The 64,257-nt window shown below is 39.1% G+C and overlaps 7 protein-coding genes, 1 non-coding gene and 1 pseudogene across 17 annotated transcripts; 4 read left to right on the top strand and 5 right to left on the bottom strand.

The window, feature by feature from the left end:
- The first annotated feature begins 5,128 nt into the window (after positions 1-5,128).
- LOC126625796 (F-box protein At1g67340-like) lies at positions 5,129-6,776 on the top strand. Its single transcript, XM_050294877.1, has 3 exons — positions 5,129-5,421; positions 5,527-5,689; positions 5,773-6,776. Exons 1-3 carry the CDS (start codon positions 5,252-5,254, stop codon positions 6,502-6,504), a joined length of 1,065 nt encoding a protein of 354 aa, XP_050150834.1. The 5' UTR covers positions 5,129-5,251; the 3' UTR covers positions 6,505-6,776.
- Positions 6,777-8,532: 1,756 nt separating this feature from the next.
- On the bottom strand, positions 8,533-10,376 carry LOC126627511 (uncharacterized; annotated as a pseudogene).
- A 2,271-nt stretch (positions 10,377-12,647) lies between these two features.
- TRNAL-AAG (transfer RNA leucine (anticodon AAG)) lies at positions 12,648-12,728 on the top strand. The gene has a single exon. It is a non-coding gene; the product is annotated as a tRNA-Leu (tRNA).
- Positions 12,729-15,337: 2,609 nt separating this feature from the next.
- On the top strand, positions 15,338-16,208 carry LOC126625205 (zinc finger protein SHOOT GRAVITROPISM 5-like). The gene has a single exon (XM_050294295.1). The coding sequence runs from the start codon at positions 15,399-15,401 to the stop codon at positions 15,909-15,911; it is 513 nt and encodes a 170-aa protein (XP_050150252.1). The 5' UTR covers positions 15,338-15,398; the 3' UTR covers positions 15,912-16,208.
- A 5,079-nt stretch (positions 16,209-21,287) lies between these two features.
- LOC126626496 (TITAN-like protein) lies at positions 21,288-26,585 on the top strand. 10 transcript variants are annotated; one of them, XM_050295829.1, is made up of 11 exons: positions 21,288-21,728; positions 21,924-22,050; positions 22,179-22,497; positions 22,636-22,712; positions 22,817-22,871; positions 22,933-23,007; positions 23,100-23,527; positions 24,113-24,302; positions 24,918-25,176; positions 25,302-26,108; positions 26,205-26,585. In XM_050295829.1, the coding sequence occupies exons 1-8, from the start codon at positions 21,439-21,441 to the stop codon at positions 24,158-24,160; spliced, it is 1,419 nt and encodes a 472-aa protein (XP_050151786.1). In that variant the 5' UTR covers positions 21,288-21,438; the 3' UTR covers positions 24,161-24,302; positions 24,918-25,176; positions 25,302-26,108; positions 26,205-26,585. The 10 variants fall into 10 exon arrangements, with proteins under 10 accessions (XP_050151786.1, XP_050151792.1, XP_050151790.1 ...); XM_050295835.1 differs by having other exon boundaries at positions 24,918-25,301; positions 25,420-26,108; XM_050295833.1 differs by having other exon boundaries at positions 24,918-25,301; positions 25,384-26,108.
- On the bottom strand, positions 24,892-25,824 carry LOC126625574 (glucuronoxylan 4-O-methyltransferase 1-like). Its single transcript, XM_050294631.1, has one exon. It carries the CDS (start codon positions 25,822-25,824, stop codon positions 24,892-24,894), a length of 933 nt encoding a protein of 310 aa, XP_050150588.1.
- Positions 26,586-26,858: 273 nt separating the features above from the next.
- On the bottom strand, positions 26,859-29,762 carry LOC126626497 (nuclear transcription factor Y subunit C-1-like). The gene is made up of 2 exons (XM_050295839.1): positions 28,855-29,762; positions 26,859-27,131 (listed from the first exon to the last, which is right to left on the bottom strand). Exons 1-2 carry the CDS (start codon positions 29,568-29,570, stop codon positions 27,128-27,130), a joined length of 720 nt encoding a protein of 239 aa, XP_050151796.1. The 5' UTR covers positions 29,571-29,762; the 3' UTR covers positions 26,859-27,127.
- A 2,720-nt stretch (positions 29,763-32,482) lies between these two features.
- On the bottom strand, positions 32,483-36,060 carry LOC126626911 (uncharacterized). The gene is made up of 3 exons (XM_050296311.1): positions 35,561-36,060; positions 35,178-35,476; positions 32,483-34,763 (listed from the first exon to the last, which is right to left on the bottom strand). Exons 1-3 carry the CDS (start codon positions 36,058-36,060, stop codon positions 32,842-32,844), a joined length of 2,721 nt encoding a protein of 906 aa, XP_050152268.1. The 3' UTR covers positions 32,483-32,841.
- A 3,868-nt stretch (positions 36,061-39,928) lies between these two features.
- LOC126627058 (protein NUCLEAR FUSION DEFECTIVE 4-like) lies at positions 39,929-43,237 on the bottom strand. The gene is made up of 3 exons (XM_050296479.1): positions 42,630-43,237; positions 40,910-41,853; positions 39,929-40,809 (listed from the first exon to the last, which is right to left on the bottom strand). The coding sequence occupies exons 1-3, from the start codon at positions 42,963-42,965 to the stop codon at positions 40,314-40,316; spliced, it is 1,776 nt and encodes a 591-aa protein (XP_050152436.1). The 5' UTR covers positions 42,966-43,237; the 3' UTR covers positions 39,929-40,313.
- Positions 43,238-64,257: the final 21,020 nt, after the last annotated feature.

Here is a 64,257-nt window from a genome sequence, read left to right as displayed (position 1 = left end):
ACTGGAGAGGAGGGCTTTGAATTCGACCTCCCATGAAGCCTGCACATACAAACCAGGTTAAGTTTAAAAGAAGTCACGACAAGAATAGCAAGAAGGTTTCGTTTTAACCTGCCGAGAGGAGACCTCGGCCATGTCTCCAGGATCGTTGCTCGAACCTAAAGAACTCAATGGCCGAGCCCAGTGTCTCAAATTGCTTTTCAGTTCACGCGGCCGATGGAGATTGTCTACGTTTGATGGCCACGGAGGCGGCCAAGAAATATAGATAATGCCCTTCGGCGCGTAGAATTGTCGGTGAAAAGAAGGTACAGGCACCTGACATTTAGTATTTTCCTCGTTTAGAATTCTAAAGCAGAAAAGCAATCAGGGAGAGAATAGAAGGGACTTACGAATGCTGAGGTAACCTCCTGTGGAGGAATATGGAAGCCCTGGTCTTGAGGATGAACGGGCGATTCCGCCGTCGCTTCGGGTTCCTCGAGCGAGCGTTTACCACGGTCGGCTGCAGATGGGTCGACCGGAACAGCCGTTTCGGATGAGGCAGGGACATCCTGATCCTGGGAAGGAGCGAGGGGTTCGGCCACCGCCGTTGGCTCCTCGACTGGGCGCTTGCCACGATCAGCCGTGGAGGGGCCGGCTTGAACCACCATCTCTGACCTTGAGGGAGGTTGTCGACGGGAGTGAGGGCGATTTGCCAGCAGGACCTCGTCGCTCCCCTCACTCTCTTCCAGGATGAAGACCGAGGGTTTTGGATTCTCAAGGGCTGCTTCCTTGGTCGCAGAGACCACCTTTTTTGGAATGGGTGCCTCATCAACGGAGGGAGGCACAACTGGTGTATCAGCCCCAGAGACAGGTCGCGGTCGAACTGTTTCTGCGGCCGGGGCGGGCTGTTTCTTGACCGAGGGTTGAACAACGGCAGGAGAAGGGGAAACACTGGGAGTTGTCGCCCCTGTAGTTTGACTGGAGATGACATGGATCTCCCGTGCGCCCTTCTTTGCCAGTTGTTTTACCCGCTTGGCAGGTGGCGGAGGTTCGACGGCCGGCTCGGCCTCTTGGCGAGGTCGTTTGGTTGGCACGGCCCGAACAACAGCTTCCGTTTTTCTCGAAGGCCGATTACCTAAGAAGATAAAAATAATTCAGTAAGGCAAATCGATATGCAAGGTTGGAAGGAACCGGTGATAAATGAAAAATTACCTTGAGTTTGGGGAGCCGAGGCCTTCTTCGGACGGTCACCGAAGAGTTTGTTTAGCACCTCTTCGACCGGAGCACCAAAGAACTCCCGGATGTAATTTTTCCACCATTCACCGAAGGTGTCAGTGCAATGGGTTTCGGGGGTGGCCGGTCGAAGGCGGAATTTTTGACAACGCTCTTGGAACTCCCTCACGGCAGTATTACATTCCGTCTCCGAGGAACGAGGCTCACGTCCACGGCTTAGGACTGTTCGGGAGGAGAGAAGAGGGACGGGGCAGCCCTGAAGATAACCGAGTTATCGGGCAAGGAAGTTCGGATGATATACTTCCCAACCCGACCGTTTCCCATCACAGCCGAGAGGGAGGTCACGAACAAGCACAAACGACCCCCAGGTCTGACGAAGATCGGTTTCCTCCTCTGCGCCCCATGTAGAGGTAGGCAGCCTGATGGAGGAAGGATAGTCTCGATGACGACATATCAGGAACTCGTCGTTGGAGAAGTCGTCGAGAGCGAAGAGGTACCGAAATACCTCTTCGGCTTGATGGGGAGGTATCGGTCGAGAGGCCAACTGAGGTCCAAGCGCCTCCGTTGGTGAGAAGTCAGCTATGGCCGACCGAAGGGAGACGAAGTACACTTGTAACCAGAGCTGGAAGACCCAGAGGGGACCATTCTGGTGTGGGTCGACCTTGTGGAGGGTTGCTTCGGCCAGGCAACAGAAGAGTTGGGCGAGAATGTTGGAACTCAGTGCCAGGACGTGACCACTAGCCAGGGCTTCGGCTACCGGCATGTTCTCAACCAAACACTTGTTTGACTTGGTACAACAAATATATTTATTGTACCAATAGAAGAGGAAGGCTTCATGCTCTCCTTCTCGCAGGTCCTCTTCTCCTCGGCCGGCGAAGTGAAGATAAAGGGTGTTCTAATTACAGAAGTTCTTGTGGAGCTTCTGAATGTCTTCCTTCGATGGGATGTGACCATCACGGCTCAGGGTCTCGAAGGCTCGACGGTCGAAAAGCGTCTTCAGGTCGATATTCGACTGGTGCCTAGAGAGAGTCGCGTCGACAGGGATCCCGGTTGCCGAAGTCCCTAGGATGGCGGTGATATCTAGGATGGTGGGACCAATGGGACCAAGAGGAAGAACCATTGTGTTGGTGGCCGAGCACCAGAAGCACAGAGCGGCTAGGAGAAGCTCCTTGTCGAGGACGACATCCATGGACGAGAGGAGGATGGCGTCGTGGATGCCGAGTGCCTTCCATTGATCGCCGAAGAGCCGTTCCATTCGAACGACCCAGGCTGCCCAGGTTGTGGTCGTCGAGGGCCAGGAGCCCTGGGGTTTCGCCGCGTCCCATCGCGACCATTCAAACCCTTGAAACAAGGGTGTTAGGCAGTGCTCTTGGAGGAGGCCGGTGATGGTCGGCGGTATTGCAGCCTTGAAGAGAGGACCCAGGATCTGGTGCTGAGTGCTCATGTCATTTTCAAACCGTATAGTCTTGATCGAGCTCCGATCAAGAATCTTCTGATGCTGGTCACATTCCTTGGAAAGCTTGGAGATGAAGGACGCCATTATAAGAAAGAATCACGGCGTAAAAGGATTTTCTGGGTTGGGGGTTTGAAGACGAAGACTTGGAATAGAGGAATGCACTAGAGAGCAATAGCAAGGGATTTCAGAAAATTTTGGTAGCGTAAAGTACAAATGAGAGAATTTCGGTATTTATAGGGTTGTGGAGGGAAGAGCAATCGTTCGAAATTCAAAACAAAGGGCAAAATCGACCGGAGGAATCATTGATCATGATGAACATTTGGGAAATGCGGTTGAGAAGACCGACGGTTTTAGGTTTTGGGGGGCGCACGATCGCGTGTGACGGCGAAATTAATGACGAAAGACGTTTCGACACCTGCATGATGACAGGTGGACTCGCGGATTGAGGTAGTGGCTCGCGGATTGAGGTAGTGGTTAAGTTCAGCCATAAGGTCATGATGGCACGACTGTTCAGGCTGCCGCACGCCTTAGACGTCATTATTGGGGATTGGCCATGTTAGGAGACGCCACGTGGCGAGTGGTTTAGCAGGATCAAGATCGTGCGATCGTGTTCAATAAATGCGCCTTGGAACTCGGGTATTAGGATTCTGAGTGGTAGATTCGCTTCTTCAAGGCCGAAACTCGGCCGAAGGTTTCAGGCCGAGGACCTCAGAAGCGAGGGGGCAATGTTTGGGCCCAAAATAATAGTTTGGGCCGAGGGTAGAATCACTCTCGGCCCAAGAAGCCGTGCGACGAAAGGGTCATGGAGCGTTCGGCTCATGGGCTTCCAAGCCTAAGTCGGTTGAATCAGAACGCAAGTCGAGTCTTAGTACAATAGGGACTCTCGACGAGATCAATAATCTAGAAAGCGAATCCGGCTCAGTTAAGGACTAGATTCGTAGTCCTAGCGGAGATAGGACTGATCGAGGGGATGTTAATCCGGAGAAGGAAACCTAGTCCGAATAGGATTGGAACTCGGGCTCGATGTTCTGCTACTATAAATACAAGACATTCAGCAACAGAGAAAGCCCCCACAAAATCAATACAAAATTGCCCTGCGCAAACTCTCACAACTTGTGATTTTTTTTTCCTTTTTCGCTGACACATCTTTCGTTGGCATCAACAGCACTGTGGAAGCAACCGGTGATATCTTAAGTCGGCATAGATAGCTCTGTCACCGTAGAGTCAGTCGGTCTCGCAGTATCTTCCGTTGGCATCAACAGCACTGCGGCGAGAACGATTGATTACCTATCCAAGTCTCGGTCGAGAAGGGTTTCTAAATCCTTATTGGTCGAGGTCATCTCATCAGTCTTCTCGGCGAAGTGAGGTGTTACAGTTATTACATTCGGCACATTGAAAGCCGAATTTGATATTGAACTTCGTAAGAATAGTAACCTTGTCTTCAGGTTCGAGAGCCCAAGAGGCCGAGACGTGTTCCTTTCTCGGCCGCAATCGCAAGACGCAGAAGTCAGTAGCGCGACCCAATGCAACATCAACAAATTTACTCCTCGGCCAAGCTCGGCCGACGAGTTGGCACGCCCCGCATTCACCGAAGGACGTAGTTAGCTCATTAATTACTCGGCCTGCGAGCCACGTAGGCTTTGTAGTTTCTAGGGTCAACAGCAGGTTTTTTAAAATGATTAAAAAACGATTTTGGTAAAAATATTTTACAATCAATCTTCAGTAAAAATGTAAATGAATCTTAAAAAAACAATTAAACTACTTTTGATAAGAATCACATAACTGATTTTTTTTTCAAAAAGAACTTGAAATGATCTCGAAACCCAAAACCATTTTAGTCAAAACCGTCTTCAACCATTGCAAAACACTTCAACCGAGCTTTATCATATATTATTCAATTATTTTTTTTAGAAATTATCAATAACTCCAAGGAGAATTATGAATAAATAAATTTATAAAAAAAAAAAAAAAAAAAAGGATTCGAAGGTGAATTCGGCAGAACAATCGGGCGCGTACTGGGCCTGCACCTGCTGGCCTGAAGCTCAGGCGGGGTCCACGATGAGTCCTTTGAACAGTCCTTTCGTCTCACCTCGAACCGCTAGAACCGTAGAGCATTTCCTACCTAAAAAATTAAGAAAACTTTAATAAAAAGCTTATAATATTGTTTATTTTAACGAAAAATTATATTTTTATATTAAAAAATTAATCATAATATTATTTATTTTATCTTTTATTTTATCTTTATCGTTAAAACTCAAAATTTTCAAACATTTTTCATTAGTTTTCCCAAAAATTAAATTAAATCAAATAAAAAACGTAATCAAGAATTAAAAGTTAATTTAATTAATTAATATCATTATTTAACTCTCAATCAATTAATAACTAATTCTCTTCAAATCAATCTTGCGGGCCCCACGCATTGGCTTGTCTTTTGCTGTATATAAGGCCCTCCCGACGCCATTGTTCACGCCTTTTATCTCCACGCTCACACAACACACAAACATCCAAACAACCACACGCAGAGAGAGAGAGAGAGAGAGCGATTGGATTATGTGAAGGTTCTGCAGAAGAAGAAGAAAGCTAAACATGGAGGCGGCGACGCTGCAAATAAAAAGGCTCAGAAGCTCCCGGCGCTCGACCACCGCCGCGAAGTCGGATTTCTTCGACGGCTTGCCCGACGATCTCGTCGTATTCATCCTCTGCAAGCTCAGCTCCTCCGCTTCCTCGCCTTCCGATCTCATCAGCGCCCTCATCACGTAAGCACTTTGAGAACTCGGATTTCTTCTTTTTTCTTTTTTTTTTTCTCTTGGTTTAGATGAAGGTGTTAATTTTTTATTTTTGGAAAATTATATAAATTTTAGGTGTAAGAGATTGAACCGGTTAGGACTCCACTCTCTGGTGTTATCAAATGCCGGTCCAAAAGCATTCGCAATACGGGCCAAAAACTGGTCCGATTCGGCTCACCGGTTTCTCAAACAGTGCGTCGGCGCCGGTAACGTCGAAGCCTCCTACACTCTCGGAATGGTTAGTCACTTAAATTTATCTATTTTTATTTGAATTTTTTTTTTTGTAATTTTAAAAATAATTTTGCGCTTTTGTTGCTACAGATCCGATTTTACTGTTTACAAAACCGAGGGAGCGGGGCCTCGCTCATGGCGAAAGCCGCCATGAGATCCCACGCGCCGGCGCTGTACTCGCTCGCGGTGATTCAGTTCAACGGCAGCGGCTGTTCGAAGAAAGGGAAGGACTTAAGAGCCGGCGTGGCTCTTTGCGCGCGAGCCGCTTCGCTCGGCCTCGTCGACGCACTCCGCGAGCTCGGCCATTGCCTCCAGGACGGTTACGGAGTCAAGCAAAACGTCGCCGAGGGACGCCGATTGCTGGTCCAGGCCAACGCACGGGAGCTCGCGTCCGTTCTACGTTCTTCCACGGCGTGGCGGTCCCACCACTACCAGCACTTCTACGCGTGCCTGACGGGGCTGGTCAGCTGCCCTCTGCTGAGCGACTACGGATGCAACGTCCCCGTACCGGAGTTCCACCCCGCAAACCGGTTCATGAGGGAGTGGTTTGGGTCGGGGCGGTGGATGGCGGGGCAGGGTATGAGGCTGTGCTCTCACATGGGGTGCGGGCGGCCGGAGACGAGGCCGCACGAGTTTAGGAGGTGCTCGGTTTGCGGGACGGTGAATTATTGCTCGCGTGGGTGCCAAGCGCTGGACTGGAAGCTGAGACACAAAATGAAGTGTAAGCCGATGGAACGGTGGCTGGCGGTTGACGGTGAGGCAGAGGAGGAGTTGGGGGGACTGGTGCAGGGTGGGGAAGGTGAGAATGTGGCAGTTGGATAATAAATTGATATATTTAATGGAAATATAAAATTAAAAAATTTAATTAATTTCGATGTGTTTTTATTTCTTTTTTGTTATGGGTAAAATTACATATATGTACATTGGACTTGTTAATAATATGTTAAGTTGGTTGGGTGTGGGGACAAATTCGTACTTACATATTACAAACCCCACAAAAACATGCATGCAAAATGCTATGCCTATGGAGTTATTTTATTATATGCTGTAATTAGTGTGTTGTTAAATAATTAGAGGCTATTGGATTTATTAGATTTTGTTGACTTTTGTTAATTTATCCTAAAAAGCGTTAACCTAAAATTGGCATGGGGCGGAATCCGTGTGCATATATAGGGTATCAGAAGTAACAGGCCCTCGATTCTCATTCTTTCTAAAAAAACAGAGATTAGGTGTGGAAGCCACTACACAACAAATTTTAACGATTCGAACAGTCTAGTTTGTAAGTCTCGATTCATAGATTATCTTTGCAAAAATTCAATTCAATCCAAAATCATTTGCCTATTTAATTATTAAGATAAAATTTTATTGTTTCTTATATAACAAAGTATTCGTTAATTTTTTTAAATGCAATTAGATGTATTAAATATTTCCGATTTGACTAATATTTTGCAAGTATGATCTATGAGATGCAACTTAAAAAATAAACAATTCGGATCGTTAAAATTTATTTACTTGTGATTGTTTTTCTATTTATTTATGTTGTACTATTTAATGCTGTCGTGTTTCTTTTTTCTTCGTTTTGATTTCTGAGTTTCTTATGTCTACTAAAATATATGAAAGGGTATTAGTTTATTTTTAAACCTTCTAATGTTAAGACTTAAGGAATCAGAAAATTGTTAATTTTTCTTAAAATCCGTAATCAAATATCTAAATATTAGAAATCGGTCAACTAGCGCCCTAGTTAATACACTTTATTTTGCTTACTTTTCCTATTTTTAAGTTCTCTCATTCCTTCCTTATTCTATTTCTATTAAGTAAACGTATTACCAACCATTCTCTTAAAAATGTTGTTTGATAATCATTTCGTTTTCATTTTTTCAGTTATGATTTTCAGTTTAGTATTTTTTTAATTGAAATTTGTTCAGTTTTAAAAAAAAATGAAAACTTAAAAACCAAAAAGTGGAATTCAAGGCCAAAATTTGAAACTATTTTGATTAGTTTTTTAAAAAATGTGGAAACAAAAACCTAAAAAACTAAAAAGAAATGATTATCTCCTTATTTTCTCACGCACCTTATATTACTTTATCATCCATAATTTTTGTTATGAACTACTGATTTTCAGACATCTTTTACTGGCCAACCCTTGCAATAATACAATGGATCAAATGTCAAGGTGTTCAAAATGATTTAACAAAATTAACCATTCTTACCAGGAATCATAATTTTATTTTCAGTTTAATTGACAAGATTAAGCTTTTGTTTTTTCAATTTCGTTTTCATCGTAGGCCAGCCAACCACAGAGGGATTTAGGATCCCACTTTCTACATTACTTTCCGTCCATGTACCATCTAAACTTGTAAGCATGTGCGATAATATATACTACCTAAACTTTCAATTTTTATTTTTTATCACCTGTGCTATCGTAACTGTTGGAATCTACCACATACGTTATTTTTCGTCCATTTTGCCGTTAATTGTAAGGGACAATTAAAAACCTTTATTCCCTTCTATCTTCTCCTAAAACCAACATAAATGGTGTTTCGATATATGATTTCATATATTCCAAATCCAAACCTTTCGGGCAGAAATATTGAAATTGGAAGATGAAAAGTCACTCCCATAAGAAGATCACAATGAATTGTTAGCAGACCAGAGTGCAGAATTGAATATAAACATTGTACCTACAAGTGATTCATGATTCAAAGAGACAACCAAAAAATAGATGCGTAAGGAAGCGAGGCGAAAAGGTGTTACCGCGAGGCATGAAGATCCGTTTACCGGTTTATTGTAACGAGCGACGCAAATGATGGATCAGGGTTCATATAAAATCAGATTCAAAATCCAGGGCTCCTAAAACTTGACTGAAATTTGGTTCGTGTACGGTTGATGTTTCCTGACCTGCAATTTGAGACGCAACAACACAGATATCAGTTGAGTTTTTGGCTCCTGTGTTATGTAAAAAGGATTTGCAGGTTCACCCAATTGGATAACACTTTGGAGGTTCACGCAAGCAATCTCATATAGACCTGTAAACGGGTCGGATTTATTGGGTTTGGGTCGGGTTGAATTCGACCCGTTAAGTTAACGGGTCATCCAAACCCGACCCGTTAAGCTAACTGGTCACCCGTTTCACCCTTTAACAATTATTTTTATTTTTATTTTTTGCATAAAGTTTATTTTTTGTCATTAAGATTTTACTAAAATTACTAAAATATCCTCAACTAACGGGTGTTAACGGGTGTTAACAGGTCGTAACGGGTCTAACGGGTTGACCCAAAGTGACCCGTTATTTAACGGGTTGTTAACGGGTTCACCCGTTAATGACCCGACCCGTTAAGCATCCACCCAAATACAAATATTCAGGGTTAGGTTGGATCGGGTTAATGGGTTGGGTCCAAAATGCCAGGCCTAATCTCATAGACGCATTAGCATTATAAAGGCCAAATTAGCGAAACTGTTAGGGACCGCTCATCGAAACAAGGAAACACGAAGCTCAACGATAGTAGTTTGTGGGAAGCAATGTAGGCGACATCTGGATTGTTTAACTCTTTTCACAAAATATACAACTTGGGCGACTCCTGACTGCAAATAAGAAGAAATTGGCAGGAGAAAGAAACTGTTAGACACTGGCAACGTACCAGATTGGACGTGCAAAATGCAGTTTAAGTTATGCTCATTACTAGAGTTTTGGCGGGTTGGGAGGGACTACGAAGGGAGGGGAAGGCAGGAGGTGGGAAGAACATAAGCATGGTAGCTTCAAATTCGTATACCGTATATTACAAGCGCAAAAAAAGCATAGGAAAAACCTGAACGATTATCTTGGCACACTCATTGCAGGGGAACATGGTCACATAAAGCCTCTGCAAAGAAATAGAGAATAAGCATTCACAGTACTTTCAGTCACAGAGGGCAACAAAACAAAAGAACCACGAAAGAGAAAAGAAGTGAATTTAGTCTACCATCATTTAAACTTAAGCACATTTTACTAGTTAATACCGAAACATATCCACGTAAAAGTTCCTCAGGGATGATCATTTCGTCAAGTTGGTCGATGACAACATTTCAGTTCAGCAGATGGGGATGATATATTCATAGTAAATGGGAACGGGGAAGTGTAATTAGAAGTAACCTGTCCAGCAGCAGAAGCATGATTTGTGTTTAGCTTGGAAGTCGAATGAAGTAACACTCTCATTGCTAAATCTCAAAACATTTAATTCCTGCTCATTTATTCACAAATTCATCAGCATGCATACAAAAAAAAATAAAAATAAAAAGAGAGCAGATAACAATGACCTGCCTGTTAGGGTCTTTGGATCTTTCAGCTGATAAAAATGCAATTGCCATTAAATAATCATCCCATGACAAATATCCGCAATAAAAAAAAAAAAAAAAACAATTAAATTTTAAAAACCCAAAAATAATATGACTGAAAATTAACCATTTTCGTAACATTTTGCCACTAATTAGTTACTTCAACAAAACAGCCTGACCAAAAACAAAACTTGGAATTTTTGCGCTTTGAAGGGTCAAAACGGCTCAGAGAAGAGCGTTTCCTGAAACGACGCCGTTTTTGGACAAATCGAGTTTGGAGGACTGCCTCTTAGGGTTTGAAAAAAGAAGCGGCAAGTGAGCACCGAGGCCAGGGCACGGAAAACGGCTGCCGTGGAGACCAGAGCGAGCTCGCGGCAGTTCATCGAGTTGGAAAGGGCGAAACTTCGGCGGCACTGTCACTTTCCCGAGAAGAATTCCAGCTTCGAGCTATGGTGGTAGAAGAAATAGCGGGAAAATTAGGTAGAGAACTGGGGGGGGAAGAAACCGAAACGCGCGGCAAAATCGGTGGTGAAAGTTTTGTGGTTTGTTTAGAGATATGTAGCCCAATCCAATAGTCTTTGTTTAGGTGGGCTAAGCCCATATAGAATCTTTGTGCAATAATCTTAAACTCGTGGAGTAATATATAAGCCCAATCCAATAGTCTTTCTCTAGGTGGGGCCCAAATTTTATTTTCAAAATTCTTATATTAAGGGACACAATTTTCTAGCTTGAAGAAGTAGCAACTGATGCTGTAAATATACAATGCTAAATTTTTACATTGCTAATTAGGTTGCTACCTCTGTTTGAGATTTATTTTTCTTACGGGGCATAACAAATCTAACTTTGTTACCTAAATACTACCTCTCTTAGAGATGCTTTAAGCGCATACGTTCATAATTTCCAAAAGTGACATGGAGCAAATCTTTTTGTCCTTGATTTTTTTTTTCAACGACTCCTTAAACAATGGCACATCTTGTGATGTTTAAAAACGCAATGGAATGGTTTTCAACTTTCATGACGTTTTTTCAGGCGTCACTATAAGTGGTTTTCTTAGTAGTGGCTGTCCGTGTGCGATGGTCATTTCCCGAAGATCGTTAGAATGCATTCCGAGTATAATACTTTAGGTATGATCTCAATGTTGTTTGGGCAAACTCTTAAAATTAATGGAGAAGATGAAATTCAAAATTGGGTATGGTTCATTTTATTTCTGGAGAGGATAAAATTCAAGATAGTACAATACTCAAACAGTGTAAGATTCGAACTTAAGATATCAAATATAGGGACAAAAATAGAATATTCTAGCTCAAACTAGTTATGTTCGTGCATACAATAGATTATCAAACCGATAATTTAAGCATATTAAAAAATAAATATTCTTAATCAATTTAAAGTACAAGTCTCTGGCCGTCATTGTTGTTACTACTCAATAGTCATAAGGTGTAGGTCCTCCAAATTTACGGAAATTTTGAAGGGGGCACTCCACTGTCCCACACTTGACTTACCATATGATTGTCCTCCTAGACATTATCTTCCTAGGAGTTCTTTAGGGTTGATATACTTGATAGAGGTGTAGGGATTGGGGTGGGGTGGGGGACCCAAAAGAAGAAAAATTGATGAAGGTCTTAGTTGGAGGGCATGATAAATTAATCATTGTCCTAAAGTTTGAGTGACCTCCATCACTACCCCAAATGAGGTGGGTTAATTTGGGCAGATACATGATACCTATAGATTAGGGGCACATACCCTTAGAAAAGCCTTCCCCAATTCCCAAACTTCCACATGCACATTGCCCACCCCAAAACCTACCACTTTCCCTTTTAAATAAAGAGTAATGATAGAGAGACTAAATTTATAGATTAAATTTTGTAAACTAAATGACATGAAAGTTGATGATTGAATTATTACTTAAATGTTGATAAACGTGCTCATATCCTATTGGTGACACATTATTTAGTTTGCAAATTTAGTCTCTTTAACATTACTCTTAAATAAAACTTTCCACTTGATTTTTATGGTGGCATCTTAGTGACAAATGGATACCAACAACCTAAGTTATTGGTGGGACTTGTCATGTCCGTGATGATTTCACTTGCATTTCAATCACATGTTGATACACATATAATTAGTTTTTAGTTTTTAATTTTCAATCAGCAATTATTGTTCACGAGATTTCAATTTGGTACCTCATTGAACAAAATAAAAATTGAAGCGTGGCAAGATCAAATCCTCGTGTGCAATAAAATGGTTGATTAAACTGAATTTATTAGTTTCAATGAACTTTGAACACACTATAGACGTATCGTCATGTATGTTGTGTAAATGTCGTCACTTTTTTTTATTCATTATAAGAGGCTGTTTTTTAACTTTTGATCCTCCCTTTGAAAAATGAAAATAAAAAAGCTTTTGATCCTTCATTTCTATACTTGAAATGCATGTTTTTCAAGAGATTTTTTAATGTGTCTGGAACACAGGGCGGAACACCACATGTCATTATGCAATTGGAAGAAAGTTTTCTTTTTTAAGTGTCCCTCCAATTACATAATGATATGTGGTGTTCCGCCCCATATTTTGGGCACAGTGAAAAATCTCGTACTGCAATGATGTGCAAGTGGTATATCTGTCATATAGGTACAATTCACATCTAACAGCACCAAGTTGATATGGCCGAGTTGGTCTAAGGCGCCAGATTAAGGTTCTGGTCCGAAAGGGCGTGGGTTCAAATCCCACTGTCAACATTCTTTTTTGCCTTTTTTTTCATCTTGTTTTGCAGCATTCCTTTTTCTACTGCATCATGTCACATATTTATTTATACGAAATGTGATCTAAAATTATTATGATTCATGATCTTTAAGAGTTCATTAAAATATGAATGTTTAATTTAATTTAAATTCTAAACTTGTCATCTTTGAATAATATGCGAGTTTCACATTTAAATTCGTAATTTGAAACTAAATAAAAAAAAATCAAGTTTATATGGTTAATTGATCACACAACCGATCATTCCTTTCCCGACTCATAGCTTTTGTCTTTCTAAGTAAGTAAATATGTCATAAGAAGCAAAATATGAATTTAAACATCATGGAATCTAGGCAAATAAACTTCACGGTTGAATCCCACATGTTTACTACAATAACTATAATTTTTTACCTCCATGCGTATTAAGACATGAGTATTGAAATTATTCCAATTTCATGTTTCATGTGTTAGTGCATATTAAATTTAAAAAATAATTTGAGTTTTCACATTTAAATTTGTAATGCAATACTTGAAAAATCATGAATCAAATCACCTATGATTAGTTGATAGCATGCTCATTCATTTTTTCTTCTTTTTAATTCACAATTTATGTCGTTTCAACTAAATAAACATGCCGAACTCAAAAATCGTATCAGCCGACAATGTAAAAGAATTTGATGCGCACAACATTCCTCTTTTATTAAACATGAAATTTTGTTTGATGAATTGATGATACTCTACCAAACGTTTTGTTATTAATGTGTTATCAACGCTACCATCCGCAGCTTATAAAGTACATACGTCAAATCCAATGAAGTACTAAACTAAAGCAAAGTTGTGCGTTCGACTGCATACCCACCATTTTTTCGGTGAACCCCCCCCAATCACACAATGTTACAATAAGAGAGGTCTGTTAGGGGGGACCCGGTGATCCAACGGCTCAAGTGGCAGGATCAGAGACCCAATCATGGTCCTCATCTCACAGTTCACACTTTGAGGGTGAGCCCATCCCCACGTGCCAATCTGCCCGAAGCGTGAGATGCCGAGATAGAAAGTGGGTCGCTTTTTTAGAACAAGAGGGCCGACAACCTTGGGCCTACCAATAAAGCTTATAAATCCACGTCCAAAAAACAAATTAAAAAAAATTGTAAGGAAAAAAAAGCCCATCCCAAAACCGAAACGCACGTGCGACTGTAATTATTACACGCCCTTTCCTCCTCGTCTCTTTTTCGGATCCTTGTATCTAGAGACAACGAATTCAGAAATTCAAACCATTTATTTTAAATTGCGTTGTTCTTATTAATGTATTTTGCATGCTCACCGCGCACGAACTAAGAGTCCAAATCTCTTTTTCTCTCTCTTTAGTAGTTCGAATCTCTAAATTCTCAGACTTCCAAACACATAAATTCAAAAAGAATATCGATTACTTATCTCTCCCAAAAAGAAAAGTCAAAGAGATTAAATATTAAGAATAAAGGGGAAAAAAGTTAAAACCACTCCATATAAGTCCACATGAACACATGAAAAAGGCAAATCATACCCCAATTACGTGATCCGTTATTTTTTCATAGGGTTTGGCTCTTCTATAACGGACATTGGGGTTCACGTTGTTCAAATCTTTCTAAAATTGTGTAAATTCACCAATATACCCTTCTACTTAAGAATAGGACGTTTAAAACTCATGTGGGGTAATGTTTGTTTACTAGATATTTTTGTTTTGGTAAATTGGGGGTCAAAAGACCGAAGAACAACAATTACTATTGACAAAACGGGTTTGAGGAAACCCAACCGCATCCTCAAAGGTCAATGTATCCACCAGAGGAGGAGGCGCATAAAATACATGAAGACCAATGTCAAACTCATGGCTTAATTCTGTCATCAGCCACTCTATCATTTTTAGATTAACATGTGAAAGTGGAGAAATTTTTAGTTGTGACGGGAGCACGAATAGTACACCACGTGTTTTTATGTAAGTGGTGGAAAATTTTAATTTTTAAGTTATTAACCTTTTAACACACATAACCTACAATTTATATAAGGACACGTGATGTACCACCTCGTGTGACGATCACACTGAAAAATCTCTCATGAAAGTGAGCTAATCCAAATCCTCTGCAATAACTCCCAGCAAGCAGTAATGAGATGAGTTTGACAAATAGATGGATTGACCAGTAAACATTTCTTGGATATATGTAAGACTGATTGACCATAAAACATTTATCAAACTGTTGTAAATGTCTAAGGCGGATCTTAGAATATAACATGTGAGACAGTTTGACAAGAGAAAATTTCTCAAATTATATGTTAAATATCCTTGCTATCTATCTTCATCACCCATTATGCCTTTTTTGATTGATTAATCTCCTTGACTTCTCCTTTAAATAATTAATTTTGAAATAATATAACATGTGAGACTGTGAGACTGTTTGATAATAAATAGACGACGACTCTCTTAATTAGTATTTTTGACTTTCTAGATTGCCTTTATGAGTTCCATTATCCCTTTGAATAATCCACAAATTAACATTAAACATGGGCATGATGGTAATTTGGGCATGCTTGAGTTGCGTGTATATATAGGGCACACAACTTTTGGAATATCACACAAGCTATTTTGCATTAGTCATATCTGTACTCAAAACCATTCATTTGCTTCTTTTTTATCTCCAATGGAAGGAGATGATCAAAAGGAGTTGCAGCTCCTCCCTTCTCCTCACTTGATGACATCTCGGCCGTCGGGTTCTTCGATAAGATATCATCGATCAAAGTCAGCAGTGCAGGAAGGGCCTAATAATTCCCAGCTTGACCTACAATTATCAATCAGTGTAAGGCCAGCCAAACCTTCTTCCTCGGATCATTACGTCTTTTCAAATCCAAACACTTCCGAGTTTGATGCCTTGAATCCCAAGGCAGCCGGCCGCGTGGAATCTTTGAAATGGCAGGCGGCGGAGCAAATCAGACTGGCGGCAATGGAGAAGGCCTACGCGGAGCGAGTGAGGGAGCTGACGAGGAGAGAGATGGAGTTGGCTCAGTCGGAGTTTGCGCGTGCCCGGCACATGTGGGAGAGAGCGAGAGAGGAAGTGGAGAAGGCTGAGAGAATGAAGGAGAACGCAATGCTTCAGATGGACTCTACGTGCATGGAGATCACTTGCCAGTCGTGCCGGCAAAGGTTTAGGCCGTAAAAAAGAAAGGGTCCGTTTGGTTCGCGGATTCGAGACGACAGATCGAGAGAAGAGGATTTTTGTGTATTTCTTTCCTGATTGAGTATTGGATTTTGTGGAATGTTTCTTTGGAGAAAACAGAAATTGATGGATACAATAAAAGTGTAACATGATGAGATTTGAACTATGTTCATTTTTTGTGATTAAGGTGTTATGTTTAATTTGTAAAATTTAGAGTTGAACCAGCCTATGCATGTGTGTTCTAAATGTTTAATTTGTATTCCAACTGGATAAGGTTGAAGGAAAATTTTCTTTTGATACGAGGACTAATCCTCACCTCTTACTTCGCATACTCGAGCGACCCTGAATATAGTATACATCAAAGAGGAAAGAATGCAAAACTCTGTTTACACAAACCAAACTGGGTCAAGCTTGAAGCGCAACTTTGTTTTTGTACTAGGACAAATTCTCCCATTCTAGTTTGCACCCTCAAGTAACTCTGAAGATGTACACAGGAGAGAAAATATGGCAAAACTTTGATCACACAAACCTAATTGGAAGAAGTTTAATTAAAGCCCCATTTTATATGCTGCATAATTCTATCTGAACAATTTATGAATTAATTGACTGGGGAACTTGATTGAAAAATGTTTAATTATCTGGAGGCTTCAAGATAATTTCAGAAAAAATACAGCATATATATTAATATGAAATAATTTGGAATCTGGACCCCAAAATTATGCTTCTATGAATGCCAAGGAACATAAACAAAACCATGACTTTTTAGGCTTCCATATCAAGCATGTGGACTTGGAGCAGACTGCAAACAAATTGACTCAGTTCGTCAACCATTCTCTTAATTAAAGAGAATAATTATAATTAGGATTTTAATTAAGCTAATTGCATTTGACTGACTGAACCATCATACAAAAGATTGGCCAAGATTGCATGGAATTCAGAGCAAAGAAAAAGTATCCTCTTTTATCAGTTTCTGAGCCTTTGCAGGTATGGACTTCGCAGTATCTGGACATATACAACAAATTAGCATGTTGGACTTGGGTAGAAATTAGAATTAGTATGACACAAATTATAAAAACTATTTTTTAACTTAACTATGATTTCGTTATGCCAGAAAACGATATTTTAAGCTATATTCTTAAGTTGATTTGGGTGCAATAAGGAGGTCACATAACCCGACGATATTCTTAAATCGCAAGCAAAACCACAAAACTAACAACCTTAGTTTGAATATTGTACATCTCTTCCTAAATGTTTGAAGAGATTTTTAAGTTCAAATCCCTCTCCGCTGATTGAAAAATGTAGTCATAACAAAACCCTAACTCCAAGATTTTTTTATTTTACATAGATTAGAAAATGTATATTGAAATTTGAAACCCAAGAGAAGTGAAGACAGGGAAAGATCGATCGGGCTAGGGTATAGTCAAATCTGACGTAAAAAGGGTCAAGTTTCAGAACTTGATGTCGATGTAGAAAGGCAAATGGCAAATGAATCAGAACAAAAAGGGGCAAGTAATTCAGCGGCAACAAGACATTATTGCTGTACATCCCTTGGATTCAACCTCTTAAACTTTTGTTCATGAAACCAAACACCCACTACCCATGTCTCCGATCCAACACAAAAAGGAAAACATTTCTTGGGATAGGATCATGACTCTACTAAAAAAGTTTTCAATCACAGCACTCAACAGCACTAGTGACCGAACATTCATCGATGCCTTATACATAATGAGTCATTTTTCCTTAACTGCAAATCATTGTTTGGCTGACACTACAAAAACATCTCATTAAAACCTCGAAAGTAAACGTTTTGCCAACATATTGATTTCTGAATGTCTTATTACATGTAAGGAGACAAGTATTTTCTTGAGCTAGCTAGCTTCGTTTGTCAGTAGCTTCTACACATAGTCAAATACAATTAATCAGGGAAGGATATATATGGTTGCCTACAATAATGCAATGACTTTGATTCTGGATGAGTTCATGAGAACAAGTGCTAGACATAGTTTAGTGGGCACAAAGGATCACAAATTCTCAAAAACTAGGTGCTTCTGAAAAGTGCAAGAAGGCATGGGAAGGAAAACAAAGGGTAATCAAAGATTTGGCTAATTATTTCAAGACAGATACTTTATTTGATTTTCGAATCCCGGTATAAAAAGAAAGACACACTGCCTTAATTAACTGTACGTCATCCTCTTTTTTCACTTTTTGGGTTTACTGCTTAGCTCCCCAACTGTCCTAACATTAAACTTACAAAGATAGAAATACCCACCACCCTTCCCTTGTTCACTGTTTGTCCTTTGAAAAAGATGATTCCCTAAAACAATCTTTTGGTCTGCAGATTTGAGCATGGCCTAGTGGTTTCATTATCATGGCTGCCTTTTATTTTAAGTGATTTTCCTTTGCATGTTTCTATATTTACTCCTGTGAAAAGGATCAAAATCTTCACCAATGAGCAAAAGAAAGATACTATTTTAAACAATTGAATGTACTTGTCCTATAGGAACCCAACAGTTGTTATCATGAGATGCCCTCTGCTCAAAAGTTGGAAACCAATGATGGAAGTTCATGGCTCTTGAGAGCATAAAATATTGAACTCGATATTCTGTGTTCAATGAAAGAAGTTAAGTTGAGGTTTTTTCTCAAGGTCAAGTGCCAAGGAGGGGAGTAAACCAACTTTTATAAGCCCTTATGAGGTTTCTTAACTTTCTGATGTTGGAACAATTCTTCACGTCCTCATACATCGATTTCACATGTAGGTAAACTTGCTATGATAATAAGAAGAAATTGAAGTTCCACTTCAAAACTGATTGTCATGCAATTAGGAAAGTAGATCAACGTCTATAAGCCCTTGCAAGGTTTGTCAACCTTTACGATGTTGAAAAGTCTCCAAATCCTCAAATTCGACTCCTCTCTTTCTCAATACCGTTTGTACCAAAAAAAAAATATATATAATTATAAAAAGTGCCTACTACTGGAGCCTAATTGATTTAAGGTTGTGTGGTAGCAAAGGTCTCTGAGCTTACCACATGTTAGTTTTCGTCCTTCAAATCTCATATTAGTTTTTCCCATCCTCCAACTTAACTCCGCGTTACATGAGCGATCATTTCATCAAATCTGTCTTCTTTTCTGTCAAATTTAATTGTATAGTGGTCTTTTCAAATCTGTCTCTCAACTTAACAGAAAAGTTGAAGGAGTTAACCAAAAAGACTACTAGTGCAACAAATGACATAATTCGAGAACGAGATAAACTATTAGTAGAGTTTAGGGTCAAAATAAAACTCGTGGTATATAATATATCAAAGACCTTTCCTAAATTTAGCCTTGATTTAATGTATGATGAAATAGTAAACTTTGATCATATATATACAGGCAGTACTCTGACATATGACCACCCACATTATGGGTGATGCCTTGTCTTTGAATTTCTTATCTGCAGAAATACCAAATACTACCAAAATACGAGGGCCGTCCATCAATTCTTTCAGAAAGTTGGAAGAGCAAAGGGACAAAAGATGTAGGGCATCTGCTTGTTGAACCATCAAACTAGGCCATCATGACATAACCTTAACATTTGTCTTTTCATATTGTCCACTTACGATGCCATTTGATGCTCTTATTTCTGTAGAGATTTATACATTTAACCATACATATAACTCTACATTTTACTTACTCTTACGATCTTTATTACATTAGGGTTATACTGTTGTACCATCCACACGCGCGACGACTATTGATTAATATTTACCTATTGGTGCATGGACAACTGATATATTAGTATGAGTCATGACTCGAGAGTGTTAGACGATCATGAAAATTAATTAATGTTCACGTATTGGTGCATGGACGGCTGATATACTAGTACAAGTCACAACTCGATAACGTTAGACAATTATTGATTAATGTTCTCGTATTGGTGCGTGAATGGTTGATATACTAGTACGAGTCACGACTCAAGGGCGTTAGATTATTATTAATTAATGTTCATGTTAATGAGTGGACGGGTGATATGCTAGTATGAGTCACGACTCGAGAACATTACACAATTATTAATTAATGTTCACGTATTGGTGCGTGGACGACTGATATACTAGTATGAGTCACGACCCAAGACCGTTAGACATATCAAGTGAGACGTTATTGGTAGGACAAAGAAATCTTTTTCCAATATCTCGTAGATGAGCAAAGGGGGAACCACATAACCCACGGATATCACAACCAAATAGACAACACATTCATACGTTTGATACTTTTTTTGTACAAGTTCTACAGAGCATTCAAGTATTATTGTGGAGCATATAATTGACTGTTCATATGCTGTGCAGCATAACTGAATCTAAATGGAATTCAGAACCAACCATTGTACATGTGGCACAGAATAATGTTGTAGATATTATCATAGAACCAACTTTTGGAGTTTTGAAAAGTAGCCGAATTCTCGACATGTTAAAGAAGTCTGTATTTTCATTTTCAACATTTTAATCACTTGAAAGGAGTTTGAGCACTGCTCAGACGTCTCAAGAGGAGTTCGAGCACTGCTCAGGAGTCTCAAGAGAAGTCCGACCAATGCTTGAGCTCCCACGAGTAGTAGTGCCTATGTTTTTACAATAACTGAGAGTTGGCAAAAGATTTGGCAAGATGTGGGAGACATGATAGGGTGGAGTTCATAGTCACATGCATTCATTTGTTCATAGATTTGATCTGGGAATGTTAAATTTCCATAAAATAATGAGACTTTTGTACATATGTTTTAACAAGTAACAAAATAGAGATAGACATTAGGTATTATTGTTGTGCAGTCAAGTCAACTCAAGTCTATCATCTTCCATGAACCAAATGGAGAAAAAAGAGCAGGTCACTTTTGAAGATGGGAAAGTTCAGATGATCATGGATTCATGGTGGGACTCAAATTGTTGCAGTCATGCATGTGGAAATGTGATTCACACTCCATTGCATTACTGGATTGTACTGTTATCTTGATGTTTCAGTTGTGTAAAAGTTTGTTTTTCTGAGAACATAAACGCTTGATTAATTTGGAATATCGACATTTTGATGTTCTAGTTGTGTGAGAATTTTTCTCTAACAATAGAAAACTTATCGTTGCGTGATTAATTTAAAATATCGTCATCTTGATGTTCCGATTGCCTGAGCGGTGAGACTGAGTTTCTTCCCATAAAAAAGAACTTTATCTTGTAAAGTTTTTCTCCACCAGTAAAAACCTCAAAATTTTGTTACCAGCAGTAATAAAAACTTTGTACTCGAAATTAACCAAGGAAAAAATGTTGATCACGTCGGTCCAAACGTCGTGACTAACGTTTCTTCTTGCAGTAGCGATATTCGACTATGGTACGGGAAACAGCGCCGTTATCACAGACTGTGAAATCGTTAACAGAAACCGCGACTTCAGTGGCAGTTAGCGACGGTTAAACGTTTGCCTCCAAATTCCGAACAAAATAGAGCGAGGAAGGGGACGATCACAGTCGAACCCTAAACCCGAACCCTAACCCTAACCCTAAAACCCAATCGAAAGATGCAGGAGAAGAGGAAAGAGATCACGAAGAAGAAGAAGAAGAAGAAGTACGAGTTCGAGTACTGCGTGGTTTGCAAGCTCAATCACGACCAAGGTCCGAGCCACAGGTACATCCCGAACCACACCAAGTCCCTCTCCGCCTTCCTTTCTCGCTTCCAGTCCAAGCTCGCCGACGTCCGCTTCTTTCTCAAAAACCCTAGCCCTCTCCGCCCCGAACACGCCTCCTGCAATCGCCTCTGGTGCGTCTTCTGCGACTCCGATATCGGCGAGCTCGATAGCTCCTTCGTCTGGTAAGATTTCTGTCCTTAATTTTCAATTAGCTGTTTAAGTTCTGTTTGTTTGCCGAGAAATCAAACGAAAGTGGTAGAAAATAGGGAGACTTGTGCGGTTTGTATAATTGGAAAGAAATTGAATCGTGCATTGTGATATATTGATATATTTATGACATTGGGGTTATGCTCTGTTTTTGGTTTTGTAATTGTCAGTGGTAATGCGATTAATCACCTTGCGACCGCTGAACATCTGAAGAATTTGAAGCATTTCTTGTGGAAATACGGTGGAGGAATGGACCGCATCGATGCATTTAGAATTTCGGAAAATGAACTTGCTAAGGTATATATATATGCTTTCAGTTTCAGTCATCATTGATGTGATTTGTTGAGAAAAGATACTAGAATAGTGACTTCTAGTCAATTTTAGAGGCAAGTCATTAACGAACGGTGATTGTTTTGTGTCTTCAGTGGGAGAAGAAGTGTAATTCACTGAAGCTTGAGGCTGTGCCTTGTGGTGAAGGCTCTCGAGAACCGACATTTGGACCTTCGAATGATATCCATACTGAACTGAAATATGGAATTATAGATACTTCTGAAAATAATAGTAATTCATGTTTTTCACATGGTGTCATTCCTTTACCATATCATACAAATGAGAATCAGGTATCCCATTCAGGACTCCCTCAAGTTACAAATGTTGGCTGCTTTCCGCAAGTTGTTGCTAACGCTTCTTATCATGGGGGAATACGGTCTGGTACAAATTCCATAAATTCAAATGGTTTAACAGGTATGCATGTTCAATTATGTGATGTTGATATCTTATTTATTATCCGTTTGGTTTGTATTTAATAGAAGCTCCTCCTGTATGAGTAAAAGGCTTATGCGTGTTTTGTGCCCTCTACTGTGTGCTTACTCACTCTCCCAGTTAGCAGGAGTACCCAACATCCTTTGGTTTCTAATGGTAGAAAATTCTCAGCTGATGGTTACTTCGATAATGAAAGGGTAAGTTTGATCATCCACACTCTTCACTAAAAACATCTGTTTCTTGTGATTGCATTTAAATGAATGGCTATAAAATCAGAAAACACGTGATATGTTTGGTATAGATAAGAGAGGGGTCTCAGCATGGAAGAATGACAAAAGGGCAGAGCAGTTCTCCAGGTATCAACCTTTGATTTTTTCTTTTTCTTTTTATGTTTGTATTCTCTCTGCTTCTGTTCAGCTGATCATCCTGATGCACTATGTATGCATAACTTGAGCAATGAGACATCAATTCTTAGGAATTGTAGCAAAACTCGTATGCATCTGTCTCGAATCTGAATGGCTTGGCGTAGGAGGTTGATATAGTTATGTTCTAGCTGTGGATCCTCATTTAAGATTTCTCTTCAGGTTTTCAGAATCTCACTCAAATATCATCCTTGGGTCCTAAAGAGGCTAGTGGAAATGTGCATACTGGGGCACCTCCTCCTTGGCTTCAAGCAGATGAAGAAATTCAGTTTAGTGTTCCACTGAAACCAGTTTCAGGTAGCCTTATCTCCCTGTCAAATAAGTCGGAGAAGTCCAAGAAATTGAATCCAAACCGTGTCGGAGCAGCTTGGGCAGAAAGGAGAAAGAGGGAGATGGAGATTGAAAAAAGAGGGGAAATTGTCATGAGTGACTGTGATGCCAATTGGCTCCCTAATTTTGGTAGAGTTTGGCAGTCCGGTAGCCGAAAAGAGTCCAGAAAAGAATTTGAGTTGGAGAAACACAAATTACCTAAGGTTGAAATTCAGTTGAACATGCCAATTAAGATACAGCCTTACGTCAGCAAACGAATGGTGAGTTCCATGTTCCATCTTAGCTTTAAGTTTGTTGTGGAATTCAAGATTTTTAAAGCTAGTTTTTTTCCGTTTTAGTAGATTTTTCTTTGAAGTAATCCCCATCCCCTCATATTGGTTGAGCATATTCACTCATATACATACTTAAACCCACTTTCCACCTCATGGTTATGAGGACAAGATGTTTGGCCCGGCCCCAAAAAGAAGTTTCCACCATTGGGTCTCCAAAGGTTTTTTTATCTTTTTATTTTTTATTTTTATTTTTTTTTTATTTTTTTTAACAAACGATATTATCTACACTAAGGGGGTGGGGGAGGAAACTGACCCTTCCTAAACCTAAAGGGTTTAGTTTAGTGGCTTTTATTTTATTGCTTTGGGATTATAGATTTCTGAACTTATCACAGTCCAGACCATGCAGAGAACTGACCGGAGGCTTTCATTTTAGTGTTTTTGTGAGTAAAGTTCATGAAATTTGGGCCGACACAACACCACACACTCTTCAAGAATTACCGATTGCTTAGGCACTTAATTTGTTTCCCTCTTCTTGCAGAGAACTGATGCGAGTGAATAATTTTGCTGTGATAGTTATGCAAGTTGACAGTAGCTCCAATGACAGACATGTCGGAAGAATGAATGTGCATGTTCTCTACTTTTTCCCTTGAATTTGGGGGTGTAGATCTCGTCAAATGGAGCTGGAAGTATGAAGGCGGGCAGGTAGCACACTTGTGAAATTCAACCCGAATTTGATTATTAGGCTACTGTACAAAATAGAGCTGTAAGTTCAAACGACTATGGCACTCATTTGTATCCAACTTGAATTTTTCCTGATAAAATATATTCAATGAAATTTTTGCCTCAGATCTTATGCATGTTGCAAATGAGAACAATATTTCTTTGGTGACATTAATGCCTAGATCATCTTTAATTAGTTCATGTTCAAACAGAGTAATTAGTAGAATTGATATTGTTAGGCACTGGATATTAGAGCCTGCAAGGCCCCGCACTTGGACTGCAGATTTATCATCTGTACATTTCCGCATTCGAGTCATAGACACAGAGATTTGCACACAAATAATGATTCTTATTTGCAAAGAAATAAAAATAATTGATGTAAATCTTTGTCTACTAGGTCTCTGTACCCCAAGAGAAATAGAAAGAGCTCCTACTCTGTTTGTGATTGAAATCTCACAATTTGACATAACCGTCTTTCTATCTTCGATGTTGAGCTGGTTCACGAGGAACTGCTTTGGCATCCAGTTTTCCTACTTTTTACCACTGCTCTATTGAAAAAGCTTAATAATCAAGGGAGCTTGTTCTTTGTAATTATAGCTCAGGGTGACAAGCTAAATTATAAAACTATTATGTTACTCTATCCTAATTGCTTTGGCAGGGCAAAAATTTGTAGAATTTGATTGGCCTGTGATCCTAAAGTTCCATAATCTCCCTTTGGAAGAAACTAAGTTCTCATCACACAGAAACTCCCAGGAAAACCACTTCTCGATCATTCGGTCTACGTCATGCACTACCACATGCGTAATGTTTGCATTTCTTGCTATCATACTAGCAGAATAGATTGCTGACATCCTACCCGGTTCCTCTGGTGCATTCCCGCTCGGTCCATCCACCACCACCACATCCCATTTAAGCTGGTAAACTTCTTGTGGTAAATTTTTCAATGCAAGTTGACATTTTGATCGTTGAAGCAGTTTTGAGCTGGGTACGCAGTCTGGGTGTTCCCTTGCGTGCTTGAGCAGCCTGTACGCTTCTTTTGCAGGTATCTGGTAGTCCACCTTGTAGACTCTGGTGGTGTTGGAATTTGGTTTCAGTGTGCTTATCTTCTTTTGATCATCCTCTAGAAAGACGGTGATGCCGCCTGCATTGATTGATGACAGAGATATATACTGAGGTTGAAGCCCGAATATGAGGAGGTTGCAGGGAGCTTTCTGCGAAATGAGATTCAACAGCAGTTGGTATTCCTTTTTCCTGAGGCTGGAGGTGTTGGCAGAGGCGTTTGTTTCTGCGCGAAACTTGGTGCATGTGGAAGAGAAAGAACATGTCTTTCCAAGAGTAGGAGGAGGTGTAGTTACAGCAATTCTAACAAGTCTGAGCACCGAAACGATCGAAAGGATCAAAACAAGGAAAGGGATGAGTTTGGTTCTGGAAAAGTTCATGGCTTTAGATCCTCTCGATTGCTTGTGTCTATGAGGCTGGCACTCTTGTGCTTCTGGTGAGACGGGAGAAGAGAACCGAACCAGAGGAGTTACGATAGAGCGAAAATGAGGCACTTCTGGTGGCATTTTTCGGTCGCTCTTTTCTTTCACCTCCTCTGCAGCCGCTATCACACCTTGTAGGGAGATGTCCGGTGGTGGGGTATTTGATGGTTGAAGCTGTTAGGCTGAAAGACAGCGTGGTGGCTCACTGGGTGGTTGAGTGAAGACCAAGTAAAGGTTTGCTTTGGTTTCAAGGGTTTCTTTTGTTTTTATTAGTCAGGTGCGTGGTTGTTACATAATAAAACGCTGCGTTTTGGTATCCAATTGCTATTTGTTTACCTCTGGAAAATGAATAACAACAATTTCTACAGGTGAGTAGTTGCTGGGCAACTTTCAAAGACTTTTTGTCCACCATTTTTTAGGTTCTAACAATATGACTGATGATTATTGATTTTGATGGCTTGTAGGCACCGATGTAAACGATTTGGGAAGTGACTTTCACGCACCATTTTTCTTCCATGGCGCACACTCATTCACTTTTGACATTTCAATTGAAGAACTCAATGAAAGATCTGAAGATAGAAATAAAGATGGGCATGCATAATGAGAAAAAAAGTGTGCGGATATCACCTTTGAAAGTTTGTATAGTACGTAGCTGTTTTAGTCACGACTTGGGTGCTCTAGAGTATGGCGTGTTCTGAATATTCTAACCGCTAGATCTTGATTTTTATATTTTGAAACAAAGATCTAATGGTTAAGATATTCAGAGTATCCAGTACTCTGTACTCATGCAGTACCCAAGAAAGTACCGTCACATAATTTAATTATTAAAAAAAAAAATTCCCTAACTGAAGAGCCGTTGAAGCATCCGACATCGAAAAGAACATTCAATGATTCTATGTTGAACGCTGAAAATTTTGACATCCTCAAACTATTAATAATGGTAACATAGTTTCTCCGCCTTATTGCCTTACGAATGGAAACGCACCCCACTTTATTCCTAGTCATCGGATTTAATAAATCAAACGAAATTCACGACCATGATTAAACATGAGTGCGTAAGCGGCTAAAAATGGTGCGTGTATCATTTTCCGAGAGAGAGAGAGAGAGAGAGAGAGAGAGAGCTAAAACCTAGGAGGTTTGATTAATAAGAAATGAGCCACAATGATTGGAGTTAGCAACAAGAGAGAAGATAGCCTAAATTATAGAAGACTGCACATTTAATATTACACAGCAGTGATTTTCCAACGGCTCTGGATCAATAGTCTTACCAGGTCTTTAAGTCATCCTCATAAGAAAGAACAATAATATTAATTCAGCAATTCAAAAATCATCTGCCGATCGTTCCTCCGTGCCCCCCACGCAGCAAATCATCCCCAAATTAGTCTCTTTAACTGCATACAGAAATTGGAAACACTCGGTATTAGTATTCGTTTCGAGTTACAAAGTTTCGTGCTACAACTTAGAAAGTTTCATGCTAATGGTTCAATGATCACAATTATACAGCTAGTCAGTAAGGTCACCTTCACTGATGCACCCAAGGAACTAAATTCCCTTCACAAAATGACTAGTTTGCAGAAGGAACTAAAATCCCGGAAGGAATTAAAACCGACAATAAACTCAACAAGCATTTTGAACCATCACCGCAAAATGCAGACTCTTTAATGCATGATCACGAAGTTTTGTAATATACAGTCCATAGCAGGTCAGCAAAGTGAGGACAAAGAAAATGCAGAAGGTAGTCCGTTCGGAAGATGAATCAATCAATCGATACAAAGCAAATTGGCTTGATTTCAGTTTTTGGGATGGCAAGTACCCGTCATTTAAGTTGATTCGAGAAACAGAAAACATAAGGGCAACTCTGCAAAGACGACCATCGGACAGTACTATAGACTGCTGCAATGGTTCCAAGACCACCCTTCCCCATTACATGGAAGCTGAAACCCATAAGGAATTTGAGTTGGATCATCACTATACCACGAGTAAAGGGAACATCTTTATCGTGATAATAATTTTCCTTATTCTCCTCAAACTCTTTTCCCCAAACAAGCAGATCCATAAATCATCAAGCCATTGAATTTGAGTACATAACCCCATAGCAACAATACACACAGAAATACTACCTTCAAGAGTTGGATGCACATGGCGGTCTCAAATTTCATGTTGCATCAACTTCGATACTCTAAGACCTATTCTAATCCTTGGAGTAAAACTCAAATTTTACATTCTAAACCTACCCTAACTTGCTCCAATCCTTCTGCCTCAAATTTAGGCCAGGATGCCCCTTGGGTTAGTATGACTGACCCACCATATATGTGTATTTTCTTTAGTTTTATATATGATCAAATCCAAGGGTAATAAAAAACAATCTGACGGTCCAAATTTAAATCCAACGGCTAAGGTAATTAAAAATAATTCTTTTATGTGTTTCATATTTTTTCATAGTGTTCCACAAGTTTCATGGGGTCGGTTTAGTGATTTTTCAATACATATCGGAACCTAAATATTTTTAAGTTAAATTGTGCATAAAATTAAATAAGAATAGTCTACATAATTATTTTTTTTAAGTTACTTTAAGAAAAAAAATTATCCTAAATTCATTCTTTAATAATCTCAGCTAAAAATTTAACCCAGAATGATTGAGGGGCAAAAACTGTTTCTGGATTAAAACCTAAATTTTATAGGTTGAAAATTTTAGGTTTTAACCAAGGGTTGGAGATGGTCTAATAAGATTATCCAATTCATCCAAGATATAATCTTTGCAAACTCGAAAGTCCGAATCACACAACACTCAAATGCTTCTCTTGGAATAAAGATAAGTTATGCCTCGGAACCTATAAAATTTAGCTCCTTCAAACAATTCCGTAACCCCTATTCGAAGCAGAAGACAAGCACAAAGAAACCATTTCAAACATCACAAATTAAGCTACACATTTCACCTAATCACGCTAACGAAAACAGAACATAACCGAAAAGAAGTTAAATTTGTCGAAGAAGCCATGAAACTGTCACAAACCCAGTTACTCAGTACTTCAAAAGTACAATTCCCACATCAAGAATCATCAAAGTTTTCCGGAAAGAAGCCACATTTCGATAGATAAGTACGATACACAGTACCTTTGACCGTCGAGGTTGCCCTGTCCACTGCTCCCTCCACTCCCGTACGACCCATCATCCGCCGCAGTCTGCCACACCGACTGCCACGCCTGCGACGGCGGCTGCACGCCGTAAACCCCAGAGGGGTCCACCGCAGGCCTCCCTATCATCATCCCCCCGGGGCCACCAGCCGGCTGGCCCATCGGCGGATAGTAGTACGGCACCCCACTAGCCGTCGCCCCGACCATCCCTCCGAGCCCCACCGCCTCCTCCTTGATCTCGTCGCGGGGCACTATATCCACCAAGAAGTCGAATATGTCGGTGCGGGTAATGGCAGCGGCAATGTCGTTTTTCTGGAGGGTCCGGCGCTTGTTCTCCTCGGCGTGGAGCCAGGAGCGGATGGTAAGCTCGAGAATGAAGAGCTCGCAGGCTTTGGCAAAGAGGACTGGGGCCTCGGCGGAGATCATGCGGACGTCCTCGTCGGCCTTCATGATCTTCTTGATGCGGGCAAGCGGCAGCTGGTGGTTCTTGAAGTCGTTGACGCTCTCAATCTCGTGGCGCTGGTAGGTCCAGAACATCTGGAGCTGCTGCTGCTGCTGCTGGAGGAGGTGGTGGAATGGAAGGGCGGGGACGGAGGATTGGGTTGCTGGGTAGGGGGAGGATTGGGCTTGCGGTGGTTGCTGGGTCGGGGCGGCGGCGGCGGAGGTGGGGGCGCCAGAGTTGGGGTTGGGGTCCATTGGTGGGATGGGGAGGAACCAAATGGTGGGTTTTTTTGGGGGGAGTGGGGGGTGGGATTGAGATTTGATTTTTGGTGATTTTTGTGGTGGGGATTTGAGGATTTCAAGGGCTGGAGATGTGTATCATACGAGGAGAGAGAGAGAGAGAGAGAGAGGAATTGAGACAGGGATGGGATATAACACAGCCCTGCAGATGCTCTTTTATTGGGAGGTTTTCTTGTCTTCCAATATGCTTATACCACCTAGGTTTTCTGTTTTTTTGTTTTATTTAAATACTAAGACATAAATTAAACCGTATGGCAACGATCACAACGAGTTCTCATACTCAAATAAATAGATCTTGCGAGCCACAATAGATAACGAACGATCTATCCCACACAAAGAAGATTATTAAAATGAAATCTGACACTGGTAATCGCATCTGCTAGAAAATTTGTTTCTCTAAAAATGTGAGTTCAAGAGATAGAATCCAAAAAAGGCTGCCAAACTTTTGATGTCTTCAACAATAACTTTTAAACGCCAAGGAACACTGCAGGATCCTAAATTGATGTCAATCACTAATTTAGAATCAACTTCCACACAAATTTTCTTAAAACCTCTACTTCTTGCCATCCAGAGAGCATCCCACAAAGCCGCATTCCGCTACATATATTGAATTATCCACCAAGTATCCAGCACCAGCAACAATTAGTTCTCCAACCTCATTTCTGATAGCAAAACCACTCGATATCTTTCCCTCCATATTTTCTAGCAGATAAGGAGGGCCAAACTTAGCTTAGATATGCTCTTCAAAAAAAAACTTAGCTTAGATATATTTTTATTATCTTTGCAGTCAAGAGAGTGCAACCACTCTTAACAAACTTACTACGTTAATTGTGTCAGTTGGAAAATCAAGTAGCAAAATTGCACATTACATATAGGGCAAGTAGCAACATTGCAATTTATCTCCCACCTTTTAGTGTATCGTTGTATAAAAAATTAAGTATTCGTTTATCATTGTTTATTTTTTATTATATTAACTTATTTTATTTTGTTTTGTAAATACAAATAAGGTATAGCCAAACATTATCAAAAGTAATCGACGAAAAGCCTTCTCTTAAGTATCTTATAGATGCATAATATGTTACAAAGTATACATATTTGGAATGAATATTTTATAGCACTATTTTGTTACTTAGTACTACAGTCTAGTGATATTCATCTTTACTTGTAAGTGAGAGGTCTTAAGTTTGATTCTCGCCAAAGGTGAATTTAAACCTCATTATTGATAGCCCATTGTGCGGTGAACACATTCGTGCCAATTTGTTTGAGTTTCGTATTGACAGGAGAAAAAGAAAATATATTTTATACAAACGTCTCGCCCATAAGAGTTTCATACATTGGAATCTTGAGGAAATACAATATAGAGGAATAGTTATTTTGAAATGATTTTCGGTCACCAAATTTCTATTTCTGCACATTCCTGCTTATTTATGTTTGTTAAATTTTGTTGGTTTGGTCACTTCAAAAATTAAAAATGAATAGAGGTGTGCGAATGGGAAAAATAATACTGCAAAAATAACTTCATTTGTTATTAACACTTTAAAATAGTCACCATATGCATCAATCTCTCTCTTATGCTTTCATCAGCCGTAAGTGCATAATATAAGACTGTGATAAAACTAAAAAATTAAAAAAATAATAATAATATCGAAAATCTAAGAATTAAATCTCTTCAATCATGATGCAAAACAATCTTTTTACTTATTTAATATACATGTATCATACATTTTTTTGTCGATAATCTACCTATATCACATATAAATCATTTTTAGCTACCTATATTATAATATTTTTTACTTGTAATCAACCTATTCGGAATTAGTTATATTTAATTTATCTTAAACACATTTCGCTTGGAAAACTGTAGAGTTTCTTGATATAAATATCTTATAATTAAACTTAATTTAAAAAACAGATTGAACCACAACAAGTGGCTCAATGGTAAAAGCGCGAAGTACGTACAACTTTCTAATAAACAAAAACAATATGAGAGATCCGAATTCGATGTTTCGAACTAGTGAGTTTCTATATTTAAGCGATCGGGCATCGAAACAGAACCTGCAAGTTAGGCTTGCCGACTATTCAAAATATTTAAAAGTCAATGAGCAAAAGCAAACACTTTGTAGTTGACTTATGCCTACTGTCCCTTACTTTAAACAACATTTACCAAAACAAGAATGAGAATCTTGTATCCAGTTTTCATGCAGTGCTTTATTCTAAGACACTTTCGAACTCTCTAAAAAAAACTTGTGCACGGACCCTCGGATCATGCTATTTGTAGCGTCAACACTATTCTCGCAAACACATAAGATTTTATGTATTTTAATCTTACTTGGTGTGATAATTGCTTTGCAGAAATTTTTCGTCATCCTTAATACAGTTCTCACGAAAACATGACTTTATGAATACGGATCTCATCTAGTGTTGGTTACGCCGAAGTTTCTCTCTATTTCTACGTTGCATTTTCTTAACCTACCAAACATTATTTTTAACTCCTTTTCGTGTAACTCAGTTTTTAGCACCATTTGCTTACTCAAAGCTATGAAAACACAGGGATTTCACAAGTATTCCTGCAATCTTAGCATTTTCTTTGAAAAACACAAGACCTGTAGAAACTTACCAAAACATTTACAAGACAAATACCACGATCCGGATTCGAAATCCCTCAAAAATGAATGTGAAATGCTGAAATTTAACACGAACAAGAATCAAGTATATGATAAAGTTATGAGAACAGCAATCAAAAGCAAGTAGCACAAGGAACTAACAACTTGAATATTTCATTCAGTTTACTCTTTCTGCTTTGGCTCAAGAGTTTATCCAAGTTTGATACAACACAGAAAACAAACCCATAAACCATTTTTCGGTATACCAATAAAAAGATCTAGCAGCTCCTAGGTCTGCATTTTCGACCAGCTGCAACATCGAAAAAGTCCTTCTCCGGGTACTAAAACTTCGAAAATAAAAGCTCCTAAACTGTTGTTCAAATTGAAAATACAACTGAAACTTGTCTCAAGGGCATTTGCACGCCTTCGGACAAAACTGTGGATTCATCAATATAAAGATACGAGAACTAAAACCGATATACCTTAGTATTGCAACTCATGATAACTGTTAATTGGAGAAGAAGATGCAGGAAAAGGGGATGAACTTCCAATTCCACGGGGTGGATACAAGATTACGAGTCTTCTACTTCTGTTAACGACCAGTCCACTAAATCTGCAATCACTTAGCAGTCGGCACCCTTCTTTTTGTCTTCCCTGAAACATTTCCGACTATACACTAGCAACGTCGGCCCTTGGCGTTCCTTCTCCCTCTTCATCATGTCTGCCAAGTCTTTTTTCTCAGCCTCTTCTATCAAGCCCGTTTCTTTAGTTACTTTGCCATTATCCACCTGAGCCTCTTCCTTGGTGGTTTTTGACAATCCAACCGGATCTTCACCATTACATCCTTCACCTGTCACCTCCATGTCATCCTCATATTCTTCTGATTCCACCTGAAGCAGTTCCAAGGGAGTAGCCGCAGGATCAAGCTCCAAGCATCCTTTCGGAACATTGTGACCTTCATTTCCGGTGAGACTTATAGAAGGGACCTGGTGGGAGAAACGAAAGAGTTCTTCCCTTGGAATTTTCATGATTTTACTTTGGTCCCAATGTTGGCAGAACACTGTTTTGAAACCTGCTACTTTAACCAGTGGGACAATTTTCACGCCTTGCTCCTCGTTGTAATCTTCAAGCACTTGCACCATATCATATTTCTGAATAACGTCATCTGGGGTATGTTCGTTCCAAACGGGGGACCAGTTCCTGAACAGTCCCCAGACTTCTCCTTTTGATGGATATATGCAGATAGCTCCTCTTTTGCCTTTTGTCCACCTAACCACCTTGTGTGAGAAAGAAGGAAGATGGTCATAGACTACGTGCTTCCCTTTCCGAAGTTCCCCGCTAGTCTTAGAAAAACCACAAGCAATCCAATCTAGTGGAGCAATCTCGCTGTTAGTTTTGGCGTTGAGCCAGTTCATGCTAAGTTTGAACGGTTTCAAAGATATCACACTGTGAACCATAGCATAATAACGGGGCATGGCATCATCTTCATCGTAGATGGCCCAAACCTGGTTGCTACCAAATGACTTTTCTGTACGATCCTTGTCAAAATCATGAAAATCAGGGTCTGGAACAGTCATTTTCACTGTATCTTGTTGCTCCATATCAGTGTCCACATGAGAATTGGCAAGGGAAGACTTCTTGGGATTCACAAATGCCGTACATCCTGTAACACTAGTTTTTACACCACGCTGACAAGCTTCTTCCTTTTGCTTCTCTTTCACCTGGTTACTATCTGCGGCAGCTTTTGGTGTAAATGAAGTCTTCGACGCAGCAGCCTCCTTCCACACTTTAAGCTTCTGGGAAATTTCTTTCTGAATCATTCCTTGCAACGCACTCCTCACTTGTATTATGGGCAGATTCCTTGTGAAGTTAAGTTCAAGCGTTCCAGCTACATCAAAACTTCCTGTACCAACACTACCATTGTTAGGTCCGAATACACTGTCCATAGCAACTCCTCCATTAGCCATTCCTATCTCTTGCCCGCTCAGATGCCTTTTCTTCGTAGGCATCTCTTTGTTGGGTACAGAACTGGAAGCAGAGGTAGGAGACTCAGAAGCTAAGGCAGCATCTGTTTTCTTAAAAGCATCAAGATTGCACGTATGCACCTTCTTATTTGGAAACGCCTCTTCATGCCTTCTCTTTGATTCCCCAAATTCTTGGCGAACGTCACTTGCAGTTTGACCAGCACAGGAACCTGGTACTTGCCCTTTGCCTGCCAAATCTTGTGTTGATGTGTCAACTCCAGAATTTCCAGCTAATCCCACATTTACGGTAGCAGTTTGTGAACTTCCTGGAGCACAGGTCTTCTTGGTCCTGTTGCGCTGCCCAGAACCCTTTCGCTGAAAGTAGGAAATCCATGGAGAGGATGTCAAATTGGGTACTTTTGGGGCTGGTGTCTCAAGAGCTAAAAAGCCCTGATTGCAGTTGTGACACAGAAGGTGGTGGTTCAGATAAGTCTTAAGATACTCAAAATGCATCTTGCAACTACTGCACACTGTCCAAAATGTCTGTTTCGGTAGAGAAGGAGGTCTACTAGGCTTGGTATTGCGTCTAGTAGGCTTGGTATTGAGTCTAATAGGCTTGGTATGACTAGCACTAGCACTACTCTGATCCCTTCCGTTTGAATGATTATCGTTGGAGGAGGTATGGAAATCATTCTGGTACACTGGTGTAGTAGGCTCGACAGAAGTAGCACCCTTCTGATCCCTTCTGTTTGAACGACTATCGTTGGAGGGGGTATGGAAATCATTCTGGCACAATGGTCTAGTATGCTCGACAGAAGTAGCACTCCTCTGATCCCTTCCGTTTGAATGATTATTGTGGGAGGTATAGAAACCATCCTGACTTGTTACTCCTGTTGGCACAGAATGAGTAGCACTCATCTGATCCCTTCCGTTTGAATGCTTATAGTTGGAGGAGGTATGGGAACCATTCTGACACATTGGTGTAGGCTCGGCAGGAGTAGCACTCCTCTGATCCATTCCGTTTGAATGATTATAGTCGGAGGAGGTATAGAAACCATCCTGACTCGTTACTCCAGTAGGCTCATTACGAGTAGCACTCCTCTGATCCCTTCCGTTTGAATGATTATAGTTGGAGGAGGTATGGTAACCATTCTGACTCATAGTAACAGGATTGGTATAACTAGCACTCCACTGATCCCTTCCGTTTGACTGATTATAGTTGGAGAAGGTGTGGAAGCCATTCCGCCTCATTGCTGTAACAGGATCGGTATAATTAGAACTCCACTGATCCTTTCTGTTTGACTGATTATAGTTGGAGAAGGTATGGAAAGCATTCCAACTCATTGTAGTAAAAGGGTCAGTATAATTAGCACTCCACTGATCCCTTCCGTTTGACTGATTATAGTTGGAGAAGGTATGAAAACCATTCTGACTCATCGCTGTGGATGATTTGCAATCCGAAACTCTTTCAACCATGTAGCTTAAGCTCCGCCTCTGGTCATAAAGAAATCTCTCGTCTTCATCAGACAACAAATTCCAGGCTTCCTTAACAATTTGGAAAGCACTGTCTGCGCCTACAGATTTATTTTTATCTGGATGAAGAGAGAGAGCCAGTCTCTTGTATTGCTTTCGGATTGTGCCCTTGTCAGCCAACGGTTCCACAGCAAGGACCTTATAGTGATCGGTCTCACCAGTTGTTCCCTTCTGAGCGGAGGTGTGAACATAAAGAGTTGTCAAAAGCTGAGGAAGACCATCAAGCTCGGGATACAAGCTCCGCGCCTTTAAAGCAAATCTTAGAGCCCCAGAGAAGTCACGCTCTGAAGCCTTCAACTCTGCGACCTCTTTCGCCTTGAGGGCCTCGTCTTTATTACATTCCATTTTCACTGGTTGGTGACTCTCTGTGTCTGCGCACAATATTTCCCTTGATGCTTCTGTTATTGATAGACTGCCACGTTGCGAAATAAGAATCAACCTGGACATTGTTCTTATCTGACACCCGATTTTTTCAGCTGAGATTGGAAAACAGAAAAATCACAATAAGGAAACGGAATTAACTCAGATATTAGACAAAGATGCAAAGATTATCAAGAAAAATACAGACGTGATCAATCAAACACAACAACTACAAACATAGAAAAAAAGGGCTAATGAATGCTTCTCATATATATCAGTTACCGAATCTTTGACACCTTCTGATCTAGAATTACTCAATTCAATGATTAAAAATATGCGCGGGAAATCACGTATCCATAAAATTCAACAAGTTAAAGAACTGAACTTCCAAATAAACACAGGAAGAATTAGCAAAAGTACAGTAAGGATCATATGACTGCAATGCGACACACATTCCACATTCAGTTACCGAATCTTCCTAATATATATCAGTTACCAAATTGTTAACACCTCCTAATCTAGAATACTCAATACAACGATAAGATAAATAACGCGGGAAATCAAGTATCTACAAAACTCAACAAAGTTAAAGCACCGAGATTTCAAATGAACACAGTTTGAATTAACAAAAGCACATTGAGGACCATATGATTGCAATGTTACACAAATTCCACATTCAGTTACCGAATCTTCTTAAGATATGTCAGTTACCGAATCTTTAACACATCCTAATCTAGAATACTCAATACAACGATCAAACAAATTACGCGGGAAATCACGTATCTACAAAACTCAACAAGTTAAGGCACCGAACTTTCAAATAAACACGGGTTGAATTAACAAAAGCACATTGAGAATCATATGATTGCAGTGTCCTAAGATATATCAGTTACAGAATCTTTAACACCTCCTAATCTAGAATACTCAATACAACAAATTACGCGGGAAATCACGTGTCTACAAAACTCAACAAGTTAAAGCACCGAACTTTCAAATAAACACAGGTTGAATTAACAAAAGCACATTGAGAATCATATGATTGCAATGTCCTAAGATATATCAGTTACCGAATCTTTAACACCTCATAATCTAGAATACTCAATACAACAAATTACTCGGGAAATCACGTATCTACAAAACTCAACAAGTTAAAGCATTGAACTTTCAAATAAACACAGGTTGAATCAACAAAAGCACAATGACATCCAACTAATCGGAAAAACCATGATCCCAATCAACAAGAGGCCGCAAAATGAAATCCAACGGCCTATTTTGTTCCCACGAAACTCTGGTGATCCTAACGACAGATCACAGGGTGTATGTATATATCTGAATTCCAAGTTTTTCGTTTCCCACAATTCATCACAAAACCAAATGAGAATTCCTTCTTAGAAGTAAAATCTCAGCTATCAAACACTTCAAGTGAATAAGAAATTGAAATCAAACAGAAAAACCAAGCTCCAAGTTTGAACAATTAAGAACAAAAACCAAATATCAAGTTCTCAAATTTACTAAAATTTGAAGATATATGATGAAATATGCAAATCCCTCACAAGCACAAAGACATGCAAACAATCCAAATAGCTGCGAATAAGACTTCAAATTACACATCCAACCTGCCCAATTTCAGTAGCTTTGACTAAATCCCTAGATTATCATTAGCATTGCTGATAACTTATGAGAAGAAACAGCAAAAATAAATCCATATATGCCACAGTGAAACCATACAGAAACATATATATATAAGAGATATGAACTTTACCAGTTTCAATATTTTGGTCAAAGAGACGCCACTGATGAATTCTCCACAAAATTTTTATGCTCGCCCTCTATTTGCCTTGATCAAAATTCAAATAATCCCAACTTCTGGATTTTTTTTTATATTTTTTGGTGCAATTCTTTCAGTAGCTGAGGAGTTTTGCATGTACATTTTTCTATACATCCAGACACATATATATAGGTGTAGCATCGGCTTTTGTAAAATGATGCCACCTAATCATTTGTTGGCCTATGGTTAAAACCCTAACCATGGTTAATTTTTTGGCGAAATTGCAACGATAGTCCCTGTAGTTTGCCTGAGATTTCACTTTCGACCTCGTAGAAAGTGAAACAAAAAACCTTCAATGGCAAAATGAAATCTCGGATAAACTATAGGGACCATCGATGTAATTTTAGTTTCTTGTAAATCGTGCCACATGTCCATTTTAAGACCCTAACCATGGTTATATTTTGCGCCGATTTGCAACAATGGTCCTAGTTTATTTGAGATTTCACTTTCGTCCTTGTACAAAGTGAAACAAAATTTCTACAATGACAAAAGTGAAATCTCGGATAAACACAGGGACCATTGTTGCAATTCGGCTTAGTTTTTGTTTTGGTATGCATGGTTGCTACATTCCTACGTTGCCATATTTATTTTTCCCTAATACGGCAATTTTAATTAGGAATACAAGGTTACGAAAATTTAAATCTTGTTTTGCCACATATTTTGTCTAAGTTTATTTTATTCTCATCGATGTTATATTACATACTGTCCCTTTCGGTCACATTCTTGAACCGTTGTACAAGCTATGAGCTTATCTATTTAAAAGAACTACTGAATAATGCATTTGTGTAAAATTAAAACTTAATTATCACATAACTTTTTTTTGAACAAAATTATAACATAACTTAGTTTGCAAGTAAACACAATGAAAATTTAAAATTTATTATCTTATCCTCCAATTTCACTTTTATTGTTCAAGTCATGGGTAGATTTTCTTTTATTACTCATGGATTTGAAATTAATTATGTAATCCTCCCAAAAATGGATACTTTAAAAAAAATATTTAATGGATATTAAGTTCAATGTATTTTACTTTTTACCATTTTTGGCAAACAAAATCCAATGTATACAACCTCAGATTCTCTCAGGTGGATATGCATGTATATCTGTTTAGTTTCCTTCCATATATTGAAGGATTTATGTAGATTTTATTTTGACCAAGAAAATCCATTTCATGCTGACGTGGAAACCAACAAAATTTGCCATCTTAAGTAAGAGAGTTAGCTAATTACCTTATTAAAGTAACCATATTAGGCATTCACAAAAAATTATATATGTTTCTTATTTTTGTATATTTTCCATATTAATAATCTTGACTGTATGAGGAAGAGTTGAAACTATAACATAAATGATGGTGCTATTGACATACCTCTTTTTATATCTTACACACTCTTCTTAATTTTTAACCATTGGATCAAAATAAAAAGATCAATGAACAGAAACTAACATGTGTGTAGGAGGTAACCAGAGTGTATAAATAGCTCCACCCTAATAGAAAGTGTGAAAGACTACACTATGAGCCTGTTTGGTGGGCTGAATGGGATTAAGCCTTAGGGATATGATTAGATTGACATGAACTTTAGGATAAGTTAGATAACTGATAACCCACTCTATTGTAATTCATAACTCATCATGTCTAGTTTTATCATCTCGCACTTTGACACAATAAACAGTAGACTAGACTCAAGTATATTTTAGTTGATCACGACTTATATTATCCAGCCCACCAAACATGTTCTATAGGCATTTTTGCCTTCAATTGGATTTTGGGCCACTTGGCGGGCTTCACTTTCCAGGTATCTTTCCTTAAACCTCAAGAAATCTCAGCCTTCTGAAGCTATTGATGTTGTGGCAACTGCATATGTTGTTTACATATAAATATCAAGAAGTTGAAGCGTTATTCATTTTTCATTGAACTGTAATATGTCTGAGCTCCAATCATGAATAAAAAATCTACTGTGCTCACATATCGTGATCAGTTGGATGAAATATTCTTCATATCTTTCGAATGAAAGATGATAGAATGTATTTGTAGAACTCAATGAATGAGTGAGCCAATTTTTATTGATATATATAGGGCTACAAAGTCATCGTGTAGAAGGATACAGAAAACATAAAATAAAATCAGTATAGGAAAAGAACTATAAATCCTTCTCGGACTGGGACTGGGCTGCTGCTCCCGTGTCCTTGTTGGAGATGGAGTGAAGAACCTTATCCTTGTTGGAGTGGGAACGTGTTGCAGCAACCAGAGAGGACTCTGGTTTATCATCGAATTGTTCTTCCGTTGTAACACGAAAAAGAAAAGAATTCCATTTCATGTTCAGTGCAGAGCTTGGATTCATAGGGAAGAAAGGTCTTTCAGACGCAATGTGCTGATCGCCATAGGTATCCAGTTGCCTTTCGCTTTTGCAGCTCAACTGCTCGATCCATAGAGCTGTGTATAAACCCTCCTAGTCCGATAAATAACGATTAAACTTAAGACAAAAGCAACAATGCAGAGTCCTGAAAGTATTCCACAAGTGATGGAATAGCATACAGTGCCAACACAAGTGAGTGAGTCGTCATCCCGGAGGGGTTTTATGAGCATTGAACCCGAAATTTGGCGTCTGAGTGCGGCTTGTTCCTTTGCGTAGTGATCGTATATTCCACTGGCAATCACTTCTGAGAATATAAGAGTACCAGCAGGATTTGCCATTGTAAGAAAATTGTACAAGGCCCCGAAACTCTTCAGCCCGAATAGCTCTGAGGCTGCAGCTGGCAAAATTGCCCAGTGAGCACCATAACCAAGTCCTACCAGCACAGTAATCACATAAATCTGCCCTGGCAATCCCACGGCATAGTAGAAAAGCCCGAGTGCCATGATGACCTGAACTACCGCCATGGCCACGGGTCTAGGGTATGCGTAATCTCTGGTAAAAGCAACACAGATGCACATTAGGACTAGTAGGTCATCGTATGAAATGTATTAAGGAAATATTTACCGAAATTTATGATTGTAAATTATGTCACCTTACTATAATCTCAGAGAAGTAACCGCCCCCAACGCGTCCAAGAAAGTTCCAAATGCTGATCATGGAAACATAAATACTCGAATCATCGTACCCAAGTGACTCGGTTATTTGACCTAAATTGTCAATAATTGTCAAACCAGAACCAGCAGCCAGCAGTAGGGAAACAAATATGAGCCAGAAATCAGCCTTTACCAATGCCTGCAACAAAGTAAAATCCTCTCCTCTATGAGGGCCTTTTCGCCTCTTAACTCTCACTGCTCCGACAGCAGCTGCCTGGAACAGCTTAGCCTGAAGCTGAGCAATTCTTTTCTGTCTTTCGGACATGGGAAGCGAAACCACTTCCCGAGACTTCTCATCCTCCACCTCACTCTCCACCTCACTTAAAATGACCTCAGTCTTGTCCTGCTCAGATTTTCCAGCTTCTTCACTTTGCGATTCGAGGAGAAGGCTCTCCTGCACAGAATGTGTTGGCTGGGAAAAGAAAACCAGTATGACGGGGATCACAATTGGAAGCAGAATGAGAACGATCAAGATAACTGCACACAATGTGATCAAAGTTTGACTTATGTTGACCAAATCCTCAAGGAGCAAAACTCCAAACATATAAGCTGCCAGAACAAGGCAAACGCTGTAAGTAAATAGGAAGCTTGAATTGTCAGATGGCCTCACTTGCCTGTGACCTCCCACAGGCCTAACAATGAACATCAGAGCAACGGCAACCATCGATGGACCGACTGCAATCATAAAAATCAACGAGGATTCATTCGGAGCATTGATCATTGCATAAATCTGAGTCAGTATTGCGCCACTCAACCCGGCGTAGCCTTTTAGGATCCCGACTATAGGACCCCGGCTTTTGGGGAAGTTTTGCACACATGATATCAATGCTGCTGTGTTGAAGAAGGTCTCTCCGTTGGTTCCCACAAATATACAAATGCAGAGCTGCAGAGAAGGGGGAAAAAAAACTTGGTTACCAATTTTGGACACAACAAAATGCAGAGTTTTGAAATATCAATGAACAAATTGCACGTCCAATTCAGTACACCAAAAGTACGAGCCTAAACGGGCAGCGAAGAATCAATTGAACCAAATCCACACCCCAATTCAGCTTCGACATGAACAGAAACTGTATGACAGTTTATGCCAAGAAAAAAACATTAAGATAGACTACAACAACTCTTTCCAATTGAATGCACAAACAAATTCCCATAGATAATTCTAACTGCACATCAAAGACGTCTACAGAAGCAAAAGCAGCGAGCTCAAAAGGCAGCAAAGAATCAGCAGTCAGCACTTTAACTCCTCTCTTTTCCTACCATTTGATTTACCAACAGAAAAAATTTCACCCTATTTACCCTTTCCAAATCCTAAGCCCGGTTCGAGATTACTTTTATAGAAAGTACTCAAGTTCGTAAGGAGTTTTGCTAAGTGTTTTTATTAAAAAAATGTATGCTTTTTATTAAATATTCAAGTACTTTCTAAAAAAGTTAGTTGGAAGTGTTTCCTGAAGAAGCATGAAGCGCCTTACTTCTCCACACAGCGCTCCTATGATCTAGAATCACAAAAGCACTTTTGGTTGCCAGAAAACGCTTTTGGCCCTTATAGGAGCCGTCCCGAACATCCAAAACCAATCATAAAAATGAAAATTGAAAAAAAAGACAAGAAGACTTTGATGAAGAGAATGAGACTTTGGATTGAAGTTGAACAAATTAACTCACCACCCAGAGAGGGAAAGCAGGCAAAGTCTGAGAGACTATAAGCCAAAGCAAGCCATACCCAACAAAGTTGAAGGCTGCTCCAATTACCAAAAGTCCCCAGGTGGGCAATATTTCAGACAGGCTTCCAGCCACAAACCCTACAGAGTCCCCCAAGTCCTTGGCCACTCCAAGAATTGCCAACTGTCTCTGGCTGTAGCCCATGGTGGACTTGATCACAGGTGATATGCTCCCAAAAAGGTACCCTACTCCTGCAAAGGATTGGATCCACATTGCACACACGAACACCAGCCATCTGCTGTTGGCGAAGGCCTTGAACTTCCCATGGAGTAGGACCATCTTTTATTTCCAGATGGAGTCGACGGCTGGCGATCACTGATCAGATGATGATCAGAGAAGCTAAGTCTGCTGCTGCATCAAAATTCTATGTGGGATAGTTGAGATCTCTGATGAATATGGAAAATGGATGAGTGGTGAATGATTGGTTTTTTGGTTGTCTGGTTTGAACTTGCTGTATAAATATAATATGAATTTGACCGCAGGTGTGTGATTTGTGTAGATCGCATAGCTGTAAACTAATCTTCCTGGTCTGACCAAAGTTCACTATAACTACGAGAAGGTCAATATGTAGTGTCTCTCTTATAATGACAACATGAGGGATCAACAGTAGTAATGATAATACCGATATTGTCCTCAGTTTAACTGTTCGTGTATACCAATAGGTGTGAGGTTGTTTTACAAAAAGCTTGGATCCACGATATTAGAGTAGTGGAACTGAAAACTACTCAATGTATGTTGTATTTTATTATGTTTGTGTTTTTTTTTAATTTTTTAATTTTATATATATTGGACTTACATTCTTCAATAAGAAGACATGCTAACGTGCCATCTACGAAATATTTTGAGTGACAGTCATACTATTATAATATGAGTGACCAACATATTATTAATCTCACTTCTTATTATATGAGTGAACGACATGATTAATATATATGTCATAGACCTAGTAAAAACAATCCATGTATTACAATATGAGTGAAAAATATGACGAATATTTCATGAACCAATGGTCTAGCATTAATACATTGATACAGGGCTTATAATATGAGTGGATTGATGACACCACTTGATAACCACTTATTGGTGTGATGGTTATACTAAAAAATTACTCATAATCAGCCTACGAAGCAATAACTTTGAGCGTTTTAGTTAAAGAGTGACGCCAATTGATTTCAGTTTTTTTTTTCTTTTAACAAACAATATTATCTACACTAAAGAAAGGTGGGCTGAGCCTCATAATGAGCTAGCATAATATGGTTCAAATTCGTCTTTGGCCAGTTGATTTTAGTTATCATAACAGATTGTAAGATTTGCTTCACTAGGGATAGAGTATTGATCAGGATAAAAATGTTATAAAGAGTTCCAATTTCTTAAGTTAGGTTCTTGTTCTTTTCCACATTCTATGAGGCTGTGGAGTACGTGGTGTGGTCAAATAAGCAAGTTACATGAACGTGATGGGATCATAGGAGGATTGGAAATTAGCATCTCAGACAAATCTGAGGATGATTAATTTATGAGTTAAGACAAAACTAATAGAAAAGTGCTTAATTACTTCCTAGTCTCTGACCTTCACGTTATATATTTAAGTATTTGGAAATTTCATTGCAGGTGTGATTGCTTATCTGTCATAATTTACGATGTTCTTGTGCATATTAAAATATTATCTCTCATGTGGCATGAATATGTTTTCTGTGTTTCCTATATTTTTTTACTCATTTTTTAATTTTAGATAAAAGAGCAGGACTCGAACTTGAAATATCTTCCAACGTTAAGAGGAATGAAACAAAAACAAACTCTTGTAGTTCCGTGTATGCGCTCCAACTATTTCTTCGATGGTGAGCTAGAGATTTCTTTCGATTTGAATATAAAACGTCAAGATTTAGAGTCGATCTAGCAGTTTACTGCTAGTCAAATCAATATTGTATTAACTTAATCATTTGCATAATCGACATATGTTTGGTTTTATCACAAAATCTCTCGATAATATTAGTACTTGAACTATTGACCATAATATTAATTTGTTATTTCAGATTAATCCACCCATTTTTATTTTGTTGGATTAATCGCCCTATATAATCAACCTCGATTGTCATGTGTATAAAATGCAAGGCCCTTTGTCAAGTGGCTGTTTCATCATTGGCCTTCTCTGTACGTTGATTTCATGTCTTTTCCGTAAGAATTGGAATCAATTGTGAGCCGTGCATGTGACATAAATTCCAAACCTAACACAAGGTGGTCGATTGAGAGGGAGTAGACAATGTGTATCCAAAGGATACCTAGCTACCAGTCTACCACCGTTACCTTTGCTATCGCCACCACCGCTACCACCGCATCTCCAATACCATCCCTATCTACCGCCGTTTTTTGTCACTACCACCATCAATTAGGAGTGGGCAAACGGGTATAGGAAGCGCGGATCACGGCAGGTAATCAAGGTTCGGGGCGGATACGGGTTGGTTCCAATTTTTTAATAAGGGAAATGGGGTGGGGCAGGGTGATGGCATTTTAGGGGCGGGCCGATTCCAGATGTATAGAAAAATAGGGCCCCGGACCAGCTTGTTTGTAATTGCAATGGACGGACGAGATTGAAAAGTAACATACCATCCAATCTTCACCGTTAGTTTTTACCCTAGGTCTCCTTTCTAATTACAGACTCGAGTCCTCGACTCTCTCACGTGCATCGTCCCCTCCCTTCCACTGTTGCACCCACACTCCGTCACTCCCCGTCAGTCATCTCCTTCACCACCCCCATATCATTACCGTCGCGAGTTTGGGCCCTGGCAACCATCACGATGACCAATCTTCTGAATTGTTTTCCTCGACGACATCCCAGTCTTAAAGAACCCAGCCAACCGCACCACCCATCTTCTCGATTCTCCTTCTCTCCTCCTCGACGACATCATCGTCATCGTGACCAACGACACTCCATCGCCGCCGCCAATTCAGGTGAATTCTTTAACCTCTAATGTTAATTGATGCTTAAATCTGCCAAATCTAAACCTAGTCCTTCCCATATTTTGCATAATTTTTTGTGTTTGTAGTTTGATCTATTGGGATGTATGTAATTCTGATGTGGGTTTTCGATTTGAATTGGACTATAGTTCTTGAGCTAATTCTTATCTGGGTTTACTTGCTTACTCACTTAATTGTTCAAACTTTCGTTTGATTACTTATATTATTTGAGGTAATTAATTCTGATGCGGGATTTCTAATTTGGGGGTTTTCTTCTAGATTTTCATCAATGTGCAGCTGAAAAAAAAATCAGGCTTTTTTCTTCAATCTGTGCAACTGTTGTGCTGTTGTAAAACATGAATTTTTTTTTACATTGCTATAGAATATTGTTCTTGATGGGGTTTGCTTAGATCATAAATTTTTTTTCTTCAATCTGTGCAGCTGATGTGCTGCTGTAGAATATTGTTCTCCATAAAAAATAAAAAATAAAAAAATAAAAAACCCGTGGACCCAGCTCGAACCGGCCTATTTGAAACGGGCCAAGTTAGGTCCAGTTCATGTAATCTAATTTGTTATACCTGTCCCAACCTGCTCTTTTTTTTTTTTTAACCCGAATCTAGTCCAGTCCCTTCAATTTTAAGACCGGCCCGTGCCTAGCCCTAGCATCAACGTCATATATATTTCTAAAGGAAAACTAATGAAAAGAGCTTGAAAACTTTGAGTTTTAATGATAAAGACAAAATAAAGGGTAAAGTGAATAGTACCAGGATTGACTTTTTAGTGTAAAAATGTGGTTTTTCGTTAAAGTGAACAGTATCGGGTACTTTTCGTTAAAATTCCCTATTTCTAATACGAAATGGAAAATGGGTACCCATTCACACGGTTATCTGGCAAGCTTTTAAAGTATCAACTTTTGCAACTTAAAGCATCAATTGAGGTTGTTTCTGAGATTTTGGCAACCTTAGACGTAAAGTTACAGTTAATGCTACCCCTTTTGACACCCTGTTTTCACATGCAGGGTTACATAGGTTTTAAATATTGTTCGTTACGGGAATATTCATTTTACGGACGTATTGACGGGTACATTTTGAGAATATACTTTATACATGAATATAAAAATTAAGTAGTTGTTGTGAATAAAATTATTAATTAGAAATGTGATCGTATAAATTTAAAAGTAAAATCCTAATATAATCGGAGATCAAATCCTTATAAGTTTGTATTACTTGCAAGGCTTCTCCAATCCGTGCCAATATATACAAACAAATACAGTAACAGATGGAAAAGGGATGAGTCTAAGAGGATATGTAAAATAACTTTACCATGGCTGAAGTTGCATAATACTTGGCCTCGAAAGAAATTCGGCATGCTGGTCGGGGGCGGGGTAGTTTGTCGCTCGTGGGTCAAAGCACAGGTTGGGGTGGGGATAAATTATAAGGTTTATGTTTGTAAAATGACGACAAGCAGATAGAAAAGGTGGAAGACTAATAAACATAAAGCAAGAAAAGCCAGCGATAAATGCTGGGGAAGTGGCGCTAAACGTAAGAATGCATAATATTTTAATTATTAATTACTTTCCTAATCTTTTTCCCGATTTTCGACTTGACTATGGGTTAATTATGACGATGATTACCATCTAGTGCCTAGGTCGATTTTTAAAACAATGGTTGTCGCCAGCCCCGAGCAAGGGCGAGGGGCGGCAGCTTAGGGCTGTCAGATCTCTGGTTTTTAATTTTTTACAAAGAGAGAGGCTCGAGCATAAACATGCCCTAGGGTTTGTGAGAATTTGGCTATCTATCAATTTACTTTCCTAGTGCATGTGATCTTGCAACCCCATTCTTTTAACCAACGTGTAATTGAAGTGGCGGTGGCAAGTTGAACTTTCCTCTTCCCACATACACCAAATTTGTACAACAAATTATGTGTGGGTGGTCGGTTGAACTTTTCGATTTTTAAAACCCTTTTCACGTGTACCTTTTTTTATTTTTTTATTTTTTTGGAATCATAATAGTTTAACTAAAATAAAATTATGTAAACCCAAACTAAGGTATTCGAAGAGAAATTGAAAAATTCTTGGGGCTTTTAGATCTAGGTCCAAAATCAAGAGTGTTTTTAGGAGTGAGTCCAGTTATCTAATTATATGTATTTATTTCTTTTATACTCATTTAATGTTTTCTAAAAATATTAAAAATCAATTAAAATCTTTTAGTATTATGCATTTTCTAACTCCAAAATATCTAATTAATATCTTATAACAAAAAAACTAATATACTAACATAAAACTATCTGCAAAACATTCTAGCCTAACTCAAGTAGCAAATTTATGAATGTATATTATACCTATAAGTGAGATATGAAACCTAATTAAAAGGTAGAAAAAACATAATATACCTATAAGCAAGACACATTAAACTGTGGCAGGTTGACTATGAAAAAAATCTGTCATGTAGGTAGATAAATACAATTAACCTGTAATATAGGTTGATTATAAAAATTAAAATAAAATCTATAAATAGGATAAAGCAAGAGGAAGAACAAGAAATAACAAAATAAATAAATAAAAAGAAATAATTAAAGAGATAATTAGGAAGAAATTTAATTTTTACAATAAATTTTTCATTGAAGAGATAATTATTGATAATAAAATAATTAAATTTAAGGAATTGGACTTCTTTTATTAAATTGGATTATTCCTACTATTGACTCAAAAAATTAGACTTATATCAAGTTTTCCCAAAATTCTTTTATGCTACATAGTATTAAATGTAACGAGTATTAAATACTCTAGACTAATTTGAATTATTGATTTTACAGTAGTTCTTTCATTCATACTATCAAATTCTCGTAACATTTAACGTTACGTGGCATGAAAAATGGAACACCAGAAATCGAAGAAAAAGAGAACAGAGAAACGTGAAAAGAAGCTTTTGCATGTTTGGATTGGAAAACGAGTTTTCCACATTTCCATGTAGCATGAACAACTGGGCAACATGCATGCACGTGTCATGTGTTGCTCAATTCTCAAATGGATTATAAATTTAGTACTCTTTTTTCTTTGGTCTGGTTTTATAAGTTTATACTTGATTTGTCCACTTAGTTAATACACCACTAATCAAGGAATTAGTATAATCAACACGTGACATGACATGTATAGCCAACAATTGAAAACGAAAGAAGAGCCAAGAGTAAATCAACATGAATACGCTTGCACCACATCGTCGATTGTTTGTTGGGATTATAAATAGAGTATATGATTCTATCACATTCTATTCTCATCAACCTTCTTTTCCTCCTCTCACATTTTGCTTGTTATCTTATTGTCTTTATAAAAAAATCAATATAATATGTAGACGTAGCTTAACCATAATCATTCAAGTACGAGATGAGAGAAGGGGAGAGAATCCTCCATTTCACCTCCTAATTCTAAGTAATCGTTGTCCTCTTTCTTTTCCTGATTCAATATTTCACGTGTGTATTTAACTAATTATGGTTATTTTATGTATATAATTAAATATATTTGAAAAAAAAAAATTATACCATTTATTCCTTCCAATATCCCATCAATTATAAGCTGATTTTGAAGTACTTTTAAAATGATTGAAAACCCTTTTAGTGAAAATATTTTTGACACTTAAATTGCACTTGCATTTTTAGTAGATGATTGGTTTAAAAAAATATTTTCACCAAAAAGTGTTTTCAACAATTTTAAAAATACTTCCAAATGAGTTGTATGAATTGATTGAATTAGCCTCTTTAACTCTCCTCCTACAAGATCGAAAGAAAAGAGATGTGATATCCACACACCCCTTTTTACTTCTCTTACACCTTTTTGGTTTTCGGCCGTCAGATCTGATGAATTGAAGAAGATTAACGGACAAAAATTAACAAGGGGTGTGTAAGAAGTAAAAATGGATGTGTGGATAGCACACCGCAAAGAAAAAGAATCAAGGGTTCACCAACTGCAGTTAGCAGATATTGATACTGGCTACCTTAAAAAACAGACTCTCATATAATAGAGAAGGTGTTATACTATATGCAGATACGGATGCACACTGAGATCAAGGTAGCCCCAGAACTATTAGGAGTTCGATAAATATACTTGAGAATGTCTTTCGAGGACCCTCCAAATGTTTTGTACGGATCCTTTTTGTACCTTCTAAGTATTTGATGTAATACATGTTAGGCATATCTCGACAGGTTGCATCAACAACAATCGCCAAATTTTCTTAGTGTCACTCATCAGATTGTTTTGACATATATCGATATCTGTTGACATATACGCAACATAATTTGACTGACAATAACATATCTACCAAGTATTCGATAAAATGCTTTAGTAAATAAATTAATTGCACACTTTTGTTCTGTTTTAATCTAAAAAATAATAATATTGAGACGTCAAGATTCGAGCCAGATTTTCGATAAGACAAATTTACCTTATTGCCTTGCCTTATCCATTGGAGTGGTGAAATGTTGAGGTGGCAAGATTATTGAATCGGATTTACTTTCTCATTTGCCTTGTCATACAACGCGCGAGAATAAACAGAGAGATATGAACTACTTTAAACTAAAAGTTACTAGTAAATCTAACTTACGAAGGTAAGTGGTTTTTTACTACAGTGGTAGAAAGATATTGAATTATTGCATAACGGTGTAGATTTAAATTTCGTCGGTAACTAATCTAACAAAATATATCATTTGTCAAAAAAAACAAAAAACAAAAACTTACGAGGAATCGAGAACTCCACAGTTAGATTAAATGATAATAAGAGATAACCACCATAACATTTACACCAAAAAAATGTCACGGGAAATATTCTAAAATCTTAATTGATAAACATTTACACCAAGAAATTCGACCTAAAACAACCATGTGTCACGAGAAAAACCATTCGCTAGACTAATGATTATGTTCTCTTAGAAATGACAGCTTATGGGCCCAAGTCAGAAACTGTAGCTCAGATCTACAATACTTGATCTTTGTTGCCGATTTTACTCTTACATAATTGGGAGTTCGGACACAGATCCCATCAAATCCTAAGAATACGAACATTCATGCTTTTGAAATTTGATTCAACGATTACAATTATTATTACTTTTAGAAGGATCTTTTGTTTGTAACCGTTGAATCAAATTTTAATGGTCTGAATATTCAAATCCTTAAGATTTGGTGGGATGAGATCTAGCTAGAATCTCTGTCCATATAATTGTACTTCGATTCTTTTAGTGATATGTTGTACACCGCTTTGTCTGTTGGAGATGTTTTAATAAAGGGAACTTTAACGAAAAACACCCGGTACTGTTCACTTTAACGAAAAACCATATTTTTACACTAAAAAGTCAATCCTAGTACTATTCACTTTACCCTTTATTTTGTCCTTATCATTAATACTCAAAGTTTTCAAGCCCTTTTCATTAGTTTTCCTTTTAATAAATGAACCATTCTGAACTGAAGAAACACATCAATCATAGACCATGTGCCCCTAACTAAATAAATGGCCCTTTCATAAAATAAATGCTTATCACATTTAAAATATGGCCCTTTCAATATGTTTTTTCAAATGCTTATCACATTCAAAATACAGTTTCTTTCTACATCTAGACAAAGTAAAAAAGAAAACAAGTTTGACACACTCTGATCGAGATCGAGGCATGCTGATTATCACGTGAGGGTGACGTAGCCATGTGCATAGTGCGGAAACGATAAGGATAAGAAATATACAAATAAATAAAAAACTGAAAGTGCACTAATAAGCAGAAAGTGCTAAGAGTGAGATACAAGAGTAAATACTCCTAATCAGAGCATAGAAAGTCTAGGTGCAGTCCAATAGAACAAGTACTAGTTATACAGTACCAGAAGATATCCTACGAATATTTTATTCTGTCAGAACCGCCGAGATCCTCAATGCCACCAATAGCAAGTCTACCTAAAACATGTATACTTTTTCCCATAAATAGAACATAAACATATACCTATATATATATATATATATATATGTTGATGCACAAAACTGGATGTCTTGGAACAACGTAAATCCGACCGTGAATCTGCAAGTAATGTAAATAACACAAGATGTATCGTGGTTCACCCTAAGGTTTGGGCTACGTCCACACTGATTGTATTGTATTTCTCTGTTGAAGAGGGAGAGAGAGAGCTTAGAGCTTAGGGGGTGTGAGGAAGCTTAGGGTTTGTGAGGGTGAGGAGGCCATTTTATAGAATAAGGGCTCCTCCCCTAATTACATATTTGCCCATTCCTTTATTACATAATTACATTTAAGTTCCTCGAGTATTTATACGATGTCTAAATATGAGGCCCTAAATATGGTATAAACAGTAGTCCCCCAAGTCTTCAGTCAAGAGAGTCTTTTGGCTGGAGACTTGAAATTCAGTCCATGTGTGGGCCGAAGTAACTAGATGTTGTCTTGAACTGATGTTTGATATGAGGCAGTGCTCAATCTGAAATGATGCTCAATTAGAAGTAGCACACGCTGCGAGGCTGCGAGGCTGCTCGGCTCGTGGCTTATGTTGCCTTGGCTAGCTCGGCTTGTGGCGTTTGAAGGTGAGGGAGTCCCTTTTATAGAATAAGGGCTCACTCCTCAATACATGGATGATGGGCTAGAGTTGATGCTCTCTAATGGTGGTGAGGGGAGTCCCTTTTATAGAATAAGGGCTTGCTCCTCAATACATAAATATGGGTTCGGAGTGATGCTCACGGCGAGACGGTTGCTCAGCTGGCGGCGTTGCTCTCTAACGAAGGTGAGGGAGTCCCTTTTATAAAATAAGGGCTCGTTCCTCAGTACATGAATAATGGGTTATGAGTGATGCTCGTGGCGAGGCGGTTGCTTAGCTGGCGGCGGTGCTCTCTAACGAAGGTGAGGGAGTCCTTTTTATAAAATAAGGGTTCGCTCCTCAATACATAAGTGATGGGCTAAGTCCCCCAAGTATTTTTCATGAGTGCTCTCTAATGAAAGTGAGGGAGTCCCTTTTATAAAATAAGGGATCGCTCCTCAGTACATAGATAATGGGCTAAGTCCCCCAAGTATTTTCATGAGGCCTAGTTGAGGCCCAATATATGGTACATAATGTTGTCCCCCAAGTCTTCGGTCAATAGAGTATGTTGGCTGGAGACTTTAAATTGAATCCATGTATGGGCCGAAGTGGCGGTTGTTTGGAGGCGGTATTTATACACCCTGCACTGAAGCTTTTTAGGGGAAGCTTTGCAAGTGAAGCTTTGAAGCTAGAACTCTGTGAATGAAACTTTTGAAGCTAGAGCTTTTGTAAATGAAGCGTTTGACATGAGTGATGCTCATGAATGTTTATGTTGATTGACATGAGTGATGCTCATGAATGTTTATGTATGATTGGATAAGTAATGCTCATGAATGTTTATGTATGATTGACATGAGTAATGCTCATGTATGATTTGAAGTACTGGGCGTACTTTTGATCACCTGGTTGGTGGCATGAAGGAGAGTATGTGTTGTACATTTCATCACCTGGTTGGTGGCATAAATGGCTAGTTGCCAAATGATATTAGAGTACGAGTTGTACATTTCATCACCTGGTTGGTGGCATAAATGGCTAGTTGCCAAATGATATTAGAGTACGGGTTGTACATTTCATCACCTGGTTAGTGGCATAAATGACTAGTTGCCAAATGATATTAGAGTACGGGTTGTATATTTCATCACCTGGTTGGTGGCATAAATGGCTAGTTGCCAAATGATATTATAGTACAGGTTGTACATTTCATCACCTGGTTGGTGGTAATAGCGGCAGGTTGCCGAATAATTTTTGGAGTATTGGGCGTACTTTTGGTCACCTAGTTGGTGATAATAGCGGCAGGTTGCCGAATAATTTTTGGAGTACTGGGCGTACTTTTGGTCACCTAGTTGGTGATAATAGCGGCAGGTTGCCGAATAATTATGGAGTACTGAGCGTACTTTTGATCGCCTGGTTGGAGCTATTTTGGGCTTATGGGCCTTCGCCCTCTACACAACATTCCAACCCATATATTTTGGGCTTTGCCCTTTTTTATTTTTTTATTTTTTTTTTTATACCCTCTGATGGGGTTTATACAGATGTCTCCGAAAGATAAGAAAAATAAATTACATTATAAGAAAAGTAAACCACATCATCGGGATGTTTATTCCTTCCTTTTGCTTTCTCTTTTCCCTTTTGCTTTACTTTTGCTTTCTCAGAAAATGGGAGGAACCTGCATGATGAAACTTGCTTTCCAGAAAGCTTAGTGCTCTCTGCATGATGAAACTTCCTTTTTCAGAAAACCCAGTGCTTTCCAGAAAGCTTAGTGCTCTCTGCAGCTCAGCGTTTCCTGGTCGTCATCCCTCTGAAATTTGTTATCAAACCGCTTGCTTGCCCTGGTGAGGAGGTTGCGGAGGGCGTGGCGTTAGCCTGAGTGATGAGTGATTTTGCAAATGTCCAAATGTTGTTGTCTTGCCCAAGAAAATCCACCCTGCTCCAAGTTCAAACCCCACGGCATACCCAGCCCCATCCCAACTCCTCATCCTCTGTACCTCACACCACTACCCAAGGACCCAGCATAAAACCCAGCTGCAGCGCCATGGGCATGGACCCCACTTCTGTGAATTCTGTTCTTCCACGAATGATGCAGTTCTGACCTTCCTTGCTTGATTAAAAGCTAGTGCTTGTTTCTCAAATGTTGCTGTAAACTCTGCAACTTTAGAAGATATGTTGTGATCCCACTGCTGAGAGCGAGATGGAATCAGGCCTGTGGTGTCAGAGTCAAGGATTCTGTCATCCTCCTCTGCATCATAATCTGCCACTACATGATAATGTTAAACATTAAAGTTGCTGTTTTGGAGAATCTAAATAGCCATGTATTTTTGTCTTTTGTTTGTATGTGCTGGCAGTGTCTAGAATTATCTTTTTGGGTATTATTTATTAGGTCCAGCTTTATTGTCTCTGAGAGAAAAAAAGAGGAGTCTTTAGAAAGAAACAAAAAGACACTAGTTGTGCCTTTCCTCCTCCCTGTACCAGATATTTTTGTGTGTGCAGAAAATAGAAGTTGGAGTTTTTTTATCTTTTTAGCTTGTTCTTCTTTACATCTTTGTGTGTTGATCTTGGGCTAGTGTATTGTATTACACTATTGTTGTTGTTTACATGGTATCAGAGCCACAAGGGTGGTAACTGGTTGTTTGCTTGAATCCCTTGGTGAAGAAGATCAGCTGGTGTTGCTCCAAAAGATGGAATCTTCAAGTCGGGTTACTGGGCTCGGCATAGAGCTGCTCAATCCATCAAATTACAAGATCTGGAGATCGTGTATGGAGTCGTATCTGGTTGGTGAAGATTTATGGGATGTTGTTGGAGGAGCGTACACAACCAAACCCGAAGACGGTGCAGATGCCGATGACTTGAAATGGTGGGTAATGACTAATGCGAAAGCCGAGTTCGTGTTGAAGAGATCTGTTTCTCATGGGTTATTCGAACATATCATCAAATGCAAGTCTGCCAATGACATTTGGGAGACTCTTGACAGACTATTCAACAAAAAGGATATTGGGAGGCTACAGATGCTGGAGAATGAATTGGCAAATTCAAGTCAAGGTGACCTTTCAATTTCTCAATTTTTCTTGAAGATTAAGAACTTGTGTTCTGAAATTTCCCTTTTAGATCCGGATGAGCCCGTCTCTGAAGCTCGAATAAGGAGACACATTATTCGTGGCTTAAAAAAGGAGTACACTCCTTTTGTGACTTCAATTCAAGGATGGGATCGACAACCCACCTTGGAAGAGTTTGAGAATTTGTTGTCATCTCAAGAGTCTTTAGCTCGCCAAATGGCTGGAGTGTCTATTTCGAACAACTCCGGAGATGCTCTTTTTACTCGAAAAAAGAAGAATTTTAAGTTTGATAAAAGGGATTACAAGAAATTTGATGCTGCACCTAAAGAGTCATTTAATCAAAGAGATAAAAGGCCTCTCAAGTGTCATCGATGTGGAAAACTTGGTCACATTCAAAAATTTTGTAGAGTTAAAATGAGCGAAGGCAACGTGGCTGAAACAAATGGCAACTCTCGTATTTCTAGCAATTCAGAAGATGAAGAAAACTGGGGGAAGTGTTTTCTAGCAGAAACTTCAAACATTGATGCCATGGCTATTAACTTTAAAGATGAATGGATTGTGGATTCCGGTTGTGGCCATCATTTGACAGGTGATGAGTCAAAGTTTGTCCATTTACAGCCGCACAAAGGAAATGAAGCAATGGTGACAGCCGACAACACAGTGCACCAAGTTGAAAAAGAAGGTACTGTGATCATCAATGAGGGAGGTAATGATTCTATCACATTGAAAAATGTTTTCCATGTTCCGGGGATGAAGAAAAATTTATTTTCTGTTCCTAATGCTGTGGATGCTGGTAATTTTGTCTTATTTGGACCAAAAGATGTGAAATTTCTCCGGAATATAGAAATTTTAAAAGCTGATGTTGTCCATACCGGTAGGAGGGTAAAAGATACATTTGTTTTATCTGCCTCTTCATCATATATTGATAAGGTTAGCTGCAATGAAAATGCTTCCTTATGGCATGCTAGGTTAGGGCATGTTAATATGGAAAAATTGAAGGTGATGGTTAAGAAAAATCTTGTAAATGGGCTGCCTAATATTTCAAGTTTTCCCAGCAAAGTCATTTGTGAAGGATGTCAATTTGGCAAGGCTCATCGTCTTCCTTTTGCCAAATCTGATTCTAGAAGCAAAGCTCCTTTAGAATGCATTCATGGTGATGTTATGGGACCAACTAGAACTCCTTCCTTCTCTGGTTTTCGCTACATGCTAATTCTTGTTGATGATTTTTCAAGATTTGCATGGGTCTATTTCATAAAACAGAAGTCAGAGGTTCTCTCCAAGTTTCAGGAGTTCAAGGAGACTGTGGAGGGTGTTCTTGGTTTGAAAATTAAATGCTTGCGTACAGATAATGGTGGGGAGTTTACTTCCGAAAGCTTCTTCAAATTTTGTCAACAATTTGGCATAAGAAGGCAATTATCCTGTGCTGAAACTCCACAGCAAAACGGAGTTGCTGAACGGAAGATTAGACACTTGACGGAGACATGTAGAAGCTGGTTACATGCTAAAAACTTGCCGAAAGCCTTGTGGGCAGAAAGTATGATGTGTGCAGTCCATGTGATTAATCGGTTGCCCCTCAGTCCGAATAATATGAAAACTCCATATGAGTTGATGTTTGGTGATAAGCCTAGTGTAAAACACTTCAAAGTGTTTGGCTCAATTTGTTATGTTCATGTGCCTGACTCTAAGAGAGGGAAGCTAGATTCGAAGGCGAAAAAATGTATTTTTGTGGGATATGATGAAAGGAAAAAAGGTTGGAGATGTATGGATCCTGAGACGCACAATTGTGTTGTGTCAAGGGATGTGATCTTTGATGAAATCTCTTCTTTTTATGGCCAGAAAAATGAATCAGCCGACGACAACACTCAAGAACCTATTGTAATTGAGTTGCCTTCGTCTTCCAATCCTCCTAGTGTTCATGATACTTCACATGTTGGTGAGCAAGGTGAAAGGGGGAGTGTTAGTCCGCAAAATGTTGAAATGATGGAGGATGTGAGATCTCTAGAGCAAGAAGAAGTTGAACAAAATCAGAGGCCAAAAAGAACCATCACCAAACCGGCAAGGTTTCGAGATGAAAACTTTACAAGTACTTATTCTTGTTTTTTTGCAGGTCCAATTGATGAAGCAGAACCTTCTCATTATGAAGAAGCCAAAGATGTCAAAGAATGGAGGACAGCCATGGATGAAGAAATGCATGCCCTTATGAAGAATGAGACATGGGATTTGGTGCCGCAACCTGAAAATGTGCATCTTATTACATGTAAGTGGGTTTACAGATTGAAGAGAAGAGCTGATGGAAGCATAGACAGATTTAAGGCCAGGCTAGTTGCTCGTGGTTTCTCTCAAAGCTATGGAGATGATTATGAAGAGACTTTCAGTCCCGTAGCAAAAATGACATCTGTTCGTGTGGTGATCTCATTGGCGGCGTGTCAAGGATGGAAGTTGTGGCAACTTGACGTTAAAAACGCATTTTTATATGGAGATCTTGACAAAGATATTTATATGCAGCAACCAGCCGGATATGTATCCCAAACCAATCCAGGTTATGTGTGCAAACTGAAGAAAGCCCTTTATGGGTTGAAACAAGCGCCACGTGCTTGGTATGGAAAAATAGCTGAGTTCTTGCAGTTTTGTGGCTATCGTGCTTCGGATTCAGATTCAAGCTTATTTGTTAAGAAACATGGGAATCTGCATATGGTTGTTCTCTTGTACGTGGATGATATGATAGTTACTGGAAGTGATGAAAATGAGATTGCAAAGCTTCGAGCGGAACTATCTACTCGATTTGATATGAAGAACTTGGGTGAGTTAAGTCATTTTCTTGGCTTAGAAGTGCAAAACATGGCAAATGGAATTTTTATGTCACAACAAGGATATGCTCAGAAGCTTGTTGAAAGGTTTGGGCTCAAGTTGTCCAAGAAACGCTCTACTCCCCTTGACAAAGATAAGAAATTAAGGCGTAAGGAAGGATCACTTCTTCCAGATCCTAAAACCTATCGTGCTCTTGTTGGTAGTCTTCTTTACTTGACTATAACAAGGCCGGACATTGCATTTGCTGTTGGGATTGTTAGTAGATACTTGCAGGAGCCTCGAAAGCCTCATTTAGAAGCTGCAAAGGATATTCTGAAGTATGTAAACTCTACACTTGATTTTGGACTTCTTTACAAAACAGGTGCTGGCTTTGTGATGAATGGTTACACAGATGCTGATTTTGGAGGAGATATGGATGACAGAAGATCCACATCAGGTTATGTATTTTTGTGTGACTCTACAAGTGTTTCTTGGTGCAGCAAGAAACAAGACTCAGTTTCACTTTCTACTACAGAAGCGGAGTATAAGGCTGCCTCACTCGCAGCTCAAGAATGTGTTTGGCTACGGAGACTCATCAAGGATGTTTATCAACCTTGTGGAAAATCAACTACTCTTTTTTGTGATAATCAGAGTGCTATCAAGCTTGCATCAAATCCTATTTTCCATGCTAGGACCAAGCATATTGAGATCGATCATCATTTCATTCGTGAAAAGGTTCTTGATGGAACCGTTAAGAATGAACATGTGAGCAGCAAGGAGAATGTTGCAGACATCTTTACTAAAGCTCTCTCAAGGGGACCATTTGAAGCTCTTCGTGTGAAGCTTGGACTCGTTTCCAAAACATCACTTTAAGGGGGAGTGTTAAACATTAAAGTTGCTGTTTTGGAGAATCTAAATAGCCATGTATTTTTGTCTTTTGTTTGTATGTGCTGGCAGTGTCTAGAATTATCTTTTTGGGTATTATTTATTAGGTCCAGCTTTATTGTCTCTGAGAGAAAAAAAGAGGAGTCTTTAGAAAGAAACAAAAAGACACTAGTTGTGCCTTTCCTCCTCCCTGTACCAGATATTTTTGTGTGTGCAGAAAATAGAAGTTGGAGTTTTTTTATCTTTTTAGCTTGTTCTTCTTTACATCTTTGTGTGTTGATCTTGGGCTAGTGTATTGTATTACACTATTGTTGTTGTTTACAGATAAGGCAACAACCTCTCGTATGCGTTTTCGAGGGAAGAGAAGGGACGCTTGAAATCGGGATGGCAGACCCGCCAGACGTCCTGGTATGCCATTTGTAGCTCCGCCTGGTTCCCGGGTCGGGTCACCCAAATTCGACACAAACAGTTGACAAACAAGAACATAAAGAACAACATAAGCTGACCCGACACGGCGACCCATCATTTCAAACCGTGAAGGACTGCGGGGAAGAAATAGAGCATTTGGTCGTGGGAAGCAAGCTTCATCGGTTCTTGTGGTTTTTGGTTGGACAGCACAAAACAGCAAATTAATATTAAATCCCGGTGAAAACGATGAGGGTTTCAAAATTGAGCAGCTTTATTCAAATTAGTGATTTGGGGTTTTGAGATTGACTTGGTTGGGCCCATTTTGGCTGTCAACTCCGGAAAACCGATCCACGACGACAACATGGAGCCGAGAAATGCACTGCAGCAGCTCCAACTCCAGAAAATCCGAGAGGGAGCGACCGAGACTACTAGGAAAACCGAGAACCTGCGAAGTGATTTTCTGATGAAGAGGTTTTTTTATTTTGTTTTTGGCAGTTAGGATTGGGTTTGTGGGCCTGGGCATGATGACGAGCTCGTGTGTTGATTCACCATTTTGCAGATTGTGGGCTTGTGTTTTTGGCAGTTAGGATTTAACACTGTGAATTCTTCTGCTGCTGGACCATGTACACGAAGTAGTTGACAAGAGGTTCTGGGTTCTTGCAGATTCACAGTGGATGTGAAAAAATGAAAGAGAACCGACGCAACTTTTCGTATCGATTTCCCACAGACGGCGTAAAATGTTGATGCACAAAACTGGATGTCTTGGAACAACGTAAATCCGACCGTGAATCTACAAGTAATGTAAATAACACAAGATGTATCGTGGTTCACCCCAAGGTTTGGGCTACGTCCACACTGATTGTATTGTATTTCTCTGTTGAAGAGGGAGAGAGAGAGCTTAGAGCTTAGGGGGTGTGAGGAAGCTTAGGGTTTGTGAGGGTGAGGAGGCCCTTTTATAGAATAAGGGCTCCTCCCCTAATTACATATTTGCCCCTTCCTTTATTACACAATTACATTTAAGTCCCTCGAGTATTTATACGAGGTCTAAATATGAGGCCCTAAATATGGTATAAACAATATATATATATATATATATATATATCAATTCAAATCATGCTACACATATTCATAATCATAAGTATGTCATGCCAAGATATAAACAGGATAAGTAACTCAGGTGAAAATAAATTCATGGAAAATAACACGTTAGCCGGAACCCTGCAGAAGTCTGTACGGCTGAATTCATAACTCATTAGTCAATCTAGCCGGAGTCACTGCAAGTGACCTATATGGCGCTACACTGCAAACGAGTCGGAACCACTGGAAGGGTCTGTACAACAAGAATGGGTGTAATATAATTATGCTCAATACTACGCTTTCATGATAGCTATGCGATAAATCGCTAGTCACTTATAAGTCGGAACCACTTATAATGGTCTGTACGACAAGACTGTGCACTTAAATTGGATCCAATGTAAGCGTCGAGTGTGGGATGTGATATTATATACAGGCCTGTGTCATATCTCTGGCTAATCACTAACATCGGGGTGCAGGTTTATGAGCTCTATGCTTCTCAATTAATCACAACCATTATTCACATTCATAATTCATAAACTCACATGGGCTTACCTGAGCATCCACATTACCACAATTATATATATATATATATATATATATATATATATATATGCAAACATCATATGCATATTCTAAATGTAAAACATTGGCATGACAATTTATATCATAACTCATTTAAATGCAATTTTCTGGAAAAATATCAAGTATATAAGTATATACTGAAAACCAAAAGCCCACTTACTGGTATGTCGAAGGGTCGTAGCCCCCGAGTCGCCCTTGACTGCGTTCGTCCTTAGGATAAGTCTTCCCTATATGCGAAACAACTATAAAAACGTTAATTTAAAGCGCATAACCAATACTAGCTAATAACTTTTCATACATTGCTCAAATGGGATGTTTAAATATACCAACATGATCTACACAACCTCACGAACATCCCCATATTTTTAGAAAAATTTTCCAACGTCCCACGCCCTGGCAAGGGCATGGCAACACGCACAGCAACGCGCATGGACCCTAACGAAATCCCTTAACCCCATTAGGAATATTCCGTTAAAAAATAACATAAACCGTTAATTCTACCTGACGGCGTCAGAATATTCCCTCAACTCTTACGGAATATTCTATCTTCTTCTCCGGTTAGCCTCGCCGGTCGCCGTCGCCGTTCATCGGAAACTGAAAAATCACGAAAACCTTCAGATCTCGTCCAATTCTCAACCAAATTCCACGAAACTTGAACCAAATTGAAGCTTAGGACAAGTAGAATAAAACCTTACCTTTCAAAAGTCCTAAAACCGACGGAACTCACCGAAAATTCCTTCGATATTCCGACTAAACTTGCAACTCCCTATTCCCGAGCTTCCCGACATTCAAATCACTTCATTTTTCTTCTCCGAGCCTCGTGAAGACGATCTAAAGCTCCCTATAACTTCAAAACTCTCAGAAAACTACACATTTACGTGTGCATGAACAATACCTCAAATCGGAGGTTATGGTTTCTCGGGTTTTACAAGCTTTCAAGTCCTAAAATCGTACGAATGGACTCAGGAGCTTGTAGGGAACAAGAACATCACCTTTTCAACGTCGATCCGTGACTGGTTGAAGGAGTTTGAGGTTGACCGTACTGTTTGTACGGAAATGGAAGGAAATCCGAGAGGGATGGGGGAGAGAGAGAGTCAACGGGAGAGAGAGAAAAGTATGGGTGCTTGTGTGTGGTCCTAGTTGGTCATAACCAACAAAACAAAGTCCTAAGTGTTCCAAAAACTTAGGAAAATATTTGAATTGGTCCAAATAAAACTTCACCACATGACCACACAAAACGTCCAAGGGTAAATAAGTAATCTCACGCATTCTAAAATAAATATTTCGGGACTGGCTGTGACAATCTACTCACCTTATAAAATTTCGTCCTCAAAATTATACAGAACAAATACATTCACCAATAGTCATAAAACAAGCGTGGATACATCTCTCTCATCTGATCCTCTGTCTCTTAAGTAGCCTCTTCCACTGAGTGATTTCTCTATAATACTTTCACCAAATGCATTGTTTTATTCCTTAGCTCCTTATCTTTCCAATCCAAAATAGTCACTTGCTCTTCATCATAAGTCAAATCCGAATTAATTTCTAGAGGTTGATGAGGTATTATATGAGAAGGATCTGAGATATAATGTCGAAGTATCGAAACATGAAACACATCGTGTACCTTAGACAACTCTGAAGGCAACTCAAGTCTATAAGCAACTTCACCAACTCTTTCAGTGATCAAATACAACCCGATATACCTAGAACTTAACTTGCATTTCTTTCCAAACAGCACAACACCTCTCCATGGTGATAGCTTCCAAATAGCACAACACCTCTCCATGGGAATGTTATCCAGAACTTAGAAGTAAATCGAGGATCCTGATCCGAGACAATATCAACTGGAACACCATGGTACTTCACAATCTTCAATATGAATAACTTAGCTAATCGGCTTAATGGGTATTTTTCCCTCACTGGAATAAAGTATGCTGACTTAGTAAGCCGATCAACTATCACCCAAATACCGTCATAAGCATTCTGTTTACGAGGAAGCTTGTACACAAAATCCATGGTAATATTTTCCCATTTCCACTGTGGAATGGGAAGTGACTGCATTAACCCAAATGGGTTCTTCCTTTCAGCTTTAACCTGTTGGTAAATGGCACACCTACTCACATATTCGGCAATTTCCCTTTTCATATGCGGCCAATAATAAAATGGGTGAATGGTATGATACATCTTGGTACCTTCTGGATGCATTGCATATGCCGAAATATGCACTTTATCAAGGATTTCTTTCTTTAGCTCTGCATTATTCGGCACATACATTATGCTCTCCTGCATAAGCATACCATCAGTTTCTCGAATTCTGAAATCTTTCTTCCTTCCCTGATTCCTTGCTTGAATTATTTCCTGGGTCTCTTCATCACTCATCTGGGCCTCGAGCACACGATCAATTAAGATTAGCCTAACTTGAAAATTAGCAAGCAAGACTTCCTCTCGATCTTCCACTTCTAACTCCACTCCAGTGGCCCTCAAATTTGCAAGGAGAAGAACATGAAAATCATAAATGGCATTAAGTCTAGTTGGAGTCTTCATACTAAGTGCATTCGCCACTGCATTTGCACGACCAGGATGATACTCAATCGTGCAATCATAATCACTAAGTAACTCAATCCACCTCCGTTGCCGAAGATTAAGATCTCTCTGAGTAAAAAGGTACTGAAGACTCTTATGATCTGTGAAGATCTTACATTTCTCACCATAAAGATAATGTCTCCAAATCTTCAAAGCAAAGATGATAGCCGCTAACTCCAAATCATGAGTAGGGTAATTCTTCTCATGAAGTTTCAACTGTCTCGAAGCATAAGCAATCACCCTACTATGTTGCATCAATACACAACCCAGACCATTTAAAGAAGCATCACTGTAGACTTCGAAATTACCACTATCAACCGGGAATGCTAAAACAGGTGCATGAGTGAGATAATACTTCAATTGCTGAAAACTTTGCTCACAATTATCATCCCACTCAAACTTAACATCATTCCTGGTCAACCTCGTCAGTGGTAAAGCAATCACTAAAAATCCTTAACAAACCGTCTATAATAGCCTGCAAGGCGTACCTCAGTGACGGTTCAAGGTTGCTCCCAATTCTCCACAGTTGCCACTTTTTGAGAATCCACTCGGATACCTTGAGCTGATATAACATGTCCCAAAAATGCCACTTAATCTAACCAGAATTGGCAGTTGCTAAACTTAGCATATAACTGGTGTTCCCTCAAACTTTTCAACACCAATTTAAGATGTCTAGCGTGTTCTGCTATAGTCTTAG

The sequence above is a fragment of the Malus sylvestris genome, chromosome 6 (assembly GCF_916048215.2).
Source record: "Malus sylvestris chromosome 6, drMalSylv7.2, whole genome shotgun sequence".
Lineage (NCBI taxonomy): Eukaryota > Viridiplantae > Streptophyta > Magnoliopsida > Rosales > Rosaceae > Malus > Malus sylvestris.
Note: the sequence above shows the minus strand (reverse complement) of the source record. Positions and strands in the feature narration are given on the sequence as shown.

What these genes read in the sequence shown, in the direction of transcription:
- LOC126625796 (XM_050294877.1), top strand. Translation starts at nt 5,252, where the DNA reads ATGGAGGCGGCGACGCTGCAAATAAAAAGGCTCAGAAGCTCCCGGCGC. An exon ending in CTCATCAGCGCCCTCATCAC is followed by an intron (nt 5,422 to 5,526) that starts GTAAGCACTTTG and finishes TATAAATTTTAG; the next exon opens with GTGTAAGAGATTGAACCGGT. An exon ending in CCTCCTACACTCTCGGAATG is followed by an intron (nt 5,690 to 5,772) that starts GTTAGTCACTTA and finishes TTGTTGCTACAG; the next exon opens with ATCCGATTTTACTGTTTACA.
- LOC126625205 (XM_050294295.1), top strand. Translation starts at nt 15,399, where the DNA reads ATGGAAGGAGATGATCAAAAGGAGTTGCAGCTCCTCCCTTCTCCTCAC.
- LOC126626496 (XM_050295834.1), top strand. Translation starts at nt 21,439, where the DNA reads ATGCAGGAGAAGAGGAAAGAGATCACGAAGAAGAAGAAGAAGAAGAAG. An exon ending in CTCGATAGCTCCTTCGTCTG is followed by an intron (nt 21,729 to 21,923) that starts GTAAGATTTCTG and finishes TGTAATTGTCAG; the next exon opens with TGGTAATGCGATTAATCACC. An exon ending in CTTACGTCAGCAAACGAATG is followed by an intron (nt 23,528 to 24,112) that starts GTGAGTTCCATG and finishes TTGCTGTGATAG; the next exon opens with TTATGCAAGTTGACAGTAGC.
- LOC126625574 (XM_050294631.1), bottom strand. Translation starts at nt 25,824, where the DNA reads ATGCCACCAGAAGTGCCTCATTTTCGCTCTATCGTAACTCCTCTGGTT.
- LOC126626497 (XM_050295839.1), bottom strand. Translation starts at nt 29,570, where the DNA reads ATGGACCCCAACCCCAACTCTGGCGCCCCCACCTCCGCCGCCGCCGCC.
- LOC126626911 (XM_050296311.1), bottom strand. Translation starts at nt 36,060, where the DNA reads ATGGAATGTAATAAAGACGAGGCCCTCAAGGCGAAAGAGGTCGCAGAG. An exon ending in CAGTCAAACGGAAGGGATCA is followed by an intron (nt 35,477 to 35,560) that starts GTGGAGTGCTAA and finishes TCAGTCAAACAG; the next exon opens with AAAGGATCAGTGGAGTTCTA. An exon ending in GGATCAGAGGAGTGCTACTC is followed by an intron (nt 34,764 to 35,177) that starts CTGCCGAGCCTA and finishes CTACTAGACGCA; the next exon opens with ATACCAAGCCTAGTAGACCT.
- LOC126627058 (XM_050296479.1), bottom strand. Translation starts at nt 42,965, where the DNA reads ATGGTCCTACTCCATGGGAAGTTCAAGGCCTTCGCCAACAGCAGATGG. An exon ending in CTGCTTTCCCTCTCTGGGTG is followed by an intron (nt 41,854 to 42,629) that starts GTGAGTTAATTT and finishes CCTTCTCTGCAG; the next exon opens with CTCTGCATTTGTATATTTGT. An exon ending in TTCTCTGAGATTATAGTAAG is followed by an intron (nt 40,810 to 40,909) that starts GTGACATAATTT and finishes TGCTTTTACCAG; the next exon opens with AGATTACGCATACCCTAGAC.